The sequence below is a fragment of the Tachyglossus aculeatus genome, unplaced genomic scaffold (assembly GCF_015852505.1).
Source record: "Tachyglossus aculeatus isolate mTacAcu1 unplaced genomic scaffold, mTacAcu1.pri scaffold_221_arrow_ctg1, whole genome shotgun sequence".
NCBI classification, from domain to species: domain Eukaryota; kingdom Metazoa; phylum Chordata; class Mammalia; order Monotremata; family Tachyglossidae; genus Tachyglossus; species Tachyglossus aculeatus.
Genome location: NW_024044937.1, coordinates 72,479 through 140,736, shown reverse-complemented (window position 1 = coordinate 140,736; position 68,258 = coordinate 72,479). Strand labels below are relative to the sequence as shown.

Genomic DNA, 68,258 nt, shown 5'->3' with positions numbered 1-68,258 from the left:
TTGAGGGGCAGGGTTGGTGTCTACTCCTCACCTGTGTATTGCTTCCCACTGCTTCATAAAGTGTCATTCATTCATTCATTGAATCGTATTTATTGAGCGCTTACTGTGTGCAGAGCACTGTATTAAGCGCTTGGGAAGTACAAGTTGGCAACATATAAAGACAGTCCCTACCCAACAGTGGGCTCACAGTCTAAAAGAAACCAGAAGAAACCAACTGGCTCAAAAATACCTTCTAGACTGTGAGCCCACCTTTTAGACTGTGAGCCCACTGTTGGGTAGGGACTGTCTCTATATGTTGCCAACTTGTACTTCCCAAGTGCTGAGTACAGTGCTCTGCACACAGTAAGCACTCAATAAATACGATTGATTGATTGATTGATTGATAAGGCGATCCATCCTGAACAGACTCTTGCCCTAAGATACTCCATATCTGCCACCCGGCCAGGGAACTCACTCTATTTCCCAAAGCTGTTGGAACAACAGTGAGATCAACAGGCGAAATGCATTACTCATTCAGGAAAGAGGCAGCAGCCTGTAAATCCAAGGATGTTTTTTTCAATGCCACTTCATTAGTGTATCTAATAATAATAATAATAATAATAATAGTATTTGTTAAGAGCTTACTATGTGCCAGGTGTTGAGGCACATATAGGTTAATCAGGTTGGACACAGTCCATGTCCCACATGGGGCTCACAGTCTCAATCCCCATTTCACAGATGAGTACCTGAGGCACAGAGCAGTTAAATGACTTGCCCAAGGTCACAAAGCAGACAAGTGGTGGAGCCGGGACTAGAACCCAGCACTTTCTGACTCTCAGGTTCACGCTCTATCCACTATGCCTCGTTCCCGCCATCAGGATCTGGACATGCAGGCAGTAGAGACTCCATTTCTTTCTAAAATCAATCTATCATATTTATTGAGCACTTACCGTGTTCTAGTACTAAGTGCTCCTTCCCCTCCCCACAGCACCTGTATATATGTATATATGTTTGTACAGATTTATTACTCTATTTATTTTACTTGTACATATTTATTCTATTTCTTTTATTTGGTTTATATGCTTTGTTCTGTTGTCCATCTCCCCCTTCTAGACTGTGAGCCCGCTGTTGGGTAGGGACCGTCTCTGGATGTTGCCAACTTGGACTTCCCAAGCGCTTAGTACAGTGCTGTGCACACAGTAAGTGCTCAATAAATACGATTGAATGAATGAATGGTCCGTACCCAAGAATGGGCCCAAGAGTCTGTAGGGACCTTATCTATATGTTGCCAATTTGTACTTCCCAAGCGCTTAGTACAGTGCTCTGCACATAGTAAGTGCTCAAGAAATACGATTGAATTGAATGAATGAATGAATGCTTGGGAGAGTACAACACAGCAATAATAATAATAATAATAATGGCATTTATTAAGCGCTTACTATGTGCAAAGCACTGTTCTAAGCTCTGGAACAGACACATTCCCTGCCCACTAAAACCCCTTGCTTTTTAGATTAGTTTCTCATGCCATCGTAGATGGTATCTTAGTGATGATTCTCACTTCACGGGTGGGGAAATTGAAAAATAAATGGGTCAAGTAACTTACCCAAGAGAAGTGAAGACTGAGGTTAGGAGGCGGGCCCACTGAGGCTTCTTCTCGAATTCAGTGTCAGATGTAAAGGGAGGAAAGGACCTCGCTCCCTTTGTTCTAACCCCTTCACACCCCCCACAGCACTTCAATCAATCAATCAATCGTATTTATTGAGTGCTTACTGTGTGCACAGCACTGTACTAAGCGCTTGGGAAGTACAAGTCGGCAACATACAGAGACAGTCCCTACCCAACAGTGGGCTCACAGTCTAAAAGGGGGAGACAGAGAACAAAACCAAACATACTAACAAAATAAAATAGAGTAGATATGTACAAGTAAAATAAATAAATCAATAGAGTAATAAATATGTACAAGCATATATACATATATACAGGTGTATATATGCACATATTTATAATTCCATTTATTTATATTAATGATGTGTATAGATCCATAATTCTATGTATTTATATTGATGCTATTGATGCCCGTTTACTTGTTTTGATGCCTGTCTCCCCCCTTCTAGACTTTGAGCCCATTGTGGGCAGGGATTGTCTCTATTGGTTGCTGAATTGCACTCTCCAAGCGCTTAGTACAGTGCTCTGCGCACAGTACTAAGCATGATTGAAGGAAGGAATGAATGAATGAATCATTGATGCAACTGAGTTTCTAGGTACTCACACTTTAACCACGTGCTCTGCACACAGTAAGCGCTCAATAAATACGATTGAATGAATGTTTCTCTATAATCCTCTGAACATCACCCTCAGGGCTCCCAGTACCTGGCACTACCCTTACCACCAGATCACGCTCCCATACCCTGTTGCTTTCTTAAAAGGTTGGCAGACATCTCTTGGACACTCCCCAAATAGTTGGGGCTGCTTTCCCCCAGGATATTATTGTTAATGATATTCATTCATTCATTCAATCGTATTTATTGAGCACTTACTGTGTGCAGAGCACTGTACTAAGCGCTTGGGAAGAACAAGCTAGCAACATATAGAGATGGTCCCTGCCCGACAACAGGCTCACAGTCTAGAAGGGGGGGACAGACAACAAAACAAAACAGGTAGACACGTATCAAAATCGTTAGAATAAATAGAATTATAGCTAGATGCACATCATTAACAAAATAAATAGAATAGTAAATATGTACAAGTAAAATAAATAGAGTAATAAATCTGTACAAATATATACAAGTGCTGTGGGGGGGGGGAAGGAGGTAGGGTGGGGGGGATGGGGAGGAGGAGAGGAAAAATGGGGCTCAGTCTGGGAAGGCCTCCCAGAGGAGGTGAGCTCTCAGTAGGGCTTGAATCCCCATTCTTCAGATGAGGGAACTGAGGCACAGAAAAGTGAAACGACTAACCCAAGGTAACACAACAGGCAAGTAGCGGAAGCAGGATTAGAACCCAGGTCCTCTGACTCCCAGGTTCATTTCACTTCATACTTCATGCTGCTGCCCGGATTATCTTTGTCCAGAAGCGCTCTGGGCATATTACTGCCCTCCTCAAAAATCTCCAGTGGCTACCAGTCAACCTATGCATCAAGCAAAAACTCCTCACTCTTGGCTTCAGGGCTCCCCATCCATCCCCTCGCCCCCTCCTACCTCACCTCCCTTCTCTCCTTCTCCAGCCCAGCCCGCACCCTCCGCTCCTCCGCCGCTAATCTCCTCACCGTTAGGCCTCGTTCTCGCCTGTCCCGCCGTCGACCCCCGGCCCCCGTCATCCCCCGGGCCTGGAATGCCCTCCCTCTGCCCCTCCGCCAAGCTAGCTCTCTTCCTCCCTTCAAGGCCCTGCTGAGAGCTCACCTCCTCCAGGAGGCCTTCCCAGACTGAGCCCCTTCCCTCCTCTCCCCCTCGTCCCCCTCTCCATCCCCCCATCTTACCTCCTTCCCTTCCCCACAGCACCTGTGTATATGTATATATGGTTGTACATATTTATTACTCTATTTATTTATTTATTTATTTATTTTACTTGTACATTTCTATCCTATTTATTTTATTTTGTTGGTATGTTTGGTTCTGTTCTCTGTCTCCCCCTTTTAGACTGTGAGTCCACTGTTGGGTAGGGACTGTCTCTGTGTGTTGCCAATTTGTACTTCCCAAGCGCTTAGTACAGTGCTCTGCACATAGTAAGAGCTCAATAAATACGATTGATTGATTGATTGATTGATATACGACAGACCACCGCTCTCCACATTTTTAAAGCCTTACTAAAATCACCACATCCCCTTCAAGAAGCCCTCTCCAATTAAGCGTTCATTTCCCCTATTTGCCCTCCCTTCGGTGTTCCTTATGCGCTTGGGATCTGTACCCTTCAAGTACTCTATTTTCACCATCCCCACAGCCCCACGGCATTTGCGTACATATCCAAAATTTATTTTAATGTCTGCCTCTCCATCTAGACTGTAAGCTCCTGGTGGGAGGGAACACGTCTGCCAACTCAGTTCAATTGTACCTTCCCCATGCTTAGAACAGTGTCTGGTCCAGAGTAACCACTTAATTATTATTATTGACACTACTATTATTGTCATCGTCATCATTAGCAGTATTATTGAACAGGTTCAATACCTTTCCTCTTTCCTCCATGAGTCTCATGTGGGACAAAGACTGTAACTGGTCAGGTTATCCTGTACCTTTCCCATGCTTAGAACAGTGTCTGGTCCAGAGTAACCACTTAATTATTATTATTGTTATTACTATTATTGTCATCATCATCATTGGCAGTATTATTGAACAGGTTCAATACCTCTTCTCTTTCCTCCATGAGTCTCATGTGGGACAAGGACTGTATCTGGTCAGATTATCTTGTACCGTCCCCATGCTTAGAACAGTGTCTGGTCCAGAGTAACCACTTAATTATTATTATTGTTATTACTATTATTGTCATCATCATCATTGGCAGTATTATTGAACAGGTTCAATACCTCTTCTCTTTCCTCCATATTATTGTCATCATCATCATTGGCAGTATTATTATTACGTGATGAAATCGCATGAAATCTATGCTTTGACAGTACTGGAAAAGTCTAGCATCTCAAACTTTGGCCTCTCCTGATGTTCACGCCCTCAAAGGAGACAGGGAAGACACAGTCTGGAGGGGTGGTACATTCTGCCTTAACTTCATAACCAGCTTTGGTAAACTCCAGACTGACAATCTCCCTCTTCTCCTGCTCCTGGATCCAGCTCTCCCCGAGAGCCTAGCCTAGCCCTCCAAATCCAGTCTTTTAGAAGCTCCAGACTGACAATATCTCTCTCTTCTCCTGCTCCTGGGTCCAGCTGTCCCCGAGAGCCTAACCTAGCCCTCCAAATCCAGTCTTTTAGAAACTCCAGACTGACCATATCTCCCTCTTCTCCTGCTCCTGGGTCCAGCTGTCCCCGAGAGCCTAGCCTAGCCCTCCAAATCCAGTCTTTTAGAAACTCCAGACTGACAATCTCTCCCTCTTCTCCTGCTCCTGGGTCCAGCTCTCCCTGAGAGCCTAGCCTAGCACCCCAAATCCAGTCTTTTAGAAACTCCAGACTGACAATCTCCCTCTTCTCCTGCTCCTGAGTCCAGCTCTTCCCAAGAGCCTAGCCTAGCCCTCCAAATCCAGTCTTTTAGGAACTCCAGACTGACAATCTCCCTCTTCTCCTGCTCCTGGGTCCAGCTCTCCCCGAGAGCCTAGCCTAGCCCTCCAAATCCAGTCTTTTAGAAACTACAGATTGACAATCTCTCCCTCTTCTCCTGCTCCTGGGTCCAGCTCTCCCTGAGAGCCTAGCCTAGCACCCCAAATCCAGTCTTTTAGAAACTCCAGACTGACAATATCTCCCTCTTCTCCTGCTCCTGGGTCCAGCTCTCCCCGAGAGCCTAGCCTAGCCCTCCAAATCCAGTGTTTTAGAAACTCCAGACTGACAATCTCTCCCTCTTCTCCTGCTCCTGGGTCCAGCTCTCACCGAGAGCCTAGCATAGCACCCCAAATCCAGTCTTTTAGAAACTCCAGAGTGACAATCTCCCTCTTCTCCTGCTCCTGCGTCCAGCTCTCCCCGAGAGCCTAGCCTAGCCCTCCAAATCCAGTCTTTTAGAAACTCCTGACTACAAAAGAAATTTCAAAAGTCACTTCTTCAGCAATGCTGCCCTCCTGTGTTCCTTATTAGGAGGAAACTGCCGGAATCAACATCCCGGATTGCAGTGATTTGGTGGCTCTGTATCCTAATGAAACAGCCTTCAGAGTCCAGATGCCTTTAAATCAACCTCTTCACAGGTCACTTTCCAGCTCTGGCTCCGCCAGTTGTCAGTTGTGTGACTTTGGGCAAGTCACTTCACTTCTCTGTGCCTCAGTTACCTCATCTGTAAAATGGGGGTTAAGACTGTGAGCCCCACGTGGGACAACCTGATCACCTTGTAACCTCCCCAGCGCTTAGAACAGTGCTTTGCACATAGTAAGTACTTAATAAATGCCATCATTATTATTATTATCTTCTCAGGAAGCAGGGAGGGGGAGGGGGGTCACCGCTGTCCCCGGTGAAGCCGTGGGGAAAGCTGATGGACGGAGAATCTACGGGATTCGCACAAATCCACCCAGCGAGTCTGGAAGTGGGAAAATTCATTCATTCAATCATATTTATTGAGCGCTTACTGTGTGCAGAGCACTGTATTAAGCGCTTGGGAAGTACAAGTCGGCAACAAGTCGGCAAGTTGGAACAAGACTGTAAGCTCCTTGAGAGCAGATATCTTGTCTACCAGCTCTATTGGTAGAGAAGGACCTGGGTTCTAAACCCATTTTGCTATTTGTCTGTTGTGTGACCTTGGGTAAGTCGCTTCAATCAATCAATCAATCAATCGTATTTATTGAGTGCTTACTGTGTGCAGAGCACTGTACTAAGCGCTTGGGAAGTACAAGTTGGCAACACATAGAGACGGTCCCTACCCAACAGTGGGCTCACAGTCTAGAAGAGTGGGCTTCACTTCTCTGTGCCTCAGTTACTTCATCTGTCAAATGGGATTAAGACTGTGAGCCCTAAGTGGGGCAGGGACTTATCTCGTATCTACCCCAGAGCTACATATAATGCCTGGCACATAGTAAGCAGTTAACAAATACTATTGTTGTTATTATTATTAATTAAATTGTACTCTCTCAAGTGGAGAAGCAGTGTGGCCTAGTGGGAAAGGCACAAGCCAGGGAGTAAGAGGATCTGAGTTCTAATTCTGGCTCTCCCTATTGCTTGGTCTGTGACCTTGGGCAAGTCACTTCACTTCTAGACTGTGAGCCCGCTGTTGGGTAGGGACTGTCTCTATGTGTTGCCGACTTGTATTTCCCAAGCGCTTTGCACAAGCACACAGTAAGCATTCAATAAATACGATTGATTGATTCTCTGTGACTCAGTTCCTCAACTGTAAAACGGGGATTAAATACCTGCTCTCCCTCCTATTTAGACTGTGAGCCCCACGCAAGACAGGGACTGTGTTCACCCTAATTCACTTGTACCTACCCTAGTGCTTAGTACAGTGTTAAGCACATAGTAAGTGCTTAACAAATACCGTTAAAAATGAGTGCTGGGTACAGTACCCTGCATACAGTAAGTGCTCAATACATACTACTGATGGATTGATTAATCAGTCAACAATTGATACTGATCAATCAAGTGATCATCCTCTAGACTGTAAGCTCCCTCTAGACCATAAGCTCATTGTGGACAGGGAATGAGTCTTGAGACTCTGTTATATTGAACTCTCCCAATAGCTTAGTACAGTGCTTTGCACATAATAAGTGCTCAATAAATACAATTGAGCCCCAATCCCGGGCAGGATCTGCCACTAGACCACAGACCCTCCCTAGGAATGAGAAGCAGAAACATATCCATCTCCTCCTATTTTTTTCCTGCCAAGGCTCTGTAAATAATAATGATGGCATTTGTTAAGCGCTTACTATGTGCCAAGCACTGTTCTAAGCACTGGTAATCAGGTTGTCCCACATGCGGCTCAGAGTCTCCATCCCCATTTTATAATAATAATAATAATAATAATAATGGCATTTATTAAGCGCTTACTATGTGCAAAGCACTGTTCTAAGCCCTGGGGAGGTTACAAGGTGATTGGGTTGTCTCAAAGGGGGCCTCACAGTCTTAATCCCCATTTTACAGATGAGGGAACTGAGGCACAGAGAAGTTAAGTGACGTGCTCAAAGTCACACAGCTGACAATTGGCAGAACTGGGATCTGAAGCCATGCCCTCTGACTCCAAAGCCCGGGCTCTTTCCACCGAGCCACGCTGCTTCTCACATCTTCCCACAGGCCACTGGTCTCCCTTTTAGCCCTCAGCTAAAACATGCTGGGAAGTGAATTATCCTGTTTCAGAACCGGGGAAGAGGGCCAATAAAAGAGTTTCAGTCAACACGGCGTCATGTCCTACGAGATCAATCTCAGCCCATGAAGGATTTGAAGGGAGGTGCTGAGAGCTCACCTCCTCCAGGAGGCCTTCCCAGACTGAGCCCCTTCCTTCCTCTCCCCCTCGTCCCCCTCTCCATCCCCCCCATCTTACCTCCTTCCCTTCCCCACAGCACCTGTATATATGTATATATGTTTGTACATATTTATTACTCTATTTATTTTACTTGTGCATATCTATCCTATTCTATTTTGTTTGTTTGGTTTTGTTCTCTGTCTCCCCCTTTTAGACTGTGAGCCCACTGTTGGGTAGGGACTGTCTCTATATGTTGCCAATTTGTACTTCCCAAGCGCTTAGTACAGTGCCCTGCACATAGTAAGTGCTCAATAAATACGATTGATGATGATGAGTACAGCGGGTTCCATTCTGGCCAGTTCAGAGCTGTGTTTCCAGCTGTTTATTCTGAATGTTTTCAGAGTTCATCATGCAGCAAAAATGTCATCACCGCATATTTACCGAGCTGTGGCAATGCGCTACGTGCTGCACTGAACGTGCAAGAGCGATGGCCCTGGTCTTCCAGGGCTTTATATCCAAAGGAGAGGAGATAAACAAACTCACGCCTTTCTCCCTTAGGAGTGGTCGTCACTTAGTTACTTTCGTTCCCTGGGAGTTGACGGAAAACTGGGAAAAGCAGGCTGGGGGTGGGAGGAGGTTATCGGTTATGCTTTGGGGCTGAGGTAGGGAAACCTCTCTCCGCCCTTGCATCGGGAGAGGATTCCCAAGAGGCGAGACGGAGGAGAGGTTGAAGGTGCTCTGCACGCAGTAAGCGCTCAGTAAATACGCTTGAATGAGTGAATGAATGAATGAACAAGTACTGTAAATTTTTTTTAAAAACTTGCATTTACCCCAGCACTTAATACAGTGATTGGCACAAAGTAAACGCTTAAATACCACAATTATTATCTTCTAGGGGACTCACAGGGCCCAAAGCAGACAGGAATATGCCCCGGAGTTTCACGGCTTATGAACACCTAACTCCAACCCTTAAGCAGCGTGGCTCAGTGGACAGCCATAACACTGACTAGAAGCAGTACTTCTAACTTGTACTTCCCAAGCGCTTAGTACAGTGCTCTGCACACAGTAAGCGCTCAATAAATACGATTGATTGATTGATTGAAGGGGCGTTCTGAACTTTCATAATGACAAGTTGTCCCCGGTAGCTTTTGATGTTGTCGTGACATACTCTGACGTTTGGCAATTCTATATCGCGTTGTGACCTATGCCACACTGGGACTGGTTTGGAGAATGATGTTCTATTTAGGCAAATAAAAACTCCATTCATTCATTCAATCGTATTTATTGAGCCCTTATTATGTGCAAAGCACTATATTAAGCGCTTAGTACAGTGCTCTGCACACAGTAAGCGCTCAGTAAATACGATTGATTGATTGATTGATTAAGTGTTTGGAGAGTACAAGTTGGCAACAAATAGAGACAATCCTTAGCCAACTATGGGCTCACAGTCTAGAAGGGGGAGACAGACAACAACAACAAAAAAACCCAAGTAGACAGGCATCGACGGCATCAATATAAATAAATGGAATTATAGATATATGCATCATTAATAAAATAAATAGAATTATAAATATGTACATAGATACACAAGTGCTGTGGGGCGGGGAGGGGGGTAGAGCAAAGGGAGGGAGGCGGGGCGATATCTTCAGGCCTGCGTTATTAAGAAGAAGAGAAAAATGGAAGAAACGATAACTTGGGTGTTTCTCCTGAACATGGTGGATGTTCCTAACACATACATCTGCCCGTTCTTTCACAGAAATCGTCCGAGCGATGACTCACGTGATTAACCAAGGGATGACCATGTACTGGGGGACTTCCCGGTGGAGCGCTATGGAGATCATGGTAATTTCACTTTTCATCGACAAGAGCCATCCAGAGAACGGTTGCAATCCCGTCCCTGTTTCGCCCCTCTGTACATCCCATTCATTCAGTCGTATTGATTGAGCACTTACTGTTTGCAGAGCACTGTACTAAGGGCTTGATGATAATAATTATGGTGTCTGTTAAGTGCTAACTCTATGCCAAGCACTGTTCCAAGCACTGGGGTAGACACAGGGTAATCAGGTTGTCCCTCATGGGGCTCACACCTTTAATCCCCAATTTGAAGATGAGGTAACTGAGGCACATAGAAGTTAAGTGACTTGCCCAAGGTCACACAGCAGAGCCCACGTCCTCTGGCTCTCTAGCCCGTGCTCTTTCCACTAAGCCACTTTGATTCTTTTTAGCCACTCTGCTTCTTTTTATAATACTTGTGGTATTTATCGAGCCCTTATTCTGTGCCAAGCGCTGTACTAAGGGCTGGGGCAGAGACAATGCATTCACAATGGACACAGTCCTGCTGTCTATGGGGAGGGGGGACAGTGATTTAACCCTCATTTTACAGATGAGGGAACTGAGGCACAGAGAAGTTTGGGTGATTTGTTCAAAGGGATACAACAGGCAAGGGGTGGAGTTGGGAATGAACCCAGGATTTTCTGATTCCCCCAGACCTATGCTTTTCCCACTAGGGCACCCTGCTTCTCAACCTTACATGGCCTTGCGGGGAAATTTTTCCAAGACGAGAGTGGCAGTGATTAAAGGCTAATGGTGGCACTGCATGATTAAGCAAAGCACAAAATCAGGGGCACATTCCACTCTCGGGTGTACCAGTCGAGCCTCGGGATGTGGAATGCCAAGGAAGTCCAGCCAACTTGGCCGCCAGCGTTGCCAACGTGAGCCGTGGGGCTCGCGTGACTTTGCCCAGCCAAGGTGGCGAAGGGGTAGTGGAGTATTACTTAAGACAGACTCACGGAGAACAATCTTAATCAATCAATCAATCAATCGTATTTATTGAGCGCTTACTGTGTGCAGAGCACTGTACTAAGCGCCTGGGAAGTACAAGCTGGCAACGTATAGAGACAGTCCAGTTCTCAGAAAAGCAGCCCTGCCCACTCAAATCCTAGAGAGGTGATTTTTCCAGGGACACACGTAATGGCAGGTTGAAAAGACCTGGCGAATTTACTGAAGTTTTCCTGGCCTTATGCCAGTGCTTAGAACAGTGCTTTGCACATAGTAAGCGCTTAACAAATGCCATCATTATCATTATTATTATCATTATTATTCTTATCATTATTATTATCAGAAGGTGAAGCAGTGTGGCCTAGTGGATGGACCACGGGCCTTAGGAGTCAGAACTGGTCATGGGCTCTAATTCTGACTCCACCCCTTGTCTGCTGTGTGACCTTGGGCAACTCACTTCACTTATCTGGGACTCACGTTCCTCATCAGTAAAATGGGGCTTAAGACTGGGAGCCCTGTATGGAACAGGGACTGTGTCCAGCCCGACTATCTTGTATCTACCCCAGTGTTTAGAATAATAATAATAATAATAATATTGATGGCATTTGTTAAGCGCTTACTATGTACAAAGCACTGTTCTAAGCGCTGGGGGGGATACAAGGTGATCAGGTTGTCCCACGTGGCGCTCACAGTCTTAATTCCCATTTTACAGTTGAGAGAACTGAGGCTCAGAGAAGTGAAGTGACTTGCCCAAGATCACACAGCAGACATGTGGCGGAGCTGGGATTCGAACCCATGACCTCAGTGGAAAGAGCCTGGGCTCTTTCCACTGAGCCACGCTGAATAATGCCAGGCAGATAGTAGGTGCTTAACAAATACCATTATCATAATTATTATTATTATTTTTTTTTTATTAGCCAGACCGTCTTACAGGGGATATGGGATTAGTGATTTTAGTTGTGGATCAACACGATAGATAATAATATAATAATGATGGCATTTATTAAGCACTTACTATGTGCAAAGCACTGTTCTAAGTGCTGGAGAGGCTACAACATGATCAGGTTGTCCCACGTGGGGCTCACAGTCATAATCCCCATTTTTCAGATGAGGGAACTGAGGCCCAGAGAAGTGAACTGACTTGCCCAAAGTCACACAGCTGACAGTTGGCAGAGCTGGGATTTGAACCCATGACCTCTGACTCCCAAGCCTGTGCTCTTTCCATTGAGCCACGCTGCTTCTGTAACTTACTGTGCGCAAAGCACTGTTCTATGCACTGGGGAGGTTACAGGGCGTTCAAGTTGTCCCACGGGGGACTCACAGTCTTAATTCCCATTCAACAGATGAGGTAACTGAGGCCCAGAGAAGTTAAGTAATAATAAGAATAATAATTTTGGTATTTGTTAAGTGCTTACTATGTGCCAAGCACTGTTCTAAGTGCTGGGGAGGATACAAAGTGAGCAGGTTGTCCCATGTGGGACTCACAATCCATCCCCATTTTCCAGATGAGGTAACTGAGGCCCAGAGAAGTGAAGTGACTTGCCCAAAGTCATACAGCTGACAAGCGGCGGAGCCGGGATTTGAACCCATGACCTCTGACTCCAAAACCCGAGGTCTTTCCACTGACCCACACTCTTCTAGACTGTGAGCCCACTGTCGGGTAGGGACCGTCTCTCTATGTTGCCAACTTGGACTTCCCAAGCGCTTAGTCCAGTGCTCTGCACACAGTAAGCGCTCAATAAATATGATTGAATGAATGAATGAATGTACAAATAAATAGAGTAATAAATACATTCAAACATTTATACATATATACAGGTGCTGTGGGGAGGGGAAGGAGGTAAGGTGAGGGGGAGGAGGGGGAGAGGAAGGAGTGGGCTCCGTCTGGGAAGGCCTCCTCATCACTGCTTAATCAGTAGTAGTATTTATTAATTGCTTATTGTGTGCAGAACCCTGGAGAAGCAGCGTAGCTCAGTGGAACGAGCCCGGGCTTTGGAGTCCGAGGTCATGGGTTCAAATCCCGGCTCCGCCAACTGTCAGCTGTGTGACTTTGGGCAGGCCCCTTAACTTCTCTGTGCCTCAGTTCCCTCATCTGTAAAATGGGGATTAAAACTGTGAGCCCCCCGTGGGACACCCTGATCACCTTGTAACCTCCCCAGCGCTTAGAACAGTGCTTTGCACATAGTAAGCGCTTAACAAATCCCATCATTATTATTATTATTACTAAGTATTGGGAGAGGATAGACTGGTGACAATTAGACACGGTCCCTGTCTCTCAGGGTAGGGTGGGAGGGTCGTTATAGTCTAAGAGTGTACGTGGGGAGAAATGACTGGAGAGAGACACCGTTAATGCTAGGCTGTCACCTGGTAGACTCGGGCAAAATACAGAATTTTCATTAGGAAAATTTATTTCAAAGATATACTTGTACCGTGCAAACACAGTCAAAGTTTTCAAGTAATAATAACGGTTGTGGCACTTCTTAGGTGCTTCTTATTTTCAAAGCGCGGTACTGATACGATGCAATCATCATCATCATCATCATCAATTGTATTTATTGAGCACTTACTATGTGCAGAGCACTGGACTAAGCGCTTGGGAAGTACAAATTGGCAACATATAGAGACAGTCCCTACCCAACAGTGGGCTCACAGTCTAAAAGGGGGAGACAGAGAACAAAACCAAACATACGAACAAAATAAAATAAATAGGAAAGATATGTACAAGTAAAATAAATAAATAGAGTAATAAATATGTACAAACATATATACATATATACAGGTGCTGTGGGGAAGGGAAGGAGGTAAGATGGGGGGATGGAGAGGGGGATGAAGGGGAGAGGAAGGAAGGGGCTCAGTCTGGGAAGGCCTCCTGGAGGAGGTGAGCTCGCAGCAGGGCTCAATCAGTTCAGACACAGTCCCTGTCTATTTTTACAGTTAAGGAAACTGAGAAATGAAGTGACTTGCACAAGGTCACGCAGATGGAAAGTGACGGAGGCAGGATTAGTCCCCGGGCCTCCTGACTCCCAGTCATGGGCTCTTCCCACTAGGCCGCACTGCTTCTCTCCTTAGCAAGAAAAGCTGTATCTTACCTAAATCCTAAAACATAACCTGGTAGTAATATCGCTGGGCCGTTGGCAAATGACATAGTAAAGCATCCATTATATGAACGTAACACCGGTTGAGAAACCGGTTTAGAAAATCAAGATAAAATAATATAGAAGCCAGTCAATCGGCCACTCGATTGGTGGTATTTGTTAAGTGCTTGCCGTGTGCAGAGCACTGTACCAAGCACTTGGGAGAGTACAATGAGGCAATCATATTTATTGAGCACTTACTGTGTGCAGAGCACTGTACTAAGCGCTTGGGAAGTACAAGTTGGAGACACATAGAGACGATGCCTACCCAACAACGGGCTCACAGTCTAGAAGACGTGTTCTCTTCCAATCTAGAGGGGGAGACAGACATTAATATAAATACATTTATGGGTATGTATATAATCGGGTGGGGCTGAGGGTGGGGTGAATTCCGATGCCCAAAGGGCATGGATCCAGTCATTCACTCATTCATTCATTCAATCATATCTATTGAGCGCTTACTGTGTGCGGAGCACTGTACTAAGCGCTTGGGAAGTACAAATCGCCAACATATAGAGACGGTCCTTACCCAACAGCGGGGCTCACAGTCTAGAAGGGGGAGACAGACAACAAAACAAAACAAGTAGACAGGTGTCAATACCATCAGAATAAATGGAATTGTAGTTATGTACACATCATTTATAAAATAAGTAGATGTGTACAAATATGCACAAGTGATAGGGGGAGGGGGGAAGAGCAGAGGGATGGAGGGGGGCGATGGGGAGGGGATGAGGAGCAGAGGAAAGGGGGGGCTCAGTCAGGGAAGGCTTCCTGGAGGAGGTGAGCTCTCAGTAGGGTTTTGAAGGGAGGAAGAGAGCTAGTTTGGGGGATGTGCGGAGGGAGGGCATTCCAGGCCAGAGGAAGGACATGGGCCGGGGGTCAACCACGGGACAGGCGAGAATGAAGCACAGTGAGGAGGTTAGCGGCAGAGGAGCGGAGGATGCGTGCTGGGCTGTAGAAGGAGAGAAGGGAGGTGAGATAGGAGGGGGCGAGGTGATGGAGAGCTTTGAAGCTGAGAGTGAGGAGTTTCTGCTTCATGCGAATGTTGATAGGCAACCACTGGAGATTTTTGAGGAGGGGAGTGACATGCCCAGAGCGTTTCTGTACAAAGATTATCCGGGCAGCAGAGTGAAGTATAGAGTGAAGCGGGGGAGAGACAGGAGGATGGGAGATCAGAGAGGAGGCTGATGCAGTAATCCAGTTGGGATGGGATGAGAGATTGAACCAGCAAGGTAGCGGTTTGGATGGAGAGGAAAGGGCAGATCTTGGAGATGTTGTGAGTCACGGATCCACGGTTTTTATTTCAATTCCTTTATTTTTCTCAATAGTTCCCGCTGCCTGGATACTCAGTCGCAACTCTAGTTTGGCCCTAGTTCACATCCAGTCATCCCTTAATCAAACTATGTAACACAGAGGATAGTGGTTTTTGGCCTAGACCACAGGCCTAGCTGAGATGGAGAAAAAGGAAAGAACCCAACCCTCAAAATCTAGAGGCACACTCAATTAGCTAGCAGAATCTGAAATCTCCCAGCCAAAATAACCTCTCAGGGCATGTCCTGCAGGAGCTAGTTGGAAATATGACCTCTGAACTCACTCCAAGCACAGAGCGAATCAACCGATCTCACTGTTGGCCTTGGCTTTAGACATGGGAGACCCAGGAATTGATCCGGTTTCTCTTCCAAGAGCTGGAGAAAGTGGGCTGCTATGACTGTCACTCCAGGGAGGCTGTGTTCTTTCACTGTCAATCAATCAATCAATCAATCAATCAGATTCATTGAGTGCTTACTGTGTGCAGAGCACTGTACTAAGAGCTTGGGAGAGTAAAATATAACAGCTGGCTGCCCAGAGAGTTTGCAGTACATAATCCGGATAGAGGCTTCAACAACTAGGAAAGGGTAAAGGCAGGCTTTTATGGATCATTATTATTATTATAATGATAATTATGGTATTTTTTAAGTGCTTACTATGTGCCAAGCACTGTGCTGAGCACCGGCACTGTTTTATTTCTTTTCCACTATTAAAACTTCATCATATTTAAGTGTTCCCTCTTATGCTTTATACAACGCAGTGCATTCAGTAGGCATTTAATAAATACCATGACCACTATTATTAATTGCACTTGTTAAATGCCGACTGAGGGGCCCAGCACAGTACTAAGCATGGGGGACAGGCAAGAGGATAGTTAATATTAATGCTAACGTTATATATTTACTAATATTTTAAATATTAAATTTTTGAGATGTGTCCCTGGCCCACAAGGATCACATCGTGAAAGGGGAGAATGGAATGGTTAATGCAATGCTTGGCACATAGTAAGCCCTGACAAGTACCGTAATTAATTAATTAGTGGTCAATGGACATACAGATGGTTGCCCCTTTCCTAGCAAATAAAAAAGAGCAATGTGATATAAATTTCAGGGATCATCACTGAGAAATCAATAGAGAATTAGGAATAATAATAATAATAATAATAATAATAATAATAATAATAATAATGGTATTTGGTAAGCACTTACTATGTGCAAAGCACCGTTCTAAGTGCTTGGGGGATACAAGGTGATCAGGTTGTTCCATGTGGGGCTAACAGTCTTAATCCCCATTTTACAGATGAGGTAACTGAGGCACAGAGAAGTTAAGTGGCTTGCCCAAGGTCGCCCAACTGACAAGTTGTGGAGCCGGGATTCGAACCCATGACCTCTGACTCCCAAGCCCACGCTCTTTCCACTTAGCCACACTGCTTCTCTCTTTCTTCACATGCAGCCGGAACAGTATAGCAGAGTAGACCAGATTGCATCACGTTGGTCAGAATTTAGATAGATCTATTTATCAGCTGAAATTAGAGTTCAGTCAATCAATCAATCAATCATATTTATTGAGCGCTTACTGTGTGCAGAGCACTGTACTAAGCGCTGGAAAGTACAATTCAGCAACATATAGAGACGGTCCCTACCCAACAACGGGCTCACAGTCTAGAAGGGGGAGACAGACAGCAAAACAAAACAAGTAGACGGGTGTCAATACCATCAAAATAAATAGAATTATAGATATATATACACATCATTAGTAGAGTTTAAGATGCTGTCTTTATTTCTGAAAATATCTGGGTGTTACTAGGAGAAGCAAGGAGGTGATAACAAAGTTTTGTGTCTCCAATAGAATGTCTCAAACTGTTTTCCAAGGCAGCTTTCAGACATTTTGGCTTTCTTAGCATGGTAAATGGAACAAAACATGGCAAAGGCAGTTAGAAGAGAAGGATTCCTTCTTTACCGGGGATTCTGAAGGCAAAGGGAAGCCCTCACTGGCCTATCATTTGTCATCTCTGAGGGAGTTCACTACATGCCCCAACTTGACAGTATTTTGAGTTTGAATGGGATGCTCAGCTGCAAACGTTTCTGATCGATTCCGTCCTCTGGATCTCTCTGTAGGAGGCCTATTCTGTAGCCAGACAGTTCAACATGATCCCACCGGTGTGTGAGCAAGCCGAGTATCACCTGTTCCAAAGAGAGAAAGTGGAGGTCCAGTTACCAGAATTGTACCACAAAATCGGTAATGTGTATAAATGTTATCTGCCTGTTACGTTTCCAGTCAAGGGAACGGTAAATTTGAAATGAACCAAGAAGGATTTTGTTCTCTGTCACAAAGCCCAGGATCTTAAATGCCAAATGATCCAAAGAAATCTGTAAAAGGAATAAGAAGTCCCTAGGCGAAGCTATAAACCATTCACTCAACTACTCAGTGGTATTATTTATTGAATGAGTACTGTGTGCGGAGCGCGATACTGAGCACTTGGGAGAGAACAATAGAGTAGGTTGGCATGTTCCTTGCCCTCAGGAAGGTTACAGTCTGGGGGGCAGAGATAAATATGAAAATAAATTACAAATGGGGGGACGGCATAGTATAAGGATATTTACATAAGTGTTGTTAGGGGGTGGGGGGAGTGGTGTTGAGGTGAGTAGCAAAGTAGTTAGAGGGTGTGGACTTTTTTAAAGTATTTTTTAAATGCTTACTGTGTGTCAGGTACTGTGCTAACTGCTGCGGTAGGTAGATACAAATTAAGTTGGACACAGTCCATTTCCCACAGGGGGCTCACAGTCTTAAGCCCCACTTTACAAATGAGGTAACTGAGGCACAAACAAATGAAGTGACTTGCCCTAGGTCACAAGCAGACAAGTGGTAGAGCTGGGATCAGAACCTAAGTCTTTCTGACTCTCAGGCTGAACTCTATCAGGCCATTCTGCTTCCCATGTGCATAGATGATGCTGAAGGGAGGGAAAATAGGGTGGGGAGATGAGAGATTTTTAGGTCAATCAATCAGTTAGAGATGCAGAAGGGAGGGAGAATAGGGTGGGTTGAGAGATAAGCTAGGGACGACTTCCTGAAGGAGATACGATTTTAGTAGAGCTTTGATGATAGAATGAGTGGAAGGCTCTCAGAAGGAAGGGGAAGGGAGTGTCATTGGTAACAGACCAGATTAAGGCACGGTAAGAAAGTCGGAATTAGTGTAGCAAAGCGGTTGGTTGGTTGTAGTAGATGATCAGGGTAGTGAAGTGGGTGGGGGCGAGTTGATCAAGTGCCTTAAAACAGGAGTTTCTGTTTGGGGTGGAGACGGACGGGTGGCCACTGGAGGTTCTTGAGAAGTGAGGTGGTGTGCAAAGAACAATTAAAAAGAAAACAATCTGGGCAGCAGAATGAAGCATGGATTGGAGAGGGAAGAGGCTGAAGGCAAGGAGGTCAGCAAAGAGGCTGATACAGTAGATGAGATACAATAAGACTGTTCTTAGATCAGCGTGGTAACAGATTGGAAGGGGAGGAAAGGGCAGTTTCTAAAGACGTTGCGACTACTGAAAGTTATGACTCCGGTTAAAGCAAATGAGTTCCGTTGTGGGCAGGGAACGTGTCTGCTAATTCTATTTTAATGTACTCTCCCAAGCGCTTAATATAGTGCTCTGCATACAGAAAGCACTCAATAAATACAAATGGTTGATATACTAATCTCACTAACCGCAGGTGAAGCCTACTGAACAATCTGAGGTCATAAAACAAAGTTGTATGGTACCAATCAATCGATCATCATCATCATCAATCGTATTTACTGAGCGCTAACTATGCACAGAGCACTGTACTAAGCGCTTGGGAAGTACAAATTGGCAACATATAGAGACAGTCCCTACCCAACAGTGGGCTCACAGTCTAAAAGGGGGAGACAGAGAACAAAACCAAACGTACTAACAAAATAAAATAAATAGAATAGAAATGTACAAGTAAAATAAATAAATAAATGAATAAATAAATAAATAAATAAATAAATCGATGGTATTTATTGAGAACTTACTATGTGCAGAGCACTGTACTAAGTGCTGGGGAGAGTACAATGCAACAGAATTGGCAGGCATGTTCCCTGCTCATAATAAGCGTAATAATAATGCCTGGATTAGTATGAATTAATATGAATAAGTATTTTTATATAGAATTTATGGATAGGTACATAAGTGCTGTGGGGTTGTGGGTAGGGTGAGTATCAAATGTTCAAAGGTTACAAATCCAGGTGCATAAGTAACACAGAAGGAGAGTGAGCCGGGGAATAGAAAGCTTAATCGGGCAAGGCCTATTGGAGAAGATGTGATCTTAATAATGCTTTGAAGGCGGAGAGTGGTGGTCTGGAATATGTGGAGGGGGCGAGAGTTCCAGGCTACGGGGAGGATGAGGGAAAGGGATCAATCAGTAATGCCATTTACTGAGCACTTACTGGATGCAGACCACTGTACGAAGTGGATCAGCTATAAGGTGTCGATCAATTCAAGCACTCAATCTCTCCACCTGATTCCAGCAAGCCAAAATCCTTGAAAAAATTGTTTCGTTTTCACCATGTTTCCTCTAACCTCTTCTCTCTCGCTCCTAAATCCTCCTTGGACAATTTCTCTTCCAAGCTTGTGAACAAGGAACTGTTCATCAACTAAAAGGGGGGCTTTACCCTCCCCTAAAAATGGCTGTCACCCCCTAGTCACAGGAAATTTCTCTTCCAAGCTTGTGAACAAGGAACTGTTCATCAACTAAAAGGGGGGCTTTACCCTCCCCTAAAAATGGCTGTCACCCCCTGGTTACAGGAAATTTCTCTTCCAAGCTTGTGAACAAGAAACTGTTCATCAACCAAGAGGCGGGCTTTACCCTCCCCTAAAAATGGCCGTCACCCCCTAGTTACAGGAAAATTGTAAAAAAAAACCCAAACAAGCAAACAAGAAAGCTGTATCTGAAACAATTTCACTTGAACTGAGGTCTTTTTTTTTTTTGTCATTCTAATGACGGGCTCCTTGAAGGCCAAACTATTTTGCCAAGGTTTCACTTGAATCGATAGTAAGGACGAATAGACAACAAATTGCCCAGGATAGATATTTTATCTTTTCCCCAGCCTGGAGGCAGAGGGCTGGAGCAGGTTTGTTCCAGCTTTAGGACATTGTAATAATCATCAGATTCAGAGAATAGGCTTGATTGAACAGAAATTCCTTATGAACGACTTTAAAGCATGCAATCAACTCTCCCCTTCCTACCTTACCTCAGTGATCTCCTAATACAACCCTGCCCACTCTTTTCACTCTTCTAACACCAATCAACTGAACCTCTAGCTCTTCCATTTCACTGCCAACCCCTTGTCTTCATCCTCTCTCTGGCCTGAAACTCCAAGCCCCTTGCTAGCTGACAGACTACAAACTAAAATTACACCTCCTCCAAAAAGTCCTCCCCTATTAAGCCCTCATTTCCCTGACTCCTCTGTGTCACCTATGCAATTGGATCTCTATTCTCCTCACCCTCAGCCCCTCAGCATTTTTCCAGAATTTATTTTAATGCCTGGCTCCCCCTCAACCATAAGCTCTTTGTAAGCAGGAAACATGGCTACCAACTCTGTTGTATCCTCCCAAGCACTTAGTAAGCCCTCAATAAATACCAATGATTAATTGATCGATTGATTGATTAGGGTTTGTTGCTGTAAGGCCGATTGTGATTGCCATGTGGCTGGCATTGGACTTTCTTTGAAATATTCTTCAGAAAAATATCCTGGGTTTGGGATATCTTTCTCAGGACAGCAGTATCGCAAAGTGGATAGAGCTCGGGCCTGAGAGTCAGAAGGTCATGGGTTCTAATCCTGGCTCTGCCACTTGTCTGCTGTGCGACCTTGGGCAAATCACTTCACTTCTCCGGGCCTCATCTGTAACTGGGGATGAAAACTGTGAGCCCAGTGTGGGGCAGGGACTGTGTCCAACCAAATTGCCTTGTATCTTTTCCAGCGTTTAGTACAGTCCTGGTACATAGTAAGTGCTTAACGAACACCTCGATTATTATCAATTATTATTACTATTATTTCTCAGGATGGAGGCTCAGTTGTCATTCCTGTTGGGAAACTGCATCCAGACTCCATCCATAAGGAAACTGTGAATGAAGAGCTCATTTAGGTGACACAAATCTGAGCTGTATCCTGAAAACTTCTTACTTTTATTTTATGGTATTTGTTAAGAGCTTACTATGTGCCAAGCACCGTTCTAAGTGCCGAGCACTGTTCTAAGTGCCGGACACTGTTCTTTCCTGGTTATCATTCTTGTTTTTGGTGTATTTAAGTGCTCACTAGGTTAAACACTTTACTCAGCAGTGGGGTGGATACATGATAATCAGGCCAGATATGCTACCTGCCCCACACAGGGCTAACAGTCTAAGATGTAGGGAGAGCAGGGATCTTCTCCCCATTTTACAGATAATGGAGCTGAGGCCCTGAGAGGATAAAAGACTTGACCAAGGTCACACAGCAGGCCAGTGGTGGAGCTGGGAATAGAATCCAGGTCATCTAATTACCAATTCCGTGCTCTTTCCACCTGACCATGCTGCCTTTGTTGATAAACACAGATTAATAGAAGCAGGATACTGGAGAAACACTCTCTTCATAAAGTTACATAGTTGGAGCAGTTTGCCCTCTAGCTATATAAGACATCTGTGGGTTCCAGTGGGGACTTCTAGGGAAGTTTCCAGAAGGGGCAGGAAAGCCTGTTTTTTAAGGCTCAAAATCACTTTTGAAATGCTATCTTAATTTCTTCACAGTGAAAACGAATTACTGTGTGAGGTTTCTGGGTTTCTAAACTGACAACCCAACTGACAACCCTAAATGCTCTTCATCAACTGTGACTTGTTAGAATTCTATTTTTTCTCCCCTTTAGGAGTTGGAGCAATGACATGGTCTCCTCTTGCCTGTGGGATCATCTCAGGGAAATATGGAAACGGGGTGCCTGAAAACTCCAGAGCGTCGCTAAAGGTATTTTCTCAAACTCCATCGAGGAGCTTTCACCTCAGATTGAGCCTAAAGGAAAAATCACACTCAAATGAGCAAGGTTTATGATCTCAGCTCTACACACAGTGCTTCCCTATAAACTTGATGGGAAGGCTTGTATCTTTTTTTAAAAATAATGGTATTTGTTAAGCACCTATTGTGTGCCAAGCTTTGTGCTAAGTACTGGAATAGATACAAAACAATCAGATCAGACTCAGTCCCTATAATAATAATAATTGCATTTATTAAGTGCTTACTATGTGCAAATCCTTGTTCTAAGGGCTGGGGAGGTTACAAGGTGATCAGGTTGTCCCATGGGGGGCTCACAGCCTTAATCCCCATTTTACAGATGAGGTGACTGAGGCACAGAGAAGTAAAGTGACTTGTCCAAAGTCACCCAGCTGACAATTGGCGGAGCCAGGATTTGAACCCATGACCTCTGACTCCAAAGCCCGGGCTCTTTCCACTGAGCCACACTGCTTCCCTATCATTCATTCATTTATTCAATCGTATTTATTGAGCGCTTACTGTGTGCAGAGCACTGCACTAAGCGCTTGGGAAGTCCAAGTTGGCAACATATAGAGGCGGTCCCTACCCAACAACGGGCTCACAGTCTAGAAGGGGGAGATGGACAACAAAACAAAACATGTGGACGGGTGTCATGTCATCAGAATAAATAGAAGTAAAGCTAGATGCACATCATTGACAAAATAAATAGAATAGTAAATATGTACAAGTAAAATAAATAGAGTAATAAATCTGTACAAACATATATACAGGTGCTGAGGGGAGGGGAAAGAGGTAGGGCGGGGAGGTCGGGAGGGGGAGAAGAAGGAGGGGGCTCAGTCTGGGAAGGCATCCTGGAAGAGGTGAGCTCTCAGTAGGGCTTTGAAGGGAGTCCCACATGGGACTCACAGTCCTAGGAGGAGGGGTACAGGTAGAGAAGCAGTGTGGTGTAGTGGATAGAGCACCAGCCTGGGAATCAGAAGGTCTTGGGTTCTAGTCCCGGCTCTGCCCCTTGTCTGCTGTGTGACCTTGGACAAGTCACTTCACTTCTCTGGGCCTCAGTTCCCTCATCTGCAAAATGGGGATTAAGACTGTGAGCCCCTCATGGGACAGGGACTATGTACAACCGATTTGCTTCTAGACTGTGAGCCCACTGTTGGGTAGGGACTGTCTCTATATGTTGCCAACTTGTACTTCCCAAGCGCTTAGTACAGTGCTCTGCACACAGTAAGTGCTCAATAAATATGATTGATTGATTGTATCCACCCCAGTGCTTAGTACAGTGTCTGGCATGTAGTAAGCGCTGAACAAATACCACGATTATTATTACTGAATTCCTATTTTAATGATGAGGAAACTGAGGCACAAAGAAGTGAAGTGACTGACTTCTAGACTGTGAGCCCATCGCTGGGTAGGGACTGTCTCTATATGTTGCCAACTTGTACTTCCCAAGCGCTTAGTACAGTGCTCTGCACACAGTAAGCGCTCAATAAATATGATTGATTGTATCCACCCCAGTGCTTAGTACAGTGTCTGGCATGTAGTAAGGGCTGAACAAATACCACGATTATTATTATTGAATTCCTATTTTAATGATGAGGAAACTGAGGCACAAAGAAGTGAAGTGACTGACTTCTAGACTGTGAGCCCACCGTTGGGTAGGGACTGTCTCTATATGTTGCCAACTTGTACATCCCAAGCGCTTAGTACAGTGCTCTGCACACAGTAAGCGCTCAATAAATACGATTGATTGATTGATTGATTGAAGTGACTTCTCCAAAGTCACACAACAGGCAAGTGGCAGAGCAGGGATTAGAACCGAGGTCCTCTGACTTCAGACCCGTGCTCTTTCCTCCAGACCACACTACTCCCTTTAAGCCTCACAAAGATGCAGCTAATAATAATAATAATAATAATGGCATTTGTTAAGCGCTTACTACGTGTGAAGCACTGTTCTAAGCACTGGGGTGCATACAAGGTGATCAGGTTGTCCCACATGGAGCTCACAGTCTTAATCCCCATTTGACAGATGAGGGAACTGAGGCACAGAGAAGTGAAGTGACTTGCCCGAAGTCACACGGCTGAGAAGCGGCGGAGCCGGGATTAGAACCCATGACCTCTGACTCCCAAGCCTGTGCTCTTTCCACTGAGCTGACACCACACACCTGAGATAACCAAAATTTAAGAAATGCAACTGGAAAAAAGAGCAGTAACGAGACTGAACTCCCACCTCCGTCAATAATAAATTACCAAGGGAACGATGCAAATCATCATCTGCAGCGATTCAATCAGGGGAGTCATGGCAATGATGAGCTTCCTTCAATCGGAACCCATTCAAGATACCCATTCCCTTTCCTGGCTACTTGGAAAACTTCCTTCATCAGGTTGTTCATTCTGGATCCTCCAAATGAACAAAAGCCTCCGCAGAGCACGAGGCAATTGTTTTCAAATCATTTCCCAAAACTTCAAAGATGCCGGCTGTTTGGGTTTGGCATCCCCTCAAAAATCATGATCCCAGCAGTCGAAAGCGGGAGTTCTCTTCTGAAAAGTTTTGGATTGCTTTGAAAGATGCATAAATAGAACCGGGAAGGGAAACAAACGGCCAAATGAAACAGCTAAGTGAAGAAACCTCTTCTGATCGAAGTCCATATAATAATAATAATAATGTCATTTATTAAGTGCTTACTATGTGCAAAGCGCTGTTCTAAGCGCTGGGGAGGTTACAAGGCGATCAGGTTGTCCCACGTGGGTATTAAGCGCTTACTATGTGCAAAGTGCTGTTCTAAGCGCTGGGGAGGTTACAAGGCGATCAGGTTGTCCCACATGGGGCTCACAGTCTTCATCCCCATTTTACAGATGAGGGAACTGAGGCCCAGAGAAGTCAAGTGACTTGCCCAAAGTCACACAGCTGACAATTGGTGGAGCTGGGATTCGAACCCATGACCTCTGACTCCAAAGCCCGGGCTCTTTCCACTGAGCCACGCTGCTTCTCTGATGTGTAGGGTCCCGGGGAGAGTTAGGGAGAATTCCTTGCATTTATTAAGCACCTCTTTTCTGAAGCGAGCCAATCCTCTTAATCAATCAATCAATCTATCAATCATTGGTATTTATTGAGCACTTCCTGTATGCAGAGCATTGTACAAAACACTTGGGAGAGTACAATACAACCGAGTTCATTCATTCCTTCGTCGTATTTATTGAGCACTTACTGCGTGCCGAGCACTGTACTAAGCGCTTGGGAAGTGCAAGTTGGCAACATATTGAGACGGTCCCTACCCAACAGCAGGCTCAATCAATCAATCAATAATAATAATAATAATAATAATAATAATGGCATTTGTTAAGCGCTTACTATGTGCAAAGCACTGTTCTAAGCGCTGGGGAGGAAACAAGGTGATCAGGTTGTCCCACGTGGGGCTCACAGTCTTCATCCCCATTTTCCAGATGAGGGAACTGAGGCCCAGAGAAGTGAAGTGACTTGTCCAAGGTCACACAGCTGACAAGTGGCGGAGCCGGGATTAGAACCCATGACATCTGATTCCCAAGCCCGGGCTCTTCCCACTGAGCCACGCTGCAATCAATCAATCGTATTTATTGAGCGCTTACTGTGTGCAGAGCACTGTACTAAGCGCTTGGGAAGATGGCAGCATATAGAGACGGTCCCTACCCAACAGCGGGCTCACAGTCTAGAACGGGGAGACAGACAACAAAACAAAACATATTAACAAAATAAAATAGAATAAATAAGTACAAATAAAATAAATAAATAGAGTAATAAATACGTAGAAACGTATATACATATATACAGGTGCTGGGGGAAGGGGAAGGAGGTAAGGCGGGGGGGATGGGGAGAGGGAGGAGGGGGAGAGAGGTTCCCTGCCCACAACGACCTTACAGTCCACAGGGGGAAACTTGTGTCTGTTGCTTCTCACAATATCTGTGAGAGGGAGGGAGAGATATTTTTATCCCCATTTTTCTGGTGAGAAAACTGAGGTCACACAGTTTGTTTTCAGTGAAACAGGGCTTAAAGCCCTCAATCCTGGTCTAGGCTCCATAACATTATTACTACTATTGTATTAATATTGGTATAATTAATATATTACTGTTGTATTAATATTGGTATAATTAATATATTATTATTATTATTATTATTATAAGCATTAAGTGGCTCCTATATGCCAAACTTCCCACTCAGGGTCACACCTGGAGAGTTTCCAGTTCTCTACCAATCTCGACTATGGGAGGGAGAGTCAAGTTTGTTCTCTGTCACCCCCTTTTAGACTGTGAGCCCGCTGTTGGGTAGGGACCGTCTCTATATGTTGCCAACTTGTCCTTCCCAAGCGCTTAGTACAGTGCTCTGCACACAGTAAGCGCTCAATAAATACGACTGATTGATTGATTGATTGATTACCCATCCCATTCCTAGCTCGGGCAGTGGCTAGGCGAGTGGGAGGCCACCGGCTACAAGTCAAAACTCACCCGTGCTGGGCAGCAGCAGCGCGGGAGAGAGTCGAGGGTGGAGACTCAAGTTTACTGCACGGAAGGAGGCAACGGTACCCGACTTCCGCATTTTGGCGAAGAAAACTCTATGAATCCACTTCCAGAACGATTTCAGATGGAGAGGGGGCATTCTGGAAGAGCTGCGTCCATGGCATCGCTATGGATCAGAGACGACCCGGCGGCATAAGACAACAATATGCCGAACATTGTACTAAGTGCTGGGATAGAAACAAGATAATCAGGTTGGACGCAGCCCCTGTCCCACGTGGGGCTCACATTCTAAGCAGGAGGGAGAACGTATATTGAATTTCAGTTTACAGATGAGGAAACTGAGGCCCAGAGAAGCTATAGTAACTTGCCCAAGGTTGGCATGGTGGGCAGAGCACGGGCCTTGAGTCGAAAGGTCATGGGTTCTAATCCCAGCTCCGCCACTTGTCTGCTGGGTGACCTTGGGAAAGTCATTTAAATATTCTATTAAATACATATTCTATTTATTTTATTTTATTTTGTTAGTATGTTTGGTTTTGTTCTCTGTCTCCCCCTTCTAGACTGTGAGCCCACTGTTGGGTAGGGACTGTCTCTATATGTTGCCAATTTGTACTTCCCAAGCGATTAGTACAGTGCTCTGCACACAGTAAGCGCTCAATAAATACGACTGATGATGATGATGATGGTTTCACTGCTGGGTAGGGACCGTCTCTATATGTTGCCAACTTGTACTTCCCAAGCGCTTAGTACAGTGCTCTGCACATAGTAAGCGCTCAATAAATACGATTGATGATGATGATGATGGTTTCACTGCTGGGTAGGGACCGTCTCTATATGTTGCCAACTTGTACTTCCCAAGCGCTTAGTACAGTGCTCTGCACACAGTAAGCGCTCAATAAATACGATTGATGATGATTTCACTTCTCTATGCCTCAGTTACCTCATCTGTAAAAGGGAGATTAAGACTGTGAGCCCCACATGGGACAGGATCTGGATCCAACTGGGTTTGTTAATATCCTCCCCAGCGCTTAGTACAGTGCCTGGCACGTAGTAATTGCTCAACAAATAGCATTATTATTATCAGAGAAGCAGCGTGGCTCAGTGGAAAGAGCACGGGCTTGGGAGTCAGAGGTCATGGGTTCGAATCCCAGCTCCGCCGCTTGTCAGCTGTGTGACTATGGGCAAGTCACTTAACTTCTCTGGGCCTCAGTTACCTCTTCTGTAAAATGGGGATTAAGACTGTGAGCCCCACGTGGGACAACTTGATCGCCTTATATTCTCCCCAGCGCTTAGAACAGTGCTTTCCACATAGTAAGTGCTTAACAAATGTCATTATTATTACCAATATTATTATGTGGTAGCATTATTATTATCAATATTATTATGTGGTAGAACCAGGATTAGAACCAAGGTCCTCTGTCTCCTAGGCTCATGCTATTTCCACTAGGCCAGGCTCTATTAAAGTCACTGCTTTCTATGAAATGTTGTTTCAGAGAAGAGGAGAACAGGTTAATAGGCCTCAAAAAACTATTCTGGAGCCACTCCATGTCTGGAAAACAGTTCTGGGAGAGGGAGATGGAAAGGAAAGGAGAAAGGAGAGGGGGAAGGTAGGGGATAGGTGGAGGAACAGGAAAATCAATCAATCAATCAATCGTATTTATTGAGCGCTTACTGTGTGCAGAGCACTGTACTAAGCGCTTGGGAAGTACAAGTCAGCAACATATAGAGACGGTCCCTACCCAACAGCGGGCTCACAGTCTAGAAGGGGGAGACAGACAACTAAACCAAACATATTAACAAAATAGGATAAATATGTACAAATAAAATAGAGTAATACGTACAATCAATCAATCGTATTTATTGAGCGCTTACTATGCAGAGCTCTGTACTAAGCGCTTGGGAAGTACAAGTCGGCAACATATAGAGACGGAAAAGAGAAGAGAGGAGCAGGGAGGAGGAGAGGGAGTGGGAGAAAGAGTGTAATCATTCAAAAGTCAATATATCAATGGTATTTATTGAGTGCTTACTGGTACAGAGCGCTGTACGACAAGCAGCGTGGCTTAGTGGAAAGAGCACGGGCTTGGGAGTTAGAGGTTGTGGGTTCGAATCCCCGCTCTGCCACTTGTCTGCCGTGTGGTAAAGTCACACTTCACTTGTCTATGCCTCAGTTACCTCATGTGTAAAATGGGGATTAAGACTGTGAGCCCCACGTGGGACAACCTGATTACCTTGTATCTACCCCAGCGCTTAGAACAGTGCTTGGCACATAGTAAGTGTTTAACAAATACCATCATTAGTATTTGGGAGAGTACAGTAGAATCGGTAGACATGATCCCTGCCCTTAGCTTATGATCTAATCAGGGGGCAGGAAAGCAATGCTTTAAGGCAACCTTGTAACCTCCCCAGCATTTAGAACAGTGATTTGCACATAGTAAGCACTTAATAAATGCCATCATCATTATTATTATTATTAACTCCGTGGTTGGGTAGGGACTGTCTGTATCTGTTGCTGAATTGCACTTTCCAAGCGCTTAGTACAGTGCTCTGCAAAGAGTAAGCGCTCAATAAATACGATTGAATGAATGAATGAATGAATGAATGAATGAACTGAGACCAACCCACAAACTGCTTGGGAAATTCTTCTCTTGTGGCTTTTATGAAGCAGATTTGGTATCTGCCGAAGCTGTCTTGGCAATAAACATTAAGAGCGACTCAACAGCTGAAAGGCAACTGGCCTTAAAATAAATCTGTTTAGAGTTTCTCTGTGGGGCAAGCAGAATTTCACGATTGCAAAAATGACCACCTTCTGGAGTGGCTTTGGAGGCGACATATGCATATCTGGGAAAGCTGTTTCGAGAAAAGTTATCGAGTCAGAGAGCTGAACCCAAATCGGAAGATGTACTTCCGAGCGTGGACCAAAGCTGTTAAGACCAACAATCAATCAATCAATCATATTTATTGAGCGCTTACTGTGTGCCGAGCACTGTACTAAGCACTTGGGAAGTACAAACTGGCAACATATAGAGACGGTCCCTACCCAACAGTGGGCTCACAGTCTAGAAGGGGGAGACAGAGAACAAAACCAAACATACTAATAAAATAAATAGAATAGATATGTACAAGTAAAATAAATAAATAAATAGAGTAATAAGAGCCAAGCCTTTATGAAATAATAATAATAATGGCATTTGGTAAGCGCTTACTATGTGCAAAGCACTGTTCTAAGCGCTGAGTATGGCTTAAAGAGTTCGGGACCATCCCAGTGACGACCTGGCCTAACGAAGCTACCAAATGGGCCGGCTGGCCGGTTACCTCAGTTGGTAGGAGAGGGATGCTAATAACGCCAAGGTTGCTCCCCGTATGGTCTACTTATTCGTTCATTCATTCAATCGTATTTATTGCACGCTTACTGCGTGCAGAGCACTGTACTAAGCGCTTGGAAAGTACAGCTCAGCAATAAGGAGAGACAATCCCTACACACACCGAGTTTACAGTCTAGAAGGGGGGAAACCTATCCTCCACTGTCAATAATGAGGCAACCGTGATTAGAGAAACTTCCTTTCCAAGAGAAGCAGTGTGGCTCAGTGGAAAGAGCCTGGGCTTGGGAGTCAGCGGTCATGGGTTCTAATCCCGGCTCCGCCACTTGTCAGCTGTGTGACTTCGGGCAAGTCACTTCACTTCTCTGGGCCTCAGTTCCCTCATCTGGAAAATGGGGATGAAGACTGTGAGCCCCACGTGGGACAACCTGATCACCTTGTAACCCCCAGCGCTTAGAACAGTGCTTCGCACATAGTAAGTGCTTTACAAATGCCATCATCATCATCATCACCCTGCCATTTGTTTGAGAAGCAGCGTGGCTTAGTGGATAGAGCATAGGCCTGGGAATCAGAAGGACCTGACTTCTAATCCTGGCTCCACCACAAGTCTGCTGTGTGACCTTGGCCAAGTCGCTTAACTTCTCTGGGCCTCAGTTACCTCATCTGGAAAATGGGGATTAAAAGTGTGAGGCCCAAATGGGACAGGGACTGCGTCCAACCCGATTAACTTGTATCTACTCCGGTGTTTAGAACAGGGCTCGACACCATAGTAAATGCTTATCTCACGGGGGGCTTCCAGTCTTCACCCCTCCCCCTTCAAAGCCCTACTGAGAGCTCACCTTATTCATTCATTCATTCAGTCGTATTTGTTGAGCGCTTACTGTGTGCAGAGCACTGTACTGGACGCTTGGGAAGCACAAGTTGGCAACATATTGATACGGTCCCTACCCAACAGTGGGCTCACCTCCTCCAGTAGGCCTTCCCACATGAGCCCCTTTTTTCCTCTCCTTCTCCCCATCACCTGTATATATGTATATATGTTTGTACATATTTATTACTCTATTCTATTTTATTTTGTTAGTATGTTTGGTTTTGTTCTCTGTCTCCCCCTTTTAGACTGTGAGCCCACTGTTGGGTAGGGACTGTCTCTATATTTTGCCAACTTGGACTTCCCAAGCGCTTAGTACAGTGCTCTGCACACAGTAAGCACTCAATAAATATGATTGATTGATTGATTGATTGATTATCAAGTTCCACATGGCAAATGCTTAACAAGTGCCATAATAATAATTATCACTATTATTATTATTTTGAACTCAGCAGGAAAGCTAGGGAAAGTCACTCAAAGGTGGGGAAAATGGGAAATACAATACCCCTGCCCACCTCCCCTCAAGAAGATTCTTATCAAGAGATTACTCTCTCACCTATTGGAAGACACTGAGATTTCCCTTTCCATACTAAAAAGGGCCTGCTTAGGCAGCTGGGAATGTTTTTTATGAGTGACTGGGTGATCATGATATTTACCATCATCATCATTATCATCATCAATGGTATTTATTGAACACTCACTGTATTGAGAGTCCTGTACTAAGTGCTTGGAAGAGTACAGTAAAACAGAGTTGTAGACACGATCTCTACCCACAATGAGCTTACAATCTATTAAGCACTTATTATCAAACAATTATTGAGCACTTACTATGTTCAGAGCACTTTACTAAGCACTTGGGAGAGTCACAATAATAACTGTGGCATTTGCATAAGCACTTACTACGTGTCAAGCACTGTACAAAGCTCAGGGATAGATCCAAGCTATTCACGTTGCTGTCCCGTGTGGGACTCACAGTCTAAATAGGAGAAAGAATGGGTATTGTATCCTCATTTTACAGATTCAGTCGTATTTATTGAGCGCTTACTGTGCGCAGAGCACTGTACTAAGCGCTTGGGAGGTACAAGTTGGCAACATATAGAGACGGTCCCTACCCAACAACGGGCTCACAGTCTAGAAGATGAGGAAACTAAGGCATCAAGAAGTTAAGTGACTTGGCCGAGGTCACACAACCAGCATTGTTGGGTAGGGACCGTCTCTATATGCTGCCGACTCATACTGCCCAAGCAGTTAGTACAGTGCTATGCACACAGTAAGTGCTCAATAAATACGACTGAATGGATGAATGAATGAATGATGTGACAGGCCATGCTCCTTCTCTTGTATAATAATGTAGAGTAGATTTGGTCGACCTGATCCCCACTCAAGGAGCAATTTACTACGTGCTAGGCAGTGTTGTATTTAAAAAAACGTTTTTTTTCCTTGCCTCACAAGGAGCTCACAAAGTGTGGAGACAGGAATATGTCATCAACAAAGTGAGAAATTACAATCCCAGAATTCAGAAAAATTTAGTAGAAAACGTTCCCACAGATCAGAGGTGAGGATTCCCAGAAGACTCAGACATTCTGAACACAGTCCTCGGTTTACAAGGAGCCCCGCCTCTCTCTCTCTCTCTCTCTCTCTCCAACTCTCCAAATTACCCAGAATCAGCTAATACAGTTGCCACACGAAATTCTTTGATCATGTTTCTCTTTGGGGAAAAAAATCCTAAAATACAAGTGTTCACTTTTGAAATGTTGGGGTGGTAGTGCTGGGTATAAGCCTGACTATGAGGTCTGTGGTTGAAGATGGAAAGGCCACCAGCGCCTGTTGAGTTATAAATGGAATCAACAGAACAAGTGAGGGAAGGTGTTCACTTCTGGTTTGTAGCCCTTAGCCAACTTCACTAAAATACATTTCAGCTCCATAAAGAACAGTTCCCTAGGAGCAGTGTGATGAAATATGTTGCCAACTTGTACTTCCCAAGCGCTCAGTACAGTGCTCTGCACACAGTAAGCGCTCAATAAATACGATTGATTGATTGATTGACGAAAGGGCACAGGCCTGGGATCATCTTACCTCCTTCCCTTCCCCACAGCATCTGTATATATGTATATATGTTTGTACATATTTATTACTCTATTTAATTATTTGTTTATTTTACTTGTACATATCTATTCTATTTATTTTATTTTGTTAGTATGTTTGGTTTCGTTCTCTGTCTCCCCCTTTCAGACCGTGAGCCCACTGTTGGGTAGGGACTGTCTCTATATGTTGCCAACTTGTACTTCCCAAGCGCTTAGTACAGTGCTCTGCACACAGTAAGCGCTCAATAAATATGATTGATTGATTGATTGATCAGAGGACCTGGGTTCTATCCCAGCTCTGCCATGTTCCTGCTGTGTGACTTTGGGCAAGTCTCTTCGCTTCTCTGTTCCTCAGTTTCTTTGGCAATACCTGTTCCCTCTCTCCTCTAGACTGTGAAGCCCACATGAGACAGGGACTATGTCTAACCCAATTAACTTGTTTCTCCCCCAGTGCTTAGCAGAGGACCGTAATTATTATCGGGAGTGCTGAAATTCCATCAGCCTAGTGTTTGGGAAAATGGGCTGAAGTGGGAGGCCTCCAGGGGCCTGGGATGGAAACCGCTCTCACCTGAGGCAGAGTCGGAAGGGAACCTAAAGACAGGAGGAAATTTACCATCCCATTTCTAACTTTTCCCAGCAGAACGTAGCCCCAAGCCTTCCATTTCTATCCAGAATAGAAGTGAAAGAGAATCAATCAATCAATCGTATTTATTGAGCGCTTACTGTGTGCAGAGCACTGTACTAAGCGCTTGGGAAGTACAAGTTGGCAACATATAGAGACGGTCCCTACCCAACAGTGGGCTTACTTAAGTCGACCCTTAAGGAGAAATAGCAGCTCCTCCTCTCTGAGACCTGAACCTGACCCATAAAAGAAGGCAGGATTTTCAAAATGCCAAATCTGTACCTGATTAGTTTTTGACAATGACCACCCTCCAAAGTTAGTCTCTTCTGAATCAAAATCAATCAATCAATCAATCAATCAATCGTATTTACTGAGCGCTTACTGTGTGCAGAGCACTGTACTAAGCACTTGGGAAGTACAAGTTGGCAACATATAGAGACAGTCCCTACCCAACAGTGGTCTCACAGTCTAGAAGGGGGAGACAGAAGACAAAACAAAACATATTAACAAAATAAAATAAATAGAATAGATATGTAAATAAATAGAATAGACATGTAAAATAAATAGAATAGATATGTACCAAAAATGACCGATTAATACTGGCACTGGAGTGCTTTGCCCCTACCCAATAATAATAATAATAAATGATGGTATTTATTAAGCACTTACTATGTGCCAGGCACTGTTCTAAGCGCTGGGGGGATACAAGGCAATCAGGTTGTCCCATGTGGGGTTCACAGTCTTAATCCCCATTTTACAGATGAGGTAACCGAGGCACAGAGAAGTGAAGTGACTTGCCCAAAGTCACACAGCTAACAAATGGCAGAGGCGGGACTAGAACCCATGACCTCTGACTCCCAAGCCCGGGCTCTTTCCACTGAGCCACGCTGTTAATCTTTGGGGATTAATGTCAACAAAGTCAGAAGATCGTCTAGAATTCCAGATACTTCCCAAGGGCTTTCACTAGCATTATGGGCAGGGAGTGTGTTTGCTAATTCTGTTGTACTTTCCCAAGTGTGTCATAATAATAATAATAATAATAATAATAATGGCATTTGTTAAGCGCTTACTATGTGCAAAGCACTGTTCTAAGCGCTGAGGGGGATACAAGGTGATCATCATCATCATCATCAATCGTATTTATTGAGCGCTTACTATGTGCAGAGCACTGTACTAAGCGCTTGGGAAGTACAAATTGGTAACATATAGAGACAGTCCCTACCCAACAGTGGGCTCACAGTCTAAGGTGATCAGGTTGTCCCACGTGGGGCTCACAGTCTTAATCCCCATTTTACAGATGAGGCAACTGAGGCTCAGAGAAGTGAAGTGACTTGCCCAAGGTCACACAGCAGACATGTGGCGGAGCCAGGATTCGAACCCATGACCTCTGACTCCAAAGCCTGTGCTCTTTCCACTGAGCCACGCTGCTTCTCTAGTACAGTGCTCTGCACGCAGTATGCGTGGGAGTGAAGTTTGGGAACTGGGATATTATGGGAAATCAGCAAATTAAGATAGGAATAGGCACGGTGATTGAGTGCTTTAGAGCCAGTGGTAAGGAGTTTCTCTTTGATGAAGAGCCCTTCAAAGCCCTACTGAGAGCTCACCTCCTCCAGGAGGCCTTCCCACACTGAGCCCCCTCCTTCCTCTCCCCATCCCCCCCGCCTTACCTCCTTCCCCTCCCCACAGCACCTGTATATATGTATATATGTTTGTACATATTTATTTATTTATTTTACTTGCACATATTTATTCTATTTATTTTATTTGGTTTATATGTTCGGTTTTGTTCTCTGTCTCCCCCTTCTAGACTGTGAGCCCGCTGTTGGGTAGGGACCATCTCTATATGTTGCCAAATTGTACCTCCCAAGTGCTTAGTACAGTGCTCTGCACACAGTAAGCGCTCAATAAATACGATTGAATGAATGAATGAGTGAATGAATAAATGTGGAGGTGGATGGAAAATCGCTGAAGGTTCTTGAGTGGGGAGACATGGACTTAATAATAATAATAATAATGGCATTTATTAAGTGCTTACTATGTGCAAAGCAGTGTTCTAAGCACTGGAGAGGTTACAAGGTGATCAGGTTGTCCCACGGGGGGCTCCCAGTATCAATCCCCATTTTACAGATAAGGTAACTGAGGCACAGAGAAGTAAAGTGACTTGCCCAAAGTCACACAGCTGACAAGTGGCGGAGGCAGGATTAGAACCCATGACCTCCGGCTCCCAAGCCCACGCTCTTTCCACTGAGCCACGCTGCTTCTCATAATAATGGAATTTAATCACTTACTATGTGCAAGGCACTGTTCTAAGCGCTGGGGAGGATACAAGGTGATCAGATTGTCCCACGTGGGACTCACAGTCTTCATCCCCGTTTTACAGATGAGGTAACTGAGGCACAGAGAAGTTAAGTAACGTGCTCAAAGTCACACAGCTTACAATTGGGAGAGCCGGGATTTGAACCCACAACCTCTGACTCCCAAGCCCGGGCTCTTTCCATTGAGCCACACTGTTTCTGGTAACAACGGTGCTTTGCAGACCCATTTTATATGTGGGTTGAGTGAGAGAGATGAGTCCGGGTTAAGGCTTGTGAGACAGGGAGAATGGCAGTGCCGTCTACAGTGGTGGGTAGGGATTGTCCCTCTCTGTTGCTGAATTGTTCTTTCCAAGCGCTTAGTACAGTGCTCTGCACACAGTAAGTGCTCAATAAATACATTTGAATGAATGAATGAATACAATTGACTGATTCGTCTTTTAGCTTCAATTTGCAATCGCTTCGGCAACCCCCTAACTTGTAAATGTTCCCGTCCCCAGTGTTACCAGTGGCTGAAGGAAAAAATTGTGAGCGAGGAAGGCCGCAGACAGCAAAGCAAGCTGAAGGACCTGAACCCAATCGCGGAGCGTCTTGGATGCACCCTTCCGCAGCTGGCAGTGGGTGAGCGGCCGCCTGGTAGAGGGAGGGCTTCTCGAGGCGGGCGGGGGGTGACATCTCCGTCCACTTCTCTTCCATTCATTCAGTCGTATTTATTGAGCGCTTACTGTACTAAGCACTTGGGAAGTCCAAGTCGGCAACATCTAGAGACGGTCCCTACTTCTCTTCCCCGAGACTCCACTCTTTGGGTTCTGCTCTGGTGCAAAAATACCTGCTGGGGAGAAGGATGGAAGGACTTGATTCCTTCATTCATTCAGTCGTATTTACTGAGCGCTTACTGTAATAAGCGCTTGGGGAGTCCAAGTCGGCAACATCTAGAGCTGGTCCCTACTTCTCTTCCCCGAGACTCCACTCTTTGGGTTCTGCTCTGGTGCAAAAATACCTGCTGGGGAGAAGGATGGAAGGACTTGATTCCTTCATTCATTCAGTCGTATTTATTGAGCGCTTACTGTAATAAGCGCTTGGGGAGTCCAAGTCGGCAACATCTAGAGCCGGTCCCTACTTCTCTTCCCCGAGACTCCACTCTTTGGGTTCTGCTCTGGTGCAAAAATATCTGCTGGGGAGAAGGCTGGAAGGACTTGATTCCTTCATTCATTCAGTCGTATTTATTGAGCGCTTACTGTAATAAGCACATGGGGAGTCCAAGTCGGCAACATCTAGAGACGGTCCCTACTTCTCTTCCCCGAGACTCCACTCTTTGGGTTCTGATCTGGTGCAAAAATACCTGCTGGGGAGAAGGATGGACGGACTTGATTCCTTCATTCATTTAGTCGTATTTATTGAGCGCTTACTGTGTGCAGGACACTGTACTAAGCACTTGGGAAGTCCAAGTCGGCAACATCTAGAGACGGTCCTTACTTCTCTTCCCCGAGACTCCACTCTTTGGGTTCTGCTCTGGTGCAAAAATACCTGCTGGGGAGAAGGATGGACGGACTTGATTCCTTCATTCATTTAGTCGTATTTATTGAGCGCTTACTGTGTGCAGGACACTGTACTAAGCACTTGGGAAGTCCAAGTCGGCAAAATCTAGAGACAGTCCCTACTTCTCTTCCCCGAGACTCCACTCTTAGGGTTCTGCTCTGGTGCAAAAATATCTGCTGGGGAGAAGGATGGAAGGACTTGATTCTGTCATTCAGTCGTATTTACTGAGCGCTTACTGTAATAAGCGCTTGGGAAGTCCAAGTCGGTAACATGTAGAGACGGTCCCTACTTCTCTTCCCCGAGACTCCACTCTTTGGGTTCTGCTCTGGTGCAAAAATACCTGCTGGGGAGAAGGATGGAAGGACTTGATTCCTACATTCCTTCAGTCATATTTACTGAGCGCTTACTGTAATAAGCGCTTGGGAAGTCCAAGTTGGCAACATCTAGAGACGGTCCCTACTTCTCTTCCCCAAGACTTCACTCTTTGGGTTTTGCTCTGGTGCAAAAATACCTGCTGGGGAGAAGGATGGAAGGACTTGATTGGGTGCAGAGCACTGTACTAAGCACTTGGGAAGTACAATATGGCAACATATAGAGACCGTCCCTACCCAACAGTGGGCTCACAGTCTAGAATATTTGGGACTAGACTGCTTTAGCACCTTCTTCTGTGGCAAAAAACTGTAGTAATAAAATAAAATTTGAACAGAAAAATTCTGTAAACTACTCATGGCTGGAAGCATGCTCCTGTATTTTTCAATATTAATGACAGTGGTGAAAAAAATGATAGGACCGGTTGGTTAGAAAACTGACATATATTTGGTTATATATTTGACATACATATTTGTCATATATTTGTCATATTTGTCATATTTGACATATATTTGTCATATATTTGACAAATATTTGACATATATTTGGTTGGTTAGAAAACTGACATATATTTGGTTATATATTTGACATATATATTTGTCATATATTTGACATATTTGACATATATTTGTCATATATTTGACATATATTTGGTTAGAAAACTAACATATATTTTCCTTCTTCACAGTACCAGATACAGTGCAAAGAAACACAACCACGCAGCCTTGCACTCGCAGAGCTTTCCAAGGAAATGGGTGACATTTCCCCATTTCATTTCCTCGGGTCCTTCTTCAGGCTAGGGACCGGGAACAGGGCTCCCAATGCTTCTGTCTCTTTGTAAGCTCCTTGTGGGCAGGGAACACGCCAATCAACACGTATTGTACTCTCCCAAGCGCTCAGTACAGTGCTCTGCACTCCATAAGCACTCAGTAAGTACCGTCGATTGGTTGGTTGGTTTTGGGGGCCCTTAAACACGGGACTTAGCAGCACCTGGTTTTACTTTCCTTACGCTGAACTGCCCCGTCGCCAAAATGATTCTGGGAGAGAAATGTCACTTTAAATTGTTGGCCTGACTCTTCCCAAGATTGAGATGTGTTCTTTGGCGGGAAGGGACAACTAATCACTGGAAAAAAAAGTGATATCATTCTGGCCCATCTCACCAGGGTGACGGTGACCAGATTTATATCTTCGGCTCCTGAAAAAGGTCTCCGCAGACCAGCAGATTTCCCGAGTGTTATCGTGGGCAGAGTTGCAGAAGAAAGAGGCTTGTGACAAACGCCGTGGCCCAAAAGTCTTCTTTTAAAGAATGTATAAGCCAGAAGAGAGGGGTGTGCAGAGACATACTGAGGAGGCATAGGGCTATGGGAAGGACTGGAGACAGGGAGGGGCCTTTTATGACTCTCTCCCCTCTATAATAATAATAATAATAATGATGGAATTTATTAAGCGCTTACTATGAGCAAAGCACTGTTCTAAGGGCTGGGGAGGTTACAGGGTGACCAGGTTGTCCCACAGGGGGCTCACAGTCTTCATCCCCATTTTACAGATGAGGTAACTGAGGCTCAGAGAAGTTAAGTGACTTGCCCACGGTCACACAGCAGATGTGGCGGATCAGGGATTCGAACCCATGACCTCTGACTCCAAAGGCCGTGCTCTTTCCACTGAGCCACGCTGCTTCTCTGTGAAGCAGACCATGAAGCTGCTTCTCTCTGGTCCTGTGGCCAATTGAAGCCACAAGATTTTCCCCTGAGGCCCCGCAATTCTGAACCGGGAGAAACCACCCCTCTTAGAGTCAGCCAGTTGTATTTATCGAGCACTTTCTATATGCAGAGCATTGGACTAAGCGCTTGGGAGAGCACAATACAATAAACAGACATTCCCTGCCCACAGCTAGCTACAGCCTAGACGGGGAGACGGACATTAATGTAAATAAATAAATTACAAATACGTACATAGGTACTGTGGGGCTGGGAGCGGGGGATGAGTGAAGGGAACAAGTCAGGGTGACATAGAAGGAAGTGGGAGAAGGAGAAAGGAAGACTTGCTCGAGGAAGGCCTCCTGTAAGGCCTTGAAGGTAGTAGGGTGAGTAATTCGTCAATCGTATTTATTGAGCGCTTACTGTGTGCAGAGCACTGTATTAAGCGCTTGGGAAGTACAGTTTGGCAACATATAGAGACAGTCCCTACCCAACAGTGGGCTCACAGTCTCTTTCAGATATGAGGAGGAAGGGCATTCCAGGCCAGAAGCAGGATGTGGGCTAGGGAGGGCTAGGCGAGATCGAAGCACAGTGAGAAGGTTAGCATTGGCTAACCTGTATATATGTTTGTACATATTTATTACTCTATTTATTTTACTTGTACATATCTATTCTATTTATTTTATTTTGTTAGTGTGTTTGGTTTTGTTCTCTGCCTCCCCCTTCTAGACTGCGAGCCCACTGTTGGGTAGGGACTGTCTCTATATGTCGCCAACTTGTACTTCCCAAGCGCTTAGTACAGTGCTCTGCACACAGTAAGTGCTCAATAAATACGATTGATTGATTGGTGGAGCAGAGTGTGCGGGCTGGGTTGTAGTACGAGAGCATCGAGGGTGAGGTAAGAGGTGGTAGACTGTTTTAAAGTCACTGGTGAGGAGTTTCTGTGTGATGCAGAGGTGGATGAGTAACTCCTGGAGTTTCTTTAGGAGGGAGCAAACATGAACGGAATATTTTCCTAACAAAAAGATCCAGGCAGCAGGGGGAAGCACAGACTGGAATGGGGAGAGACGGGAGGCTGCAAAGTCAAAAAGGAGGCTGATGTGGTAATTCAGGCGAGATAGGATTGGTTTCTATGTTTTGTTTTGTTGTCCGTCTCCCCCTTCTAGACTGTGAGCCCGCCGTTGGGTAGGGACCGTCTCTAGATGTTGCCAACTTGTGCTTCCCAAGCGCTTAGTACAGCGCTCTGCACACAGTAAGCGCTCAATAAATACGATTGAATGAATGAACGAATGATTGTATTAACGTGGCCGGCCTGCTTGTTCTGTTTTGCCGTCTGTCTCCCACTTCTAGACCGCGAGCCCGCTGTTGGGTAGGGGCCGTCTCTATCCGTCGCCAAATTGTACTTTCCAAGCGTTGCGTACAGTGCTCTGCACGCAGTAAGCGCTCAATAAATACCACTGAATGAAAGAGTGAATGAATGGATGAGTTAACCTGGTAGCAGCCTGGATGGAAAGGGTGGATTTTCACGATGTTGCAAAGGTGGAACTGGCAGGATTTAGGGATGGATTGAATACGTGGGTCGGGCGAGAGAGAGGAGTCGACGGTCCTAAAAGAGGAGTCTTTTAGACTGTGAGCCCACTGTTGGGTGGGGACTGTCTCTATATGTTGCCAACTTGTACTTCCCAAGCGCTTAGTGCAGTGCTCTGCCCACAGTAAGTGCTCAATAAATACGATTGATTGATTGATTGATTGACGGTAACGCCAAGGTTGCCCACTGTTGGGTGGGGACTGTCTCTATATGTTGCCAACTTGTACTTCCCAAGCACTTAGTGCAGTGCTCTGCACATAGTAAGTGCTCAATAAATATGATTGATTGACGGTAACGCCAAGGTTAAGGGCTCACGAGGCAGGAAGGATGGCGGTGCCGTCCACGGTGATGGGAAAACCTCGAAGCGCTTGGGAGAGCAACGCGCAACAATAAACAGAGAGAGCACAGGGACCGAAGGAAGATTCCCACTTGATGGACCGCGTGGGGGAATAACGCAGGTCTGGGTGACCTAGCCACGGAGCCCTGCCGCTGGCATCCTGACGTTCCCCTCCACAGTCCCAAGACGGATTTAGCTTGGGTTTACGGAGAAGCTTATCTCTTGCCCCAGCGATCCCACTGTGCAGAGAACTGCTGGAAGGAAATCAGATTTCCAGTTTCAGCAAGGAATTTCAAACAGCGGCTCCAGGCAGCTTCCTCTCCTTGGCTGGGGGGGATATTGACCCCGAGAACACCTGTGGGATCAAACCTCTTCCTGAGTTTTTGTCCCAGGTGCATCCCGGGGGAGGAAAGAATCAGTGTTAGGGCCAGATGCATCCCGGGGGAGGACTTGTACTTCCCAAGCGCTTAGTACAGTGCTCTGCACACGTAAGCGCTCAATAAATGCGATTGAATGAAAGAACCAGTGTTAGGGCAGGGACTGGGTGGAGTTCCCTCCAGAGGACAGTTGACTCAACCCTTCAGATGTGGGTTGATAATAATAATAATAATAATAATGGCATTTATTAAGCGCTTACTATGTGCAAAGCAGTGTTCTAAGCGCTGGGGGGGGATACAAGGTCATGAGGTTGTCCCACGTGGGGCTCACAGTCTTCATCCCCATTTTACAGACGAGGGAACTGAGGCCCAGAGAAGTGAGGTGACTTGCCCAAAGTCACACAGCTGACAAGTGGCGGAGCCGGGACTTGAACCCATGACCTCTGACTCCAAAGCCCGGGCTCTTTTCCACTGAGCCACGCTGCTTCTCTTGTGCATATAGCTTTAATTCTATTTGTTCTGTCGATTTTGACACCTGTCTACTACTTGTTTTGTTTCGTTGTCTGTCTCCCCCTTCTAGACTGTGAGCCCGTTGTTGGGTAGGGACCGTCTCTATATGTTGCCGACTTGTACTTCCCAAGCGCTTAGTACAGCGCTCTGCACACAGTAAGCGCTCAATAAATATGATTGAATGAATGAATATAGCTTTAATTCTATTTGTTCTGTCGATTTTGACACCTGTCTCCATGTTTTGTTTTGTTGTCTGTCTCCCCCTTCCAACCTGTGAGCCTGTTGTTGGGTAGGGACCGTCTCTATATATTGCCGACTTGCACTTCCCAAGCGCCTAGTACAGTGCTCTGCACACAGTAAGCGCTCAATAAATATAATTGAATGAATGAATATAGCTTTAATTCTATTTGTTCTGTCGATTTTGACACCTGTCTCCATGTTTTGTTTTGTTGTCTGTCTCCCCCTTCCAGACTGTGAGCCCGTTGTTCGGTAGGGACCGTCTCTATATGTTGCCGACTTGTACTTCCCAAGTGCTTAGTACAGTGCTCTGCACACAGCAAGCTCTCAATAAATACGATTGAATGAATGAATGAATTCAATCGTATTTATTGTGCGCTCTGAGTTGAACCAAGCTGGCAGCTCTCATTTCTCCCCTCCCCCGCCCCCTAATAATGATAATAATTTTGGTATTTGTTAAGCGCTATGTACAAAGCACTGTTCTAATAATAATAATAATAATGACAGTGGCATTTATTAAGCACTTACTATGTGCAAGGCGCTGTTCTAAGCACTGGGGAGGTTCCAAGGTGATCAGGTTGCCCCACGGGGGGCTCACAGTCTTAATCCCCATTTTACAGATGAGGTAACTGAGTCCCAGAGAAGTGAATTGACTTGCCCAGAGTCACACAGCTGACGAGGCGGAGCCGGGATTTGAACTCATGACCTCTGACTCCAAAGCCCGGGCTCTTTCCACTGAGCCACTGCTGGGGAGGATACAAGGTGATCAGGTTGTCCCATGTGGGGCTCACAATCTTAATCTCCATAGTAATAATGATGACATTTATTAAGCGCTTACTATGTGCAAAGCACTGTTCTAAGCGCTGGGGAGGTTACAAGGTGATCAGGTTGCCCCACGGGAAGCTCACAGTCTTAATCCCCATTTGACAGATGAGGTAACTGAGGCCCAGAGAAGTGAAGTGACTTGCCCAAAGTCACCCAGCTGACAATTGGAGGAGCTGGGATTTGAACCCATGACCTCTAACTCCAAAGCCTGGGCTCCTTCCACTGAGCCATGCTGCTTCTAGACTGTGAGCTCATTGTGAGCAGGGAATGCCACTGTTTATTGTTGTACTGTACTTTCCCACTGTTTCCCAAGTGCTTAATACAGTGCCCTGCACACAGTAAGTGCTCAATAAATACTAATGAATGAATGAATGAATGAACGAATGAACGAATGAACGAACGGTGTACAGCACAGGAGCATCGAAGCAGCATGGACCAGTAGATAGAGCACAGTCCTGGGAGTCAGAAAGTCACGGGTTCTAATCCCGGCTCTGCCACTTGTCAGCTGTGTGACCTCGGGCAAGTCACTTCACTTCTCTGGGCCTCAGTTCCCTCATCTGGAAAATGGGGATCGAGACTGCGAGCCCCACGTGGGGCAGGGACTGTGTCCAACCTGATTTGCTTGTATCTACCCCGGTACTTAGTACAGTGCCTGGCACGTAGCAAGCGCTTAACAAATACTGTAATTAGAATTATTATAACTGACGTGAGGCCCCCGGCTCTCCCGGTCTCGCCCATCTTTTCCCATCTCCCGTTAAATAATTCAACACCCAGCCTCATCGCCTAGCCCACACTCGGAGAGGTTGTGGCTCATTAGTCCGTGAAAAAGGTGCTACAACCCTTTACTCATCTATAGGTTGGGCTCCACTGACGGAGGTTTTTGCCAGCTGCTACAAGTCTGCTTGGTTTTACGGTGCGTGCCTCTGCCTCCACCTTTAATAATAATAATAGTGTTTGTTAAGCGCTTACTATGTGCAAAGCCCTGTTCTAAGTGCTGGGAGGGATACAAGGCGATCAGGTTGTCCCACGGGGGGCTCACAATCTTCATCCCCATTTTACAGATGAGGGAACTGAGGCCCGGAGAAGTGAAGTGACTTGCCCAAAGTCACACAGCTGACGAGTGGCGGAGCGGGGATTTGAACCCATGACCTCTGACTCCAAAGCCCGGGCTCTTTCCACTGAGCCACGCTGCTTCTCTGAGTTTAAGTTTTAAAAACTATGAGTATTCCCAAGCGCTTAGTACAGTGCTCTGCACACAGTAAGCGCTCAATAAATACGACTGATGATGACGATGAAGTGCATACATACACAGACACACACACACACACACACATACAGTCTCTCTGTTTCTCTCTCATGCCAATTTCTTCCACTTTTGTGCATGTATTTTCACTAGAAGACCTCGTGGACCCTGACAGAGATACTAATTGAGGGCATTTTGTTTGTACATATTTATTACTCTATTCATTTATTTTATTTGTACATGTTTATTCTATTTATTTTATTTTGTTAATATGTTTGATTTTGTTCTCTGTCTCCCCCTTCTAGTGAGCCCACTATTGGGTCGGGACCGTCTCTATATGTTGCCAACTTGGACTTCCCAAGCGCTTAGTACAGTGCTCTGCACACGGTAAGCGCTCAATAAATACGATGGAATGAATGAATGAATTTTATCAATCTAAAGTATTTATTGAGCGCTTACTTGGTGCAATGCACTATACTAAGCTCTTAGAAGAGTCCACTACGATACAACTGGTATTCATGATCCCTGCCCTCAAGGAGCTTACAGTCCAGCAGGGGAGGCCAACATTAAAACAAATTACGGGTATTTTAGCCTTGATCTATTCATTCATTCATTCATTTGATCGTATTTATTGAGCGCTTACTGTGTGCAGAGCACTGTACTAAGCGCTTGGGAAGTACAAGTTGGCAACCTATAGAGACGGTCCCTACCCAGCAGCCGGCTCACAGTCTAGAAGGGGGAGACAGACAACAAAACAAAACATATTAACAAAATAAAATAAATAGAATAAATATTCATTCATTCAATCGTATTTATTGAGCGCTTACTGTGTGCAGAGCACTGTACTAAGCGCTTGGGAAGTACAAGTTGGCAACCTATAGAGACGGTCCCTACCCAACAGTGGGCTCACAGTCTAGAAGGGGGAGACAGACAACAAAACAAAGCATATTAACAAAATAAAATAAATAGAATAAATATGTACAAATAAAATAGAGTAATAAATCTGTACAAACATATATACATATATACAGGTGCTGTGGGGAGGGGAAGGAGGTAAGGGGGAGAGGAGGAGGGGGATCAGTCTGGGAAGGCCTCCTGGAGGAGGTGAGCTCTCAGTAGGGCTCTGAAGGGAAAAAACATTAGAGAAGCAGCGTGGCTCAGTGCAAAGAGCCCGGGCTTTGGAATCAGAGGTCGTGGGTTCAAATCCTGGCTCCGCCAACTGTCAGCTGTGTGACTTTGGTCAAGTCACTTAACTTCTCTGTGCCTCAGTTACCTCATCTGTAAAATGGGGATTAAAACTGTGATTCCCCCCATGGGACAACCTGATCACCTTGTAACCTCCCCAGCGCTTAGAACAGTGCTTTGCACATAGTAAGCGCTTAACAAATACCATCATTATTATGATTATTATTATTACCACTGGCAGAGAAACAGCTTGGCCTAGTGGATAGATCGTTTAGACTGTGAGCCCACTGCTGGGTAGGGACTGTCTCTATATGTTACCAACTTATACTTCCCAAGCGCTTAGTACAGTGCTCTGCACACAGTAGGCGCTCAATAAATACAGTTGATGATGATGATAGAGCAGGAGTCTGTGAGTCATCGGGACTTGGGTTCTAATCAGGCTCCACCACCGTCTGCTGTGTGGTCTTGGTCACTTCACTTCTCTCGGTTGCCTCAGTTGCCTCATCTGTAAAACGGGGATCAATGCTGTGAGTCCCCTGTGGGACTTTGCCAGGGTGATTCTCTTGTATCTACCCAGTGCTCAGTACAGTGCCCGGCGCATAGTAAGAGCTTAACAAATACCATTTAAAAAATGTCAATTTGAGCCCGCAAAACCTAGTGCCCGGCACACAGTAAGAGCTTAACAAATACCATTAAAAAATATCAATTTGCAAAACCTGCGTCCTTGCCCCTGTGGCCCCGGAGCAGCTTGCCCGGCTGTTAGCCCCGGGGGGGGAAACAAAGTCCCGAATGGCACTGTCCACAGTTTCACAGATCCTCCCTCTCTCCCTCATACACACAACACATACACACACACACACTCATATGCATGGTGTGTGTGTGTGTGTGTGTGTGTGTTTGTGTGTGTCTTTCTCGGGCAGGAATGAAAGCAGAGCATCATCAGAACTTGCCCTTGGCTTTAAGTTGCCCAGATGTTTGTGGGAGGCCCCGGTGAGGGAGGCCTGTGCCACTCCTGGCTTACGTCACTGCTGCTGCTACCCGGCCCGTGGAGGCCGAATAATAATAATAATAATAATAATAATAATAATAATAATAATAATAATAATAATGATAATGGCATTTGTTAAGCGCTTACTATGTGCAAAGCACTGTTCTAAGCGCTGGGGAGGTTATCAATCAATCAATCGTATTTATTGAGCGCTTACTGTGTGCAGAGCGCTGTACTAAGCGCTTGGGAAGTACAAGTTGGCAACATGGGTGATCAGGTTGTCCCACCGGGGGGGGGGCTCTCCTCTTTTTCCCCTTCCTCCTCCTCCTCTTTCTCCTCTTTTTTCTCCTCCTACTTCTCCTTAATAATAATAATAATGATATAATGATGGCATTTTGTTAAGTGCTTACTACGTGCAAAGCACTGTTCTAAGTGCTGGGGGGTGGGATACAAGGTGATCAGTTTGTCCCACGTGGGGCTCACATTCTTAACCCCATTTTACAGGTGAGGTAACTGAGGCTCAGAGAATCAATCAATCAATCAATCAATCGTATTTATTGAGCGCTTACTGTGTGCAGAGCGCTGTACTAAGCACTTGGGAAGTACAAGTTGGCAACATAGGTGATCAGATTGTCCCACGGGGGGGCTCTCCTCTTTTTCCCCTTCCTCCTCCTCCTCTTTCTCCTCTTTTTTCTCCTCTTCTTTCTCCTCCTACTTCTCCTTAAGAATAATAATAATAATATAATGATGGCATTTGTTAAGCGCTTACTATGTGCAAAGCACTGTTCTAAGCGCTGGGGGGTGGGATACAAGGTGATCAGTTTGTCCCACGTGGGGCTCACAGTCTTAACCCCCATTTTACAGGTGAGGGAACTGAGGCTCAGAGAATCAATCAATCAATCAATCGTATTTATTGAGCGCTTACTGTGTGCAGAGCGCTGTACTAAGCGCTTGGGAAGTACAAGTTGGCAACATAGGTGATCAGGTTGTCCCACGGGGGGGCTCTCCTCTTTTTCCCCATCCTCCTCCTCCTCTTTCTCCTTTTTTTTCTCCTCTTCTTTCTCCTCCTACTTCTCCTTAATAATAATAATAATAATAATAATAATAATAATAATATAATGATGGCATTTGTTAAGCGCTTACTACGTGCAAGCACTGTTCTAAGCGCTGGGGGGGATACAAGGTGATCAGGTTGTCCCACGTGGGGCTCACAGTCTTAACCCCCATTTTACAGGTGAGGGAACTGAGGCTCAGAGAAGTTAAGTGACTTGCCCCAGGTCACACAGCGGACATGTGGTGGAGTCGGCATTCGAACCCATGACCTCTGGCTCCAAAGCTGTGCTCTTTCCACTGAGCCACGCTGCTTCTCTAATCCTCCTCCTTTCCCCAGGTCATATAATAATAATAATAATTTTGGTATTTGTTAAGCGCTTACTACATGCAAAGCACTGTTCTAAGCGCTGGGGCGATACAAGGTGATCAGTTTGTCCCACGCGGGGCTCATAGTCTTAACCCCCATTTTACAGATGAGGGAACTGAGGCTCAGAGAAGTTAAGTGACTTGCCCCAGGTCACACAGTGGACATGTGGTGGAGCCGGGATTCGAACCCATGACCTCTGGCTCCAAAGCCGCGCTCTTTCCACTGAGCCACGCTGCTTCTCTAATCCTCCTCCATTCCCCAGGTCATATAATAATAATAACAATTTTGGTATTTGTTAAGCGCTTACTCTGTGCAAATCACTGTTCTAAGCGTGGGGGGAGATACAAGGTGATCAGGTTGTCCCACGGGGGGCTCCCAGTCTCAATCCCCATTTTACAGATGAGGGAACTGAGGCTCAGAGAAGTTAAGTGAGTTGCCCAAGGTCACACAGCAGACATGTGGCGGAGCCCAGGGCCCTCCCTGGTTCCCCCAGCCTTCCCACCCGCACAGTGAGAGGCAGCCTGATGGGACTTAAGGCCTTAGATCCCACCAGTCGATCGCATTTATTGAGCGCTTACTGTGTTCACAGCGCTGCATAAAGCACCAGGGGAAAGTCTGATACAACAATAAACTGACACAGTCCCTGCCCACAAGGAACTTACGGTCTAGAGAACCAGGTGCGGGCTCTCATTCAATCAATCAATCGTATTTATTGAGCGCTTACTGTGTGCAGAGCACTGTACTAAGCGCTTGGGAAGTCCAAGTTGGCAACATATAGAGACGGTCCCTACCCAACAGTGGGCTCACAGCCTACTCATTCATTCATTCAATTGTATTTATTGAGCGCTTACCGCGTGCAGAGCACTGTACCAAGCGCTTGGAAAGTCCAAGTCGGCAACATATAGAGACGGTCCCTACCCCACAGCGGGCTCAGAGTCTAGAAGGGACTCATTTATTTAATAGTATTTATTGAGCGCTTACTATGTGCAGAGCCTTCTCCACCGGACGCAGTCCCTGCCCTTCAAGGGACTTCCTCCATTCAAGGCCCTACTGAGAGCTCACCCCCTCCAGGAGGCCTTCCCAGACTGAGCCCCTTCCTTCCTCACCCCCTCTCCATCCCCCCATCTTACCTCATCATCATCAATCGTATTTATTGAGCGCTTACTGTGTGCAGAGCACTGTACTAAGCGCTTGGGAAGTACAAATTGGCAACATATAGAGACAGTCCCTACCCAACAGTGGGCTCACAGTCCTTCCCTTCCCCACAGCACCTGTATATATGTTTGTACATATTTATTACTCTATTTATTTTACTTGTACATATCTATTCTATTTATTTTATTTTGTCAGTATGTTTGGTTTTATTCTCTGTCTCCCCCTTCTAGACTGTGAGCCCGCTGTTGGGTCAGGCCCGTCTCTATATGCTGCCGACTTGTACTTCCCAAGCACTTAGTACAGTGCTCTGCACACAGTAAGCGCTCAATAAATACGATTGATTGATTGATTGATGATTGGGAAGTCCAAGTCGGCAACATATAGAGACGGTCCCTACCCCACAGCGGGCTCACAGTCTAGAAGGGACTCATTTATTCAATAGTATTTATTGAGCGCTTACTCAGTGCAGAGCCTTCTCCACCGGCCTGCTGCTCTCCCCAGCTGCCTCTGGACGGGTTAGTACAGTGCTCTGCACACAGTAAGCGCTCAATAAATACGATTGATTGATTGATTGATGGAGGGGAAAGAAAGGGGCTACGAACCCCCCTCTCTTTGGGGCTCAGTTCAATTGGAAGCCATGGGCCTCACCGTGGGCTGTGAGCCCCCACGGAATTGGTGTCGTCGCGCCGGTGACAGCCACTGACCGCTCACACGCGTGCTGCCCGCTCCTGACTCGGTTTCCTTTCCTCGCAGCCTGGTGTCTAAGGAACGAGGGCGTCAGTTCTGTGCTCCTAGGGGCTTCCAATCCCCAGCAGCTCATCGAAAACCTCGGAGCCATACAGGCAAGTGGTGACCCATCCATCCTCCACCATGAAATCCGCTAATAATGATGGTTTTTGTTAACAATAATAATAATAATGATGGCATTTGTTAAGCGCTTACTATGTGCAGAGCACTGTTCTAAGCGCTGGGGGGGATACAAGGTGATCAGGTTGTCCCACGGAGGGCTCACAGTCTTCATCCCCATTTTACAGAAGAGGTCACTGAGGCTCAGAGAAGTGAAGTGACTTCCCCCAGGGTCACACAGCAGACATGTGAAAGAGTAGGGATTCGAACCCATGACCTCTGACTCCAAAGCCCGGGCTCTTTCCACTGAGCCACGCTGCTTCTCACGCTGCTTCTGTTAAGCGCTTACTCTGTGCAAAGCACTGTTCTAATAGTAATAATAATAATAATGGCATTTGTTAAGCGCTTACTATGTGTAAAGCACTGTTCTAAGCGCTGGGGAGGAAACAAGGTGATCACGTTGTCCCACGTGGGGCTCACAGTCTTAATCCCCATTTTACAGATGAGGGAACTGAGGCCCAGAGAAGTCAAGTGACTTGCCCAAAGTCACACAGCTGACAAGTGGCGGAGCCAGGATTTGAACCCATGACTTCGGACTCCAAAGCCCGGGCTCTTTCCACTGAGTCACGAGCACTGGGTGGGGGGGGGGGGGGGGGGGGGATGCAAGGTGATCAGGTGGTCCCACGTGGGGCTCACAGTCTTCATCCCCCTTTTGCAGATGAGGGAACTGAGGCCCAGAGAAGTTAAATGACTTGCCCAAAGCCACACAGCTGACGAGTGGCGGAGCCGGGATTTGAACCCATGACCTCGGACTCCAAAGCCCGGGCTCTTTCCACTGAGCCACGCTGCTTCTCAATCCATCAGTGCACGAATAGTGTGACCTAAAGGACAGAGCACGGACCTGGGACCCAGGGGACCTGGGTTCTAATCATGCCTCCGCCACTTGTCTGCTGTGTGGGCTTGAGCAAATTCATTCATTCATTCAATCGTATTTATTTGAGCGCTTACTGTGTGCAGAGCACTGTACTAAGCGCTTGGAAAGTACAATTCAAGCAACCAATCAATCAATCGTATTTATTGAGCGCTTGCTGTGTGCAGAGCACTGTACTAAGCGCTTGGGAAGTACAAGTTGGCAACAATTCGGCAACACATAGAGACAATCCCTACCCAACAATGGGCTCACGGTCTGGAAGAGGGCAAATCACTTCACTTCTCTGCGCCTCAGTTACCTTATCTGTAAAATGGGGATTAAGACTGTGAGCCCCATGTGGGACAGGGATTGTGTCCAACCTGATTTGCTCGTGTCCACCCCAGCGCTTAGTACAGTGAGAAGCAGCGTGGCTCAGTGGAAAGGGCACGGGTTTGGGAGTCCGAGGTCTTGGGTTCCAATCCCAGCTCTGGCACTTGTCAGCTGTGTGACCTTGGGCCGGTTACTTAACTTCTCTGTGCCTCAGTTACCTCATCTGTAAAATGGGAATGAAGATTGTGAGCCCCATGTGGGACAACCTGATTATCTTGTATCTCAGCGTGGCTCAGTGGACAGAGCACGGTCTTGGCAGTCAGAGGTCATGGGTTCCAATCCCGGCTCCGCCGCTTGTCAGCTGTGTGACTCTGGGCAAGTCACTTCACTTCTCTGTGCCCCAGTTCCCTCATCTGTAAAATGGGGATGAAGACTGTGAGCCCCACGAGGGACAACCTGATCACCTTGTATCCTCTCCAGCGCTTAGAACAGTGCTTTGCACATAGTAAGCGCTTAACAAATACCATCATCATCATTACAGTGCCTGGCACGTAGTAAGTGCTTAACAAATACCGCGGAAAAAATCCAGAATAGTTATTGAACACTGGAAAAGGGAACTGAATTATAATTTCCAGGAACTGCATCCAGATTTATTACCCAGCGCTTAGAACAGTGCTTTGCACATAGTAAGCGCTTAACAAATACCATCATCATCATTACAGTGCCTGGCACGTAGTAAGCACTTAACAAATACCATGGAAAAAATCCAGAATAGTTATTGAACACTGGAAAAGGGAACTGAATTATAATTTCCAGGAACTGCATCCAGATTTATTACCCAGCGCTTAGAACAGTGCTTTGCACATAGTAAGCGCTTAACAAATACCATCATCATCATTACAGTGCCTGGCACGTAGTAAGTGCTTAACAAATATGTTTGTACATATTTATTACTCTATTTATTATTTATTTTACTTGTACATATCTATTCTATTTATTTTATTTCGTTAGTATGTTTGGTTTTGTTCTCTGTCTCCCCCTTTTAGACTGTGAGCCCACTGTGGGGTAGGGACCGTCTCTATATGTTGCCAACTTGGACTTCCCAAGCGCTTAGTACAGTGCTCTGCACATAGTAAGCGCTCAATAAATACGACTGATGATGATGATGAAATACCGTGGGAAAAAATCCAGAATAGTTATTGAACACTGGAAAAGAGAACTGAATGATACCGTGGAAAAAATCCCAAATAGTTATTGAACACTGGAAAAGAGAACTGAATGATAATTTCCAGGAACTGCATCCCGATTTAGGGCTTGCTCTAGAATGGTTTCTTCACTGATCCTTGGATCAACTCCTTTGAAGCTCCAGACAGAAAGGTAATCAGGATAAGGTTGATTTGTTCGTTAATTACCTGCTAAGTGGTTTATTATGCCTCAAGCACTGTTTTGAAACACTGTGGTGGATTCAAATTAATCAGGTTGGATACAGTCCCTATCCCACATGGGGCTCACAGGAGGGAGAAGAGGTACTGAATTCCCATTTTTAATAATAATAATGATAATGGCATATATAATAATGCCATAATAATGCCATTATTATTTTTTTTTCAGTTGAGGAACCTGAGAGAAAGAGACATTAAGTGCTCTGCACACAGTAAGCGCTCAATAAAAACGATTGATTGATTAAGTGACTCGCCCAAGGTCACCTATCAGGCAAGTGGCGGAGCCAGGATTAGAATTTGTTAGTAATAATAATAATGAGGGTATTTGTTAAGCACTTACTATGTGCCAAGCACTGTTCTCAGCGCTGGAGGGGATACAAGGTGATCAGGTTGTCCCACGAGGGGCTCACAGTCTTAATCCCCATTTTACCGATGAGGGAACTGAGGCACAGAGAAGTTAAGTGGCTTGCCCAAGGTCACACAGCTGACAAGATGGTAGGCATCGATCGATCACCAATCTAGTAGTCAAAATTGCATGTATTAAATCAATCAATCAATCAATCGTATTTATTGAGCGCTTACTGTGTGCAGAGCACTGTACTAAGCGCTTGGGAAGTACAAGTGGGCAACAGATAGAGACGGTCCCTACCCAACAGTGGGCTCACAGTCTAAAAAGGGGAGACAGAGAACAAAACCAAACATACTAACAAAATAAAATAAATAGAATAGATATGTACAAGAAAAATAAATAGAGTAATAAATATGTACAGATGAGAATCCTGCCACGCATTCATTCATTCATTCAATCATATTTATTGAGCGCTTACTGTATGCAGGGCACTGTACTAAGCGCTTGGGAAGTACACGTTGGCATCATATAGAGACGGTCCCTACCCAACAGTGGGCTCACAGTCTAGAAGGGGGTAATCATTCATTCATTCATTCAATTGTATTTATTGAGCACTTACTATGTGCAGAGCACTGTACTAAGCGCTTGGGAAGTACAAGTTGGCAACATCTCAAGACACATTTTTAAGTTCTTACTCTGTGTACAGCCCTGTTCTAAGCGCTGGGGAGGTTCCAAGGTGATCAGGTTGTCCCACTGGGGGCTCACAGTCTTCATCCCCATTTTCCAGATGAGGTAACTGAGGCCCAGAGAAGTGAAGTGACTTGCCCGAAGTGTCACAGCTGACAAGTGGCAGAGCTGGGATTTGAACCCAAGACCTCTGAATCCAAAGTTCGGGCTCTATCCACTGAGCCACGCTGCTTCTCTTCCGTGAGATGTTGGGCAAGTCTCTTAACTCCTCTGTGCCTCAGTTACCTCATCTGCAAGATGGACATTAAGGCTGTGAGCTGCATGCGGGGCACGGACTGTGTCCAACCTGATTAGTTTGTATCTAACCCAGCACTTAGTAACAATAAAAATGATAATAATTGTGATGTTTGTTAAGTACTTACTATATGCCAGGCAGCATTCTAAGCACCGATAATAACTGTGGTATTCATTAAGGGCTTACTACCCTGCCTGGCACTGTACTAAGTGCTGGGGTGGAGACAAGCAAATAATAATAATTGTGGTATTTTTTAAGCACTTACTATGTGCCAAGCGCTGTTCTAAGCGCTGGGGTAGATACAAGGCAATCAGGTAGACTTTTAGACTGTGAGCCCACTGTTGGGTAGGGACTGTCTCTATATGTTGCCAACTTGTACTTCCCAAGCGCTTAGTACAGTGCTCTGCACACAGTAAGCACTCAATAAATACGATTGACGATGAGGTAGGACACAGTCCTTGTCCCTCATGGGGCTCGCAATCTTAACCCCCATTTTACAGATGAGGTAACCGAGACAGAGAGAAGTAAAGTGACTCGCCCAAGACCAAACAGCAGCCATGTGGCAGAGCCAGGATTAGAACCCATGACCTCTGACTCCCAAGCCCCTGCTGCTTCTCTATTTGTTAAACACTTACCGTGTGCCAGGCGCTATTCTAAGCGCCGGGGAGGGGAATCAATCAATCAATCAATCAATCGTATTTATTGAGCGCTTACTGTGTGCAGAGCACTGTACTAAGCGCTTGGGAAGTACAAGTTGGCGACACATAGAGACGATCCCTACCCAACAGTGGGCTCACAGTCTAGAAGGGCTCTGCACATAGTAAGCGCTCAATAAATACGATTGATGATGACTGTGTTGGACATAGTCCCTGTCCCAAATAGGGCTCACAGTCTTAACCAATCAATCAACTGTATTTATTGAGCGCTTACTGTGTGCAGAGCACTGTACTAAGCGCTTGGGAAGTACAAGTTGGCAACATATAGAGACGGGCCCTACCCAACAGCGGGCTCACAGTCTAGAAGATGAGGTAACTGAGGCCCAGAGCAGTGAAGTGACTTCCCCAAGGTCACCCAGCAGACAATCAATCAATCGTATTTATTGAGCACTTACTGTGTGCAGAGCACTGTACTAAGCGCTTGGGAAGTACAAGTGGGCAACATATAGAGACGGTCCCTACCCACCAGTGGGCTCACAGTCTAGAAGGGGGAGACAGAGAACAAAACCAAACATATTAACAAAATAAAATAAATACAATAGATATGTACAAGTGAAATAATAAATAAATAAATAAATAAGTAAGTAAATAAATAAATAAATATAAATAGAGTAATAAGGTGCAGAGACAGGATTAGAACCAGTTCCTTCTCCCTCCCGGGTCTGCGGTCTATCCACCAGGCCACGATGCAGTATGATGCCTGGCGCGTAGTAAGTGCCTAACAAATACCGTTTAAAAAAAAAAAAGATTAGACCCAATCCCTGGCCCTAAAAGGGGTTCCCAATCCCCCGTCTAGACTTTGAGCTCACTGTTGGATAGGGACTGAGAGCTCACCTCCTCCAGGAGGCCTTCCCAGACTGAGCCCCTTCCTTCCTCTCCCCCTCGTCCCCCTCTCCATCCCCCCATCTTACCTCTTTCCCTTCCCCACAGCACCTGTATATATGTATATATGGTTGTACATATTTATTACTCCATTTATTTTACTTGTACCTATCTATCCTATTTATTTTATTTTGTTAGTATGTTTGGTTTTGTTCTCTGTCTCCCCCTTTTAGACTGTGAGCCCACTGTTGGGTAGGGACCGTCTCTAGATGTTGCCAACTTGTACTTCCCAAGTGCTTAGTACAGTGCTCTGCACACAGTAAGCGCTCAATAAATACGATTGATTGATTGATTGACCGTCTCTCTATGTTGCCGACTTGTAATAATAATAATAATAACGTTGGTATTTGTTAAGCGCTTACTATGTGCCATGCACTGTTCTAAGTACTGGGGGAGATACAAGGTAATCAGGTTGTCCCACGTGGGGCTCACAGTCTTCATCCCCATTTTCCAGATGAGGGAACTGAGGCCCAGAGAAGTGAAGTGGCTTCATCATCATCAATCGTATTTATTGAGCGCTTACTGTGTGCAGAGCACTGTACTAAGCGCTTGGGAAGTCCAAGTTGGCAACATATAGACACGGTCCCTACCCAACAGTGGGCTCACAGTCTAAACGGGGGAGACAGAGGACAAAACCAAACATACTAACAAAATAAAATAAATAGAATAGATATGTACAAGTAAAATAGAGTAATAAATATGTACAGACATTTATACAGGTGCTGTGGGGAAGGGAAGGAGGTAAAATGAGGGGGATGGAGAGGGGGAAAGAGAAGTTAAGTGACTTGCCCAAAGTCACACAGCTGACAAGTGGCGGAGCCGGGATTTGAACCCACGACCTCTGACTCCAAAGCCCGTGCTCTTTTCCACTGAGCCACGCTGCTTCTCTGTACTTCCCAAGCGCTTAGTACAGTGCTCCGCACACCGTAAGCGCTCACTAAATACGATTGATTGACTGATGCCATTTTCAGAAGAGCAAATGTAACGCCCCCGGCTGACTGCCCCGTCCCTTCTCCCGTCTTTAACGCTCCAGGTCCTCCCGAAGATGACATCCCACGTGGTGAATGAGATGGACCACATCTTGGGGAACAAACCGTACAGCAGAAAGGACTACAGGTCATAACGCGATGCATGGCTCAGTGGACCGCATGGTTAAACAGTGCCCCGTACTCTGTACAGGACGCCATCGACAGCCGCTCCTTCGAATCGCTCGGCGGACTGCCGCCCAACCTATTTAGTTCCTGGATTCTCCAAAGGGTCTGCTGCCGCTGCTTCCAAAAGATGCACCTAAATTCTCCAGCCTCCCTGGAAACACCCTCCCGGCTGAGGACATTCCTTCTTATTTTTCTTATTTTCTTATCGGCGACTAAGTGTCGCCGACTTGGGTTTCTCTTTGCGCCTCACGCTTTACGCGAACCGCAAGACTCCTCCAAACCTTCAGGCCTTTGCAAATTGAAAGCGGGCTGGACGGTTCGATTTTTTCAAAGGAACTAAATCCACAGGACCGATCGTAAGGCTCGAGAGCAAAAGCTGCGATGGGTAATATAATAATAATGGGATTTGTTAATCAGTCAATCGTATTTACTGAGCGCTTACTGTGTGCACAGCACTGTACTAAAAGCTTGGGATGTACAAGTTGGCAACATATAGAGACGGTCCCTACCCAACTGTGGGCTCACAGTCTAAAAGGGGGAGACAGAGAACAAAACCAAACATACTAACGAAATAAAATAAATAGAATTGATATGTACAGGTAAGATAAATAGAGTAATAAATATGTACAAACATATATACATACATACAGGTGCTGTGGGGAAGGGAAGGAGGTAAGACATTAAGCGCTTACTAATAATAATAATGATGGCATTTATTAAGCGCTTACTATGTGCAGAGCACTGTTCTAAGCGCTGGGGAGGTTACAAGGTGATCAGGTTGTCCCCCGTGGGGCTCACAGTCTTAATCCCCATTTTACAGATGAGGTAACTGAGGCACAGAGAAGTTATGTGACTTGCCCAAAGTCACACAGCTGACAATTGGCGGAGCCGGGGTTTGAACCCACGACCTCTGACTCCAAAGCCCGGGCTCTTTTCCACTGAGCCACGCTGCTTCTCACGCTGCTTACTCTATGCAAAGCACTGTTCTAAGCGCTGGGGAGGTTACAAGGTGATCAGGTTGTCCCACGGGGGGGCTCACGGTTTTCCTCCCCATTTTCCAGATGAGGGAACTGAGGCCCAGAGAAGTGAAGTGACTTGCCCAAAGTCACCCAGCTGTTTGAACCCATGACCTCTGACTACGAAGCCCGGGCTCTTTCCGTCTCTATATGTTGCCGACTTGTACTTCCCAAGCGCTTAGGACAGTGCTCTGCACACAGTAAGCGCTCAATAAATACGATTGATTGATTGATTGATTGATTGATTGATTGATTTCCACCGAGCCAGTTGGCGGCTCCAAATTCTTCACCGGGACTGAGGCGTAGGAACCCGGTTATGTTTTTCTCTGGCTTCTGGCCCCAGACCTGCCTTCCTAAACATCCAAAAAGAGTTCCGGGGAACTTCTAGACTGTGAGCCCGCTGTTGGGTAGGGACCGTCTCTATACGTTGCCAACTTGGACTCCCCAAGCGCTTAGTACAGTGCTCTGCACACGGTAAGCGCTCAATAAATACGATTGATTGGTGGGGGGAAAGAAGGGAGGGCAGGGTCCTTGTCCATCAGTTTTTTAACTGCTTTGCTCCTTTGCTTGCAAAATCCCCGGGATTTTGCAGAATCGTGGTTGTCTACAGCTCAGGGCTCAGTTTGAGGACTAAAAATGAAGCTTTTCCCATAGTGCGCCGGAGGATGAATGGCCTGTGAGAACGGATTGTGCTGCTGTGGATCTTTGGTTCTGAATAAACTGTAAATCAACCTATATATGCAACTGAACGATAATTTCGCCTCTATTTTATTAAAACCTGCTGCAAACTTCTTCTGCCTGCTTCTGGGCCCGGCTGAAAAAGAAAATGGAAATCACTGACCTTCTAAGATCTACGTCACGCAGACACTGGCGAATCTGTGCTTTAAAATACCCAAAAAGTCAAGTGCTTGCTCTCTCCCCAGCACTGTGATCGTCAGCTTGTACTTCCCAAGTGCTTAGCACAGTGCTCTGCACACAGTAAGCGCTCAATAAATACGATTGATGATGATGATGATGATGATTGACCCTAGACATAATGCTTGGTAGTCACAAGGAAGGATATCAACAGGAATCGTGCCTTTAAGTACAAGATGTCGCCAACTTGTACTTCCCAAGCGCTTAGTACATTGCTGTGCACACAGTAAGCGCTCAATAAATACGATTGATTGATTGACTTTAGACATAATGCTTGGTAGTCATAAGGAAGGATACCAACAGGAATCAACTCTTGCCTTTAAGTACAAGTTGTCACCAACTTGTACTTCCCAAGTGCTTAGCACAGTGCTCTGCACACAGTAAGCGCTCAATAAATACGATTGATTGATTGACTGACTCTAGACATAATGCTTGGTAGTCACAAGGAAGGATACCAACAGGAATCTTGCCTTTAAGTACAAGTTGTTGCCAACTTGTACTTCCCAAGCGCTTAGCACAGTGCTGTGCACACAGTAAGCGCTCAATAAATACGATTGATTGATTGATTGATTGACTCCAGACATAATGCTTGGTAGTCACAGGGAAGGATACCAACAGGAATCAGCTCTTGCCTTTAAGTACAAGTTGTCGCCAACTTGTACTTCCCAAGCTCTTAGTACAGTGCTGTGCACACAGTAAGCGCTCAATAAATACGATTGATTGATTGACTCTAGACATAATGCTTGGTAGTCACGAGGAAGGATACCAACAGGAATCGTGCCTTTAAGTACAAGTTGTCGCCAACTTGTACTTCCCAAGCGCTTAGTGCAGTGCTGTGCACACAGTAAGCACTCAATAAATACGATTGATTGATTGATCGACTCTAGACATAATGCTTGGTAGTCACAAGGAAGGATACCAACAGGAATCGTGCCTTTAAGTACAAGTTGTCGCCAACTTGTACTTCCCAAGCGCTTAGTACAGTGCTCTGCACACAGTAAGCGCTCAATAAATAAGATTGAATGAAGTGGAAGTGCTACACTGCTATACCAAAGACTTCGGTAAACATTTTAGAACAAAACTGCCCAGTAACAAGCAAACCTGGACACCCATCTCTTTACTTTATGACGGCATGTATCCTGTGCAGTATAGATGAACCAATCAATCAATCAGTGGTATTTACTGAGCGTGAAGAGCACTGTACTAAGCACTTGGGAGAGTACAGCAGAATTGGTAGATGCACTTTCTGCCCACAGTGAGTTTACAATCTAGCGACAAGCTTACAGTCTACAACCAACCATGGAGGCAGGGTTACACTTGGAAAACCTGGGAATTTTTGAGCCCCTTCCTAAGGGTTTGCTGATGACCTTAATCCATCAGTGGTATTTACTGAGAGCGTACTTTATGCATAACACTGTAATAAGTGCTTGGGAGAGTAATAATAATTATAGTATTCATTAAGCGATTACTACATGCTAAGATACAAGCAAATCGGATTGGACACAGTCACTGTCCGACATGAGACTCCCAGTCGCAATCCCCATTTTACAGATGAGGCACAATCAATCAATCAATCAATCGTATTTATTGAGCACTTTTCCTGTTCTCCTATTCCCTTCTGCGTCACCCTGACTTGCTCCCTTTATTCATCCCCTTTCCCAGCCCCACAATCAATCAATCAATCAATCGTATTTATTGAGCGCTTACTGTGTGCAGAGCACTGTACTGAGCGCTTGGGAAGTACAAGCTGGCCACATATAGAGACGGTCCCTACCCAACAGTGGGCTCACGGTCTAGAAGGGGGAGACAGAGAACAGAACCAAACAGACTAACAAAATAAAATAAATAGAAAATAGAAATAGGCACAGAGAAGTGAAGCGACTTGCCCAAGGTCACACAGCAGGCAAGTGGATACAAGCAAATCAGATTGGACACAGTCACGGTCCGACATGAGACTCCCAGTCTCAATCCCCATTTTACGGATGAGGCACAGAGAAGTGAAACGACTTGCCCCAGGTCACACAGCAGACAAGTGGTGGAGCAGGGATTTGAACCCATGACCTTTCCCCTCCCGGGCCCGTGTGCTATCCACTGCACCATAGGAATAATAATAATAATGATGGTATTTGTTAAGCGCCTAATCTGTGCCATAATAATAATAATAATAATAATAATAGTATTTGTTAAGCACTTAATCTGTGCCATAATAATAATAATAATAATAATAATAATAATAATAGTATTTGTTAAGCGCTTAATCTGTGCCATACTGCCTCAAACTGTCATCCTGCTTCTCAGAAGAACACAGTGGAATTAGCAGCTACGTTCCCTGTCCATTACGAGCTTTTGGTTTAGAGGGGTGACTTTGGGCAAATCACTCCACCCCTTCATTCATTTCACTCAATCATATATCATATATATCATATAATCATATATCCTCAGAGGCCTTCCCAGTGAACCCACTGTTGGGCTCTTCTAGACCGTGAGCCCGCTGTTGGGTAGGGACCGTCTCTACGTGTTGTCAACTTGTACTTCCCAAGCGCTTAGTACAGTGCTCTGCACACAGTAAGCACTCAATAAATACGATTGATTGATTGAGTCCCAGACTAAGCTTCACTTTTCCTCATCTCCCACTCCCTTCTGCATCCCCCTCCTTCCTCTCCCCCTCCCCATCCTCCCACCTTACCTCCTTCCCCTCCCCACAGCACCTGTATATATGTATATATGTTTGTATGGACTTATTACTCTATTTATTATTTATTTTATTTGTACATATTTATTCTATTTATTTTATTTTGTTAACATGTTTTGTTGTCTGTCTCCCCCTTCTAGACTGTGAGCCCGCTGTTGGGTAGGAACCGTCTCTATATGTTGCTGACTTGTACTTCCCAAGCGCTCAGTACAGTGCTCTGCACACAGTAAGCGCTCAATAAATACAATTGAATGAACGGATATTTACTGAGCGCTTACCGCGTGCAGAGCATTCTACTAAGAGCTTGGGAGAGTACAATACGAAGCACCATGACTCAGTGGAAAGAGCTTGGGCCTGTGAGTCGGAAGGTCGTGGGTTCTAATCCTGGCTCTGCCACTTGTCTGTTGTGTGACCTCGGGCTAGTCACTTTTGTTCATTCATTCAAGCGTATTTATTGAGCGCAATAATTGATTTATTGAGTGCTTACTGTGTGCAGAGCACTGTACTGAGAGCTTGGGAAGTACAAGTCGGCAACATCTAGAGACGGTCCCTACCCAACGGCGGGCTCACAGTCTAGAAGGGGGAGATGGACTACGAAACAAGACATATTAACAAAATAAAATAAATAGAATAAATATGCACAAATAAAATAGAGTAATAAATACGTACAAACATATATACCGGTGATGTATAATAATGATGGTATTTATTAAGCGCTTACTATGTGCAAAGCACTGTTCTAAGTGCTGAGGTTACAAGGTGATCAGGTTGTCCCACAGGGGGCTCATAGTCTTAACCCCCATTTTCCAGATGAGGTAACTGAGGCCCAGAGAATCAATCAATCAATCAATCAATTGTATTTATTGAGCGCTTACTGTGTGCAGAGCACTGTACTGAGCGCTTGGGAAGTACAAGTTGGCATCATATAGAGACGGTCCCTACGCAACAGCGGGCTCACAGTCTAGACGGGGGAGACAGACAACGAAACAAGACATATTAACAAAATAAAATAAATAGAATAAATATGTACAAATAAAATAAATAAATAAATATAGTAATAAATACGTACAAACATATATCCATATATACAGGTGCTGTGGGGAGGGGAAGGAGGTAAGGCAGGGGGGATAATAATAATAATAATAATGATGGTATTTATTAAGCACTTACTATGTGCAAAGCACTGTTCTAAGCGCTGGGGAGGTTACAAGGTGATCAGGTTGTCCCACGGGGGGCTCACAGTCTTAACCCCCATTTTCCAGATGAGGTAACTGAGGCACAGAGAAGTGAAGTGACTTGCCCAAAGTCACGCAGCTGACACTTGGCGGAGGCGGGATTTGAACTAATGACCTCTGACTCCAAAGCCTGGGCTCTTTCCCCTGAGCCACGCCAGGGAGGGGGAGGAGGGGGAGAGGACACTTCACCTCTCTGGGCCTCCATGACCTCATCTGTAAAATGGGGATTGAGACTGTGAGCCCCACGGGGGACAGGGACTGTGTCCAACCCACGCATTCAATCCGCCACCAAATCCTGTCAGTCCCACCTTCCCACCATCGCTAAAATCTGCCCCTTCCTCTCCATCCAAACTGCTGCCGTGTCAGTACGATCGCTCATCCCACCCCGCCTGGATTACTGCATCGGCCTCCTTTCTGACCTCCCAGCCTCCTGTCTCTCCCCACTCCAGTCCATACTTCACTCTGCTGCCCGGATCATTTTCCTACAGAAGTGTTTAGGTCATCATCATCATCATCAATCGTATTTATTGAGCGCTTACTGTGTGCAGAGCACTGTACTAAGCGCTTGGGAAGTACAAATTGGCAGCATATAGAGACAGTCCCTACACAACAGTGGGCTCACAGTCAAAAACACCCGACTCCTCAAAGGACTCCAGTGGTTCATCCATTCATTCATTCAATCGCATGTATTGAGCATTCACTGTGTGCAGGGCACTGTACTAACCTGCCCACTTCTCCATCACACAAAAACTCCTCACCCTGGGCTTCCAGGCTGTCCATCCCCTCGCCCCCTCCTACCTCACCTCCCTTCTCTCCTTCTCCAGCCCAGCCCGCACCCTCCGCCACTGATCTCCTCACCGTACCTCGCTCTCGCCTGTCCCGCCATCGACCCTCGGCCCACGTCCTCCCCCGGGCCTGGAATGCCCTCCCTCTGCCCATCTGCCAAGCTAGCTCTCTTCCTCCCTTCAAGGCCCTGCTGAGAGCTCACCTCCTCCAGGAGGCCTTCCCAGACTGAGCCCCTTCCTTCCTCTCCCCCTCGTCCCCCTCTCCATCCCCCCATCTTACCTCCTTCCCTTCCCCACAGCACCTGTACATATGCATATATGTTTGCACATATTTATTACTCTATTTATTTATTTTACTTGCACATATCCATTCTATTTATTTTATTCTGTTAATATGTTTTGTTTTGTTGTCTGTCTCCCCCTTCTAGACTGTGAGCCCACTGTTGGGTAGGGACCGTCTCTATATGTTGCCAACTTGGACTTCCCAAGCGCTTAGTACAGTGCTCTGCACACAGTAAGCACTCAATAAATACGATTGATTCCTTGCTCCCAGTCCCAAAGCACTTATGTACATATCTTTAATTTTATTTATTTGTATCTTCTAGACTGTGAGCCCGCTGTTGGGTAGGGACCGTCTCTATATGTTGCCAACTTGTACTTCCCAAGCTCTTAGTACAGTGCTCTGCACACTGTAAGCACTCAATAAATGCGAATGAATGAATGAATTTATGTCTGTCTCCTCCACTCCAGACTGCAAGCTCGTTGCGCGCAGGGAATATCACTGTTTATTGTTGTATTGTACTTTCCCAAGCACTTAGTACAGTGCTTCATACAAAGTAAGCACTAAATAAATACAATTGAATAAATGAATGAATTAATCCAGTTTGCTTGTATCCACCCCAGTGCTTATTTCAGTGCCTGGCACAAAGTAAGCGCCTAACGAATACCACAATTATAATTATTATAACAATAATAACTACAATAGACACATTCCCTGCCCAATTCATTCAATCACATTTATTTTGTTAATGATGTGCACATGGCTATAATTCTATTTATTCTAACGATTTTGACACGTTTTGTTTTGTTGTCTGCTCCCCCTTCTAAACCGTGAGCCCGTTGTCGGGTAGGGACCGTCTTTATATGTTGCCGACTTGTACTTCCCAAGCGCTTAGTACAGTGCTCTGCACACAGTAAGCGCTCAATCAATCACTCAATCAATCACATTTATTGAGCGCTTACTGTGTGCAGAGCACTGTACTAAGCGCTTGGGAAGTACAAGTTGGCAACATATAGAGACGGTCCCTACCCAACAGTGGGCTCAATATGACTGAATGAATAAATGAACATTTATTGAGCGCTTACCGTGTGCGAAGCACCGGATTCATCGCTTTGGAAAGTACAAAATAACAATATAACAACATTCCCTGCCCACAGCGAGATTTCTGATAAAACCACTTAAATTCTCCTGATTCCAAAGACGGCAAAATCAGCATGAGAAGAAACTTTCACAGTGGGCATAATCTAGGTTCTCCCCAGAAACCAGGCGATTTGCAAAACTACACAACTCTTTGTAAAAGCCTTGTTAAGGAGAAACAGGAGGCTACATTCAAGAGAGGGAAAAAAAAATAATCAGGATTGCCTAAAGCCAAAAGGAAGTGACACCTGAAAACAGGAAGAATAAAAATCTGTCACTTCAAAACAGATGGAAAAGTTAAATACCATGGTACTTTACAAGTACCTGTTCCACAGTGCGGTTTTTCGGTCAAAGTGGATCCTTAGCAGCCTGAAGCTAAGCAATGGAAAGGTTTTTTCATCAACGAAGTGAAGCATATGGGCATCTGCAGAAGATCTGCCCACTGTTGGGTAGGGACCGTCTCTATATATTGCCAACTTGTACTTCCCAAGCGCTTAGTACAGTGCTCTGCACGCAGTAAGTGCTCAATAAATACGACTGATTGATTGATCGATCTACTAGTCTAAAAAATCACCTCCTGCCACTTTAGAGATGGCTAGTTCCCGGCAAAATTATATTCCCGCAACAGCAAGGTGCGATGCCAACAGTTTGATTTTCCATCTAATTCCCATTAATTTGGTGCTAAGGCGCATCAAAACGGTTTCCCACCCCCTTTCTCCACCCCCTGAAAGAAGGAGCCACTTGATTAATGTTAAATTATATGTTTCTTTTCAAGTTTTCCTTCAGATACTATGGTCAATCCAAGAGTCTACTGTACTGTGAGCCCGCTGTTGGGTAGGGACCGTCTCTATATGTTGCCGACTTGTACTTCCCAAGCGCTTAGTACAGTGTTCTGCACACAGTAAGCACTCAATAAGTACGATTGATTGATTGATTGTACAATGTAGATGAGCTCTATATCGGCAACCGCTCAGTGGAAACAGCCCGGGCTTTGGAGTCGCAGGTCGTGGGTTCAAATCCCGACTCTGCCAATTGTCAGCTGTGTGACTTTGGGCAAGCCGCTTCACTTCTCCGGGCCTCAGTTCCCTCATCTGTCAAATGGGGATGAAGCCTGCGAGCCCCCCGTGGGACAACCTGACCGCCTTGTAACCTCCCCAGCGCTTAGAACGGTGCTTTGCACACAGTGCGTGCTTAATAAATGCCATTATTATCATTATTATTATTTGCTTGGAGACAATAAAAGCGTTTTGTGCGTCTGATCTTCTAATGAGAAACAATGTATTATTCACTCCTTCCTGAGAAGTCAAAATTCCAGTCAGGGGGAAAGTCCGTTAGCAGAGGACTGGAGTATGTTGCCAACTTGTACTTCCCAAGTGCTTAGTACAGCGCTTTGCACACAGTAAGTGCTCAATAAATACGATTGATCGATTGATTGAGGGAGCTTCCAGAACGAGGCACAGTTAAAAGGTGAGCTTGAGAGTGAAGAGCGTGAGCTGGGGTGTAGTGGGAGGGGTGAGTTGATAATTACATTAATGATGGTATTTAGGAGAGCGCTGATGGAGAGCTTGAAGCCGATGGTCAAGTGTCTTTCCTTGATGCAGAGAGAATGGAAGTTTTGGGAAGTCTTTGAGGAGACGTAGGAAGATTGATGTTTAGGAGAATGATCTGGGCGGCAGCGGAGTAAAGGATGGACTGGAGGGGGAGAGGTTGGAGACTGGAGGCTGAAACCAGTGAGAAGGCTGACGCGGTGGCTTAAACTGGGCTTAAACTGGGCAGTTGTAGCTGTCCGGAAAGAGGAAAGAGGCCTTCCCAGACTGAGCCCCTTCCTTCCTCTCCCCCTCGTCCCCCTCTCCATCCCCCCTTCTTACCTCCTTCCCTTCCCCACAGCACCTGCATATATGTATATATGTTTGTACATATTTATTACTCTATTTATTCATTTATTTATTTTACTTGTACATATCTATTCTATTTATTTTATTTTGTTAGTATGTTTGGTTTTGTTCTCTGTCTCCCCCTTCTAGACTGTGAGCCCACTGTTGGGTAGGGACTGTCTCTACATGTTGCCAATTTGTACTTCCCAAGCACTTAGTACAGTGCTCTGCACACAGTAAGCGCTCAATAAATACGACTGATGATGATGATGAAGGAAAAGGTGAACCCGGGAAATTGGAAGGATAAACCAACGGAACATAGCGAAATCAATCAATCAATCAATCAATCAATCGTATTTATTGAGCGCTTACTGTGTGCAGAGCACTGTACTAATCAATCAATCAATCAATCGTATTTATTGAGTGCTTACTGTGTGCAGAGCACTGTCCTAAGCACTTGGGAAGTCCAAGGTGGCAACAGATAGAGGCGGTCCCTACCCAACAGTCGGCTCACAGTCTAGAAGGGGGAGATAGAGAACAAAACCAAACATATTAACAAAATAGATAGAATAGATAGATACAAGTAAAATAAATAAATAGAGTAATAAAGGCCGCCTGTGAGTTGAAAGAAAGCGAGAAGTCAAAGATAAGCCAAGGTGGTGGGTTTCTGAGGCAGGAAGGATGGTGATGTTGTTAATTGTGATGGCAAGGTTAGGGCCTCCTCCTTGCTTTGACTGTGAGCCCACTGTTCAATCAATCGTATTTATTGAGCGCTTACTGTGTGCAGAGCACTGGACTAAGCGCTTGGGAAGTACAAGTTGTAGGGACTGTCTCTATATGTTGCCAGCTTGCACTTCCCAAGCGCTTAGTCCAGTGCTCCGCACACAGTAAGCGCTCAATAAATACGACTGATTGATTGATTTTGGTCCTAGCAGGTCCCCAGTAATTTCCTCAGAATGAAGTAGAGTCTGTCAGCCCTTCTCTATCCCATTCCAGCCAACTTTCGGCATTTCTGCTGATTACTGAAGACATTCAGCAGTGCAGCCTAATGGATAGTGCACAGTCCTGGGAGTCGGAGGACCTGGGTTCTAATTCATTCCTTCATTCATTCAATCGTATGTATTGAGCGCTTGCTGTGTGCACAGCACTGTACTGAGCGCTTGGGAAGGACAAATCGGCAACATATAGAGACGGTCCCTACCCAACAACAGGCTCATTCATTCATTCAATAGTATTTCATTCATTCAATCGTATTTATTGAGTGCTTACTGTGTGCAGAGCACTGTACTAAGCGCTTGGGAAGTACAAGTTGGCAACATCTA

General features: G+C 45.4%; 1 protein-coding gene across 1 annotated transcript; it reads left to right on the top strand.

Moving 5' to 3' along the window:
• Positions 1–8,405: 8,405 nt before the first annotated feature.
• On the top strand, positions 8,406–57,433 carry LOC119923699 (voltage-gated potassium channel subunit beta-1-like; the record flags this gene model as incomplete). Its single annotated transcript, XM_038742999.1, has 7 exons — positions 8,406–8,630; positions 9,761–9,846; positions 17,342–17,462; positions 22,115–22,209; positions 36,422–36,542; positions 50,145–50,233; positions 56,882–57,433. Coding segments are annotated over 7 exons (827 nt in total), but the record flags the coding sequence as incomplete, so codon positions are not given.
• Between the last annotated feature and the right edge of the window lie 10,825 nt (positions 57,434–68,258).